Genomic DNA, 53,769 nt, shown 5'->3' on the forward strand with positions numbered 1-53,769 from the left:
GGGGAGGTCCGGAGCCGTGTAGCCGCTTAGCCTGGTTCCGTACCCTAAGCCTGCACGCACCACCTCCTGTGAATGAGTGCCGTAGTACCTAGGACTGGGAACCTGGAGGTCCGGACTTTCTCTTAACCTAAAGGCCGGCCCCTTGAGCTTCGTTCACTGAACCTAGCTATCCATCTCAAAGGATTACAGCCAACAGGATTTGGGACCCGTGGGCACGCTACTAAGCATCTACCTTGAGTCATGTGCAGGTCCAAACGTGATGATGCAGCAGGTGACCCAAGGGATGGACGATGCAGGGCAAGACCCTTGCGGCGCGCACCGCTGGGTGCCAGAAGCAGCCAAGTTGCTCACAGTAGTGGCCCCACCTGCGGGTTCGTTGCCTCTCCCGAGGCGGGCCCGGGGGCCACTGTCGGTACCCTACAATTGGGGTACCCACTCCTACTGTGCCAAGACTCGCGTAGTTATCCGTAACTACGCCCTAAGGAGCTGAGCAGCCGGACTCCTGGGTTCCGACTCCATCTCACCGGACCAACGGTCCCGGACCCGCTTCCCGTTTGGGGACGGGTCCGGTGTCACCACGTGTCCCAGAGGTGGAAATGCTCAGCACCTGTGGCCGCGGACCCGGACCCCCGCAGGCGGGTCCGGGACCTCCACGTGCCTACCCGGACCCCCATGAGCTCTCGGCTCAGCAAGCTGCTCGGGTGGGGTCCGGAGCCGCCACGTGTCACGCAGACGCGGGCGCGGGCGCCAGCCTTCCGCTGGAAGCTCCCTCACCCACCCGCATTAAGTGCGAGTGGTTGAGGCGGGATCTGCTGCCTCTGGGCACGGGGCAGCTTTTGTCAGTCCACACTGTGGATCGCCAGATACCGAGACAAGCATTAAAGACTCAGCGCTGCGCGCATGAGCGACGAGTCATGATGACCAGCTACCGACTGAAGCAACAGTGCACGCTGCTACAGTAGACTGAGTCAGTAGTTCGGCGCTTCATCGTGACCTCGACGCGCGACTGCAAGGGCTAGACTCTACTCTGACAGGACAACTCAAGACCATCCCTGGTCAGAAGCTACGCACAGAAGCCGACGACAAGATCTCCGGATCTGAGCCATTGAAGGCCAAAGTGTAGTTTATAATACATCGCCGGGTCCACATGTCGGGGCCCCGCTCAGTGTACGTGCTCCCCTTGGACATATAAAAGGGAGAGCACGCCCGCTAGAACACGAGAGGTACACACATCATCTCCACAATACAGACTCAAGCTCTAGCGAACTTCTCACTCTCGTGGGAAGGCAATACAACACACAGTGGATGTAGGGTATTACGCTCCGGCGGCCCGAACCACTCTAAATCCTGCTGTGTTCATCGTGTTCTTGAGGGAGATCGATCTAAGACTAGCTACCCCCTGAGTACACACCCTCTGGGCTAGGGCGGGTGCCTTCCGCCACCCGGCCGTGGTTTGCAGCACCACGACAAACACACATCCAGTGGCCTGCGTGTAGTAGAGTAGGCAAGAGTGTGAGGTGCTAATGTTCGGTGTTGAAGTTTTTTGACATGGAGTTAAATTTTTTTTAAATTCATTGGTTATTTCTCGATCAAATTTTTGCAGTGAATTTGAAAGTCTTATATTGAATTGAAAGTTTGGTGAAGAAAAAGGGACATACGGATCAAGAGGGTTCAGGGATAGAGCGATGAGGGGGGGGGGGGGGGGGGGGCTGTGGAGAAGCAAAACAAACACCCAAGATGGATGAGATGGAAGAAGGGCAAGGAAGAAGAGGGATGGCACCCGTATCACACGCCAAAAGGGTTTGCTGATTTCAGTTCCAGCATATTGGAGCAGACTACCGCCGTGTGCAAAATTAAATATCAAGAATAATGAGCTTGATTGGAGGCTTGGATCAGCAGGCGGAGCTAGGAAGCCAGCTGAGGGCATGCACCTGTTGGTGCATATATGTTTTGTTCTTTTTTATAGTAGTGCGAGAACAAAATTCAATTTAATATCCACATCAGTTGCAGCAAAAAAAAAGCAAAAAAACGCACATAGCTAAAACTTTCAAATTTCTTTTCGCACCCCCAAGTACGTGGAGCTTGCATGTTCAGTACTCCACTACTCCCTTCCCTGGTGGTGCAGAAGCGTGTACAACATTTCGTTTGTGATAGTGATGATGAAGTCTAGTCCAATGATAAACAGAGAACTGAACATGTTCTCCTTTTTTGGAGAGAAGAGGTAACTTCTTCGCTCTTCGTCAGGCCAACTACGCCCGCCAACACCATATCACTGCAAAAGCGACAATGCAAGCAGCCATCAGTGCATGCATTGCGTGGGTCACGCTCACCACACGCACTAGAGCAAAAACAAACGGTGCCAATGCAGAAACGATCGAGGTGGATGGGGGACCCGAAGGGCTAGAGCTAGCAGGAAATGATCGAGCCCATGCCCTAAAAGCTAGAGAGAGATCGTCCTGAGCAAAGTGCATCTTGATTCTTGCATTGGGGTCGCGAGAAAGGAGATGGAGGACCAAGTTGTACATGCGTGTGTCTCTCTCCGTGCGTGCATGTACTGACGACACTGCTGCCCAATCTCTCTCTCTCTCTCTCTCTCTCTCTCTCTCTCACTCTCTCTCTCTCTCTCTCTTCCCGAACCTAAAAAGGGGTTCCCACTACCTGCTGTTGTATTACTATGCTCTTCATTCTCGCTCCCATCATCATGATATCCCTGGACGACCCTGCTAGCTAGCTGTTATACGTACCCCCATCTACCGTGGTCCAAGCGTGCATGCAGCTCTAGCCCACCTGAGCACCAACCCAGCAATACATCGCTTTGCTGTTGCTGCGTAGCGCTAGATGGAACCCGGCCCGAATGCGAGCTTACCTTCATGGAGTAAGTCCAAACACTTAGTACGTACGTGTTTGGTTGCATGTAACATTTAGCTCATGCATGTAATATATATATATATATATATATATATTAATGAAGCCATCCCACTTAAGATAATTTCCATTTAACCATCCAGCATAACATTTAGCAAAAGAAACTATACACTTAGAAATGCCAAAACGATCTCTAGTTTAGAACGGAGAGCATGTGTGTGTGTGTATGCTAGAACCTTAAACCCTAAAACTCTAAAATCCTAAGCATGATTGGCAATTATGTACTAATGGTTGGTCTATATACAGGCAGCTGCAGGGTGCACAAAAATTAATTATATATAATGCTTCCTCTAAAAAAAAGAGATTATTTACGCTGTAGCTATCCAAGAGGGAACATTTTCGTCGCACACTCAATGACTCATCGTGCCGTATGTGGCGGGCCCAGTTTCGAGGCCGGCTGCAGCCTTTTGTGTTAGTGATATATGCCAGCATCATCTTTTTAGAGCAGGTACTACGGTCGACTGTAAGAAGACTGGATCTCACGTGGAGGAGAGAAAAGATAGGAGAGAGAAGAAACCCGGCGCTCCACTCCGCGCCGGCTCAATCCGGCGTTCTCTTCTTTGCTCGTGGGCCTCAGGCACTGAAACACCAGCATGCAGCCTGCAGCGGGCGCGGAAGCCGGCGCATGCCTGCGCACGCAGCCAGCTGGCCGGCTAAGTTATAAAACATGCTCTTAGGCTCCTTATATACCCGCACTAATAAAATTATTAAAATATCTATTGACGCTTGAGCGAGTTAAGACTGGATAATAATGAAGCACATCGATCGACGCAACAAGATTATATGTTAATCCCGTGGTCCGCAACAAGATTTTGAAATTGCAATGTATATATAGTGGAGTTGTAGGGGTGTAAAATAGTGACGGTACGGTGCACCTCCAGCTCTTTTAGTTCAAATGTTTGTGCTACTTTTCTGATATAGAATTTTATTTTGAAGAAATAGTACAAATATTTGAACTAAAGAGTATTGGAGGTGCATATAAAGGATCACCAATTTACACTCCGGTGGAATTGAACATGAGTGATTTGATACAATGATGTGTGAACATTTTTTAAGCGATCATATATATGTTGGTATTGCGCTTTTTTTAATGGCTCTGCGAATTCCAGATCTATTTTTGTACTCCCTCGGCTTACAATAATTGGCAGGATGTACTACTGTGCATTAGTTTTCAAATGGCTTTCGGGGTTCACACTGAAGTTACATTATTACCCCCTCCAAATTGTACTAAGTTGCGACTACACGCATATACAGATTTATTTTATAATACTCCTTCTATGTGGCCTTTACCATAGTGATATATACTATTTTAAAACAGGAACATATTAGGTGCAAATCAATCTCTCCGTGCAAACTATGGAAACTTCGATCTGGATCATCAGATCAACATCCAAGGGAAGGTGCGCAGAGAGGTGGGAGGGGGGATTTGCAAAAGTGTGATTACCCAATCCAAGGGTGGGTCCAGATTGCAAAATTACTCAATCCCTCATATCCCTTGGATGTTGATCTGATGGCTCAGATTGAAGTTTTTATAGTTTGCACGGAGATATTGGTTTGTACCTGATACGTTCCCTTTTAAAACGGAGCGAAACTGATGCTAGCTAGATATATTGTCTCTGTTCTTTTGTGATTGACATCCTTGAATTCAAGCTGCCAAATTACTATATTGATATATCCAAAATTGTTGGGATGCATGGTACCACCCCAAAAGATCAGGTACATTCATCTTTACAAGAAAACTTCAATACTATATAAAGTTAAAAATATTGATTAAATTAAAGTCACATCTTTGATACAAAAGATAAAAAACAAAGAGAGAAATGAAAAAGGATGTGCTAATAATTAATAACTAGGCGTATAGCCCGCGCATTTGCGCGGCTAGTATTGAAAATTCAACAATTTGCATGTCGTTGTATCCTTACTTACTTACTTAAAGGTTATATTATTTTTTTACCATACATCATCCTATTCATTATCGTAAATTATGTCTTATTGTTGATTAAAACAATTCAATTATGACCTACCTATAATAACAATTTGATTTGTTGAGCTTTCATAATATTATGCAGATAATTATTCTTATTTTCATTTTATTTTGATTGATTGTTGTTAGCTTTATGTTGTGGGCTTTTGGGGGTACCCACAGCCGGGTGGCGGAACGCACCCGCCTTTTCTCCGAGGGGGAGTACTCGGGGAAGTGCTAAGCTATTAGGCCGATCTAGCTTCGGGGCAAGAACGCAAGAACACACGGATTTAGAGTGGTTCGGGCCGCCGGAGCGTAATACCCTACATCCACTGTGTGGTGTATTGCACTAGGAATGAATGAGTCTATCCTCTGCCCCCAAGTCTCCCTTTGGACTTGAGCCTTCCTCTAACGGGCGTCTCCCTTTTATAGAGCAAGGAGGACGCGTACACAAGCGTCGGACCCCGACAGGTGGGCCCAACAAGGATGTATATTTTACTAGACAGTAGTGGTGCTACAGTGATGGAGAATCTCTTGCCGGATACACTTCATAGTCCTGTAGATTCTCTGGCCGAGGGGGGTCTTCACCTGTCTCATCGGCGAGGCGCCCGTTGAGGCAGTGTAGGTTGCGGCGTAGACTGTTGGGTCTACCGTGTAGGCGTTATGATACTCCGTCGCCGAGTTGTCGTGTCTAACTGGTGTAGCAGACTGACGTGCGTGGCGTGAGTGGCGCCAGCGGCTGTACAGTGTACCTTGGTAACGCGCGGTCAATAGTACAGCCTGGCGAAAGTCTCCTTGGGCTCTGCTGTGGCAGAGCGCTCTTAACGCCTCCCGCATTGAATGCAGTAGGTGGCCAAGTCTTCCCGAGGAAGATTGGCAGCCGCGCGCGTATCTGCGTCTGCGGACACGTGGCGGCTCCGGACCCCCCCCAGAGGGGGTGTCTGTTCCCTCCCTGCCGAGGGATCCGGATAGTATATGGGGTCCGGGACCCCGTGGGAGGTCCGGGGCCCCCGGCTGTTTTGTCTGAGTGCTTCATTCCCGACCCCGAGCGGGATGCGGGTCCGAGACCGTTGGTCCGGTGAGATGGAGTCGGACCCCAGGGGTCCGGTTGCTCAGCTCCTTTGGGCGTAGTTACGGATAACTACGAGTCTTGACATAGCAAGAGGGGGTACCCTAGTCCAGAGGTACCGACACTTTAGTTTTATTAATAGTATATATTTGTAATTGATACATAGCTAAATAGTATTTTATATTTAATTTTTCATAATGCCATTTGTGGGTGATTTTTAATTAGGCACAAAGGTATTTTAGGCTAATTTTTATCGTAATGGAAACTTAATAGTATATATTTGTAACTGATACATAGTTAAATGGTATTTTATATTTAGTTTTTCATAATGGCATTGGTGGGTGATTTTTAATTAGACACAGGGGTATTTTAGGCTAATTTTTATCGTAATGGTAGTGGTGGGTAATTTTTACTTTTTATTTTTCTCCGATTAACGAGAGAATTTCTAGACTTTGAGAGCGAACGTGGAGGCTTCGTTTGTTGGCCAAATAATAAGATAATAGATTTGCTATATACTGTAAAAAAATAATTTGCTATATATATACCTCAGACGTCATCTGAAAATGGTGTGATTTTGTTTCAGTCCATACATACATAGCTGAGCCCTCCTATTTCCGTCCACTGATCCTCATGCATCTTTAATTTCTTCTTCCTCTGTCGTCGTCGATTATTGTGCTTCACTATATGCTTCTCCCCGTTCGTTCATCCTCACCCTACCCTTCAGCACCTGTCTCTTGCCGTACTTTCTGACCACCACTTACTGACCAAGCTAGCCTGCCGAGACTATCCATCGATCCGATGGTCTAGTAGCTAACGCCTTGCTTGCGGCTATATATGCGACACCCCGACCAGCTCCGGTGACCGCCAAACCACCCAAACAAGGTAGCGACAAATGGCGACTATGGCCGCGTCCAAACGGATCGTCTGAAGTAAAAAAAAAAAAAAAAACTGGATTGGGGGTTGAAACGGTCCCCACCCGTGTTTCATTAAGAAGAAGCGACTGCCTCGGCTCTTAACCCGACCGAGAAACCCCCGAACCCTGGCCCACCAACGAGGGGGATTTTTTATTGTTGCAGTTCTAGTCTACTGAAATTTGAACAGGTTTGCGTTCCTTCTCGAAAAAAATTGAACAGGTTTTTCGCCATATGAAAATCTTCAAAAACAGCGGAACTATTTACGATAGATCGTACCAGACAAATTAAACCCACTTGCATCTTATCTAAGAGGCGCCAGAAAGAAGAAAGAACCTTGAGGAACAACTGATGAACATTTAGCTAGACTACTTGACGAAATCATGATGAAAGGCCAGTTTTTGGCCGGCGGTGAAAAAGATTTTTGCTTTTTGGCGCGCGTGGGCTCTCGCTAGCTGCACGCGCATGCAGCCAGGGCACGTAGCGTGGGCATGCAGTGCAGTGCAAGGCACTCACGCAAGCACATGTACACTCTGAGCTACCTCAAGACTTTGAGCGTGGATGAGGGCAGTGGCCGGCCGGCCAAGAACACAAGGCATAGTAGGATGACGAGCTGAACGCCACCTCCTTTTGTTGGATTCCATCCCAACGGCAGCATTCTAGCTCGTCGTCCCCAGATTCGATCTCGATCGCTCGAGGGCCTCATCAGCTAGATAGTCCGCCTCACGCGATAACGACCGTCCCTTTTCTACCCTCATCACCTAGCTGCATACACATGCACGGGAGGATGGCCCATCCATCTCCATGCCATTTATCACTGGAAGGCACCATGCCTTTCTTTCCAAATTGCCCATATCACTTGCACATTATTGGGGGTGGTGACTTGTACGCATTGGAGTGCCTTTTTGTTCCATCAGGTGTCCCACTGGGGATGGGACCTCTCGCACCTTGTCTTCTTCTCGCGGACCGGCTGCTGCGTGCTAGCCTGCACGGGAAACGCACTGCGTCTTGCTTTGCTCTTCTCACTTCCTTCTCCTTGCACTCGCATATGGGATGTCGTCGTTCCCTTTTGTTAGCAAGTGTTTTCATCTATTTATATTACCCTACAATATGATGGTGGTCTCTGTAAGTGGCCAGTGGTTAAATGTTTGTATATATATCTGATAATGATGTGGCCAGGTACTATGAGAAATTGAGTTTGCTGACAATGACATCCACTCTATTCTGCTGGCAACCAGCAGCAGTGCTTTTCTCTCGTACCAAATCAGCATCAGCCACCAACCACCAGCCAGATAGTAGTATTTTTCTCCTACAGCAAATCAGCACCAGCAACCAGCCACAGTCAGTCGTTGGTGCTTTATATTAGTTTGTCGTTATTACGACAGTCGGGAAAGATATAAACTATACTAGAGAAACTATATGTCATTCACGCAAGCAAAATACTAAACACTAGTACTAATTAAGACTATTGTCTATTGGCAAATAAGTTCATGCAAAATTGTTTGTAAAGCGATATATGTAATACTCGTTGGCAAAGAAAACGAAAGTACAGAGTATAATATTCTTCGCAAAAGGACCCACAACACGAGTAGAAGACCTAGAAAGAAATTGTTACTTAGTATTATTATTATTATTGTGTCTGACAACTGGCTCGTAGTTAGAACCATTTGTTTATTGAGCGTCAATATCCTCGCTCTCGCCACTGGCAGAAAAAATAATTATTAGCAACAACGAAAGACACACACACACACACACACACACATATATATATATATATATAGCTATTAGCCCACCTGTTTTGTGTACTAATTTTATTTCCAAATTGTGCACGTACAGCATGCAATTCGGATATATATTGCTGCAAGGGACAACATATCTTGAATTATTTCCGTATTATAATTGTATTCTTTTTTTCTACATTACAGTCCATGGTGCTGCATTATCTCTGCAACGACTCTTTATCGGCTGTGCGCAATACCTAAATATCCTATGGTCAACTGGTCAAGTCCAGCGTATACCATACCCATATACTCAAAAAGATCCTCGACTATACAGAACAAAATTACAAGATCCAACACCACAAACAAAACAGATAACCGATCACTATCAGCTGTCTGCGGCTGGAGGGTTATATTAGTTGGCATAGCAGCACGGTTGCCATTTGTCACAGGCAACTAACTTCGGACCCGTAGTCAATTTTCTCCAAGAACATTGTACACATGGTTCCTTTTTTTCTTTGTGGTACTTGTACCCTTCTGTCGACCATAATCATACATATACACTACTTGACTTAGCTGATACTGACATGAACCGAGCTTAATCTTCTTTTTCCCTATTTAATTTGCAATAATAATAAATGTTATCCCGTGCTTGTCGTACGTACCTTTTACATATAGTTAATGAGCTAATAATGTATGGGCATGTACAGAAATAAAAAGGGGATGTAAATTGTAATATATACTGCTGCAAGAAATGATAACGACGAACAAACTAGCTAGGGCGTGCAAAACCAGCGCAGTACTTCAAGGTTACCTACTACTGTAGTTTCTATGAGATACCAAGTTTTTAAAAACTAGAAGCAGTCCGTGCGATTGGATCGTCCTCCCCATGCAAGATCCTGTCTATACTCAATAAGCAGCATCCTCCATCCAAACACATCAGATCAAGGCGACAAGCTAAGGGTTCCTCGCATCAGTCCAAACGAATGACATGACGAGAACCAGGCACGACTGACGGGTCAATGTTAACGGTAAAAGATACTACAGATCGATCGACCAACGGAGAAGCGTAAAAAATCCGTAGGAAGAATATGCATGAAAAACCGCAACAAATGTCATAAGTACGTCCTCCCAAGTTTCTAAGAAAAAACTAATTAATTAACGACCAAATGCATGGAGAATATGCTAGTATATGAAAAGCCTACACATCCAACATATATAATCCAACGATCTTCTCTTGGAGTCAAACAAATACGAATGAAACTGCAACAAATGTCATGAATTCCTCCCAAATTTCTAAAAACAATAGTGCTAACCATCTGAGATCTTTAGCTTCTCCCTACATACTTACGCCGCTGGAAAACCCTACGTGACAAGGTAAACACGTGCTAAAAGATCCGACAAGCGAGTGGGGGAAAATCGCACGCTAGCTACCTGCTTGCATTGCCTTTGTTGCCACTCGATCACACGAGCGAGCAATGCATGCACTACCCTAGCCCGAGCATGGCGCATCTTGTTTTGCCGATAGATCGAGCACGATCCTCCTCGTCATGGTGGATCGTCATGGCCTCCACGCGCTTGTCCAGACGACGGGCTGCTCCTTCCACGCGAGGAACACCCCCGCCGCCGCGGCGTCGTCCGTGCCGGGCTCTTGCAAGGTCCATCCCTCCCGGTACCGCCGCAGCAGCGACCTCACGTCGTCGGCGACATCGTCGCTGAACGCCACCGGGGAGAAGCCGGCCGACCGCATCCGCCGCGCCCACGACACCCCCGTCTCCCGCCTCTCGGCGGACTCCGACGCCGGGCAGGACACGAGGTCGACGATGGCGCGCCCGGCGGCCCTCTCCAGCGCGAGCCTCTCGTTGCTGGCCTTGGGGAAGCTCTCCTCGAGGGAGTCCATGTACGCCGAGAAGAAGCGGAGGCCCTCTTCGAACACCTTCATGAACGCCGCCGCGTCGTCCGCGCCGGCCTCCTCGGACGTCGACGCCGCGCCCGGGTCGGGCGGCACGAGGTCGGCGTCCTCCTCGACGACGGTGACCACGCGCGGCTCGAGCCGGCGGAGCGAGGCGACGAACGCGTCGCGGCGGCGCGCGCCGCCCGGCGCGACCCCACGCAGCGCGTTGACGCAGTTGACCGCGAGCGCGGTGGTGGCGCCGCCCTCGCGGAGGTCGAGGCCGTCGAGGTCGAGCTCGGCGAGGTCCCCCGCGTGGTGCACGGCGCGGAAGCTGAAGGGCACGCCCATGAGGCGCGCGAACTTCTCGAGGCGCTGCGTGATCTCCCGCATGACGCGCTGCGCAGCCGCGGACGCCGGCGCGGCGGCGGGCACGACGGTGGTGATGGACAGGTGGGGCGTGTCGTCCGACGACCGCGTGGCCAGCGCCTCGAGCAGGGTCGGCCACTGCGTGCAGAAGGTGTTGCTGAGGTCCAGGATGTGCAGCCGCGGCGGCTGCGACGACGAGGAGGACGCCGCCGCCGCCGCCGCCTCCAGGAACGCCTCGAGGATGGCGCCGTTGGCGGCGACGTGCCCGAATGACGCCCACGGGCTCAGCTCCTGGAACTTGAGCGCGGTGCGGCGCGTGGACTCGAAGGACGCGTTCCGGTCGGACGCGGCGGCGAGAGTGCGCAGCGTGCGCGGGCCGGAGGAGGTGAGGCGCGCGAAGAGGCCCTGCAGGAAGTAGGACGCCAGCTTCTGGTCCACGTCCCCGTAGGGCGAGGCCAGCTCGTTGAGCATCCACATGAGCTGCTGCACGCGCTGGCTGTCGCGCGCGGCCACGGCGCGCGCGCACTCGAGCAGCAGCTGCGCGGCCCACCGCCCGGCGCCGGCGCCGGCGCCGGCGCCGGCCCCGCTCCCGCCGGACGAGGACGCGGCGGGGGAGCCGAAGTCGAGGTCGATGTCCACCTGCGGGAAGGAGAAGTCGGCGGCCTCGAGCAGCGCGGCATGCCCTCCCGCGGAGGCGGACGAGGGCGCGGGCGGGGGCGGGGGCGGCGGCGTGGGTGCCGGGGACGACGCGGGCGGGGCGGCGGACGAGGGCTGGTGGTGGAAGTGGCGGGACGGGGAGGAGGAGGAGGAGAAGTCTTCATCCATGTAGAAGCCGCCGTGGTCGCTGCCGCATTCTTGTTGGTACGGCGCCGGCTGGTGGTGGTCGTAGTAGTAGCCGCCGGCGCCGGCAGCGGGGTCGCAGTAGTAGTAGCTGCTGCTGCTGGTGTAGTGGGAGTGGGGGTAGTAGTGGTGGTTGTGGGTGCGGTGGGAGCCGGGGGAAGAGCGGGAGCCGGTGGAGGTGGTGCTGCGGGACGTGGAGCGGGAGTTGTAGGGCGACTGGTGGTGGCGCTGCTGCTGGTCCGGCGAGGAGGGCGCCTGTGGGTGGTGGTGGTGCTGGTGGAGGCTAACCAACCGAAACAGCGTATCCATCTAAATCCTCCTCAGATCGACCTAAACCACCGTGGGAGTGCAGTGCACGCAGGTGCGCAAAATGGCTGGCTGCTGCTTCTTCCTACCACTCCAACACACACAGCGCCGTGGTTATAACCTGCAAGCAAAAGAGTGAGTAGTGGCCACCACTACGTACGCTCCTTTTCTTTTCACCATTGCTCGTGCCACCGTCAGATAAGGTAAATTTTGAGCCACCAATGAACTGTGTGTGCGTGCACGCTTTTTCCGCGACCGATGAACTGAGGAAGAAACAAGAAAGTGCGTGCGAGAGAGAGGGGGTTGTTCTTGGACCTCCCTTCTTCTTCTTTTTTTTACCGTCTGCTTCCGGGATGGGGTGGCTGTCTGTGCTGACCACCAGCTTTTTCGCAAACCCTGGCTTTTGTAGTAGTCGCTTTAATTTGGTGAGAGGCTAAAGCCGACGATGACAGTAGGGGTTGCGCGCATACCGACGACCGGATGCATTTGAGAATTCTCCTGGCCCAGCCCGCGGCCCGGCCCGTCTTTATTCGAATATACCACTGCGAGCAACGATTAAAGCTGCCATATCCGGGGGAAATTTACAGAGCTTAATTATCACGAAACCTCTGAGATGAGATGAACACCACACACACAGCGCTGCAACAGGGTGGTAATGTAGCACATTTCATTGTTATTTGACAAATAATATCTAATTATGAACTAATTAAACTTAAAAGATTCATCTCGTGCTAATCAGTTAAACTGTGTAATTGGTCATTTTTTCAATTACATTTAACTCTCTATGTATGTGTTCGAACATTTGCTGTGACGGATACTATAGAAATTTTTTTGAAAACTAAACAGGGCCTGAGATGAGATGAACACCACACACACAGCAGGGTGGTGAGAGTCGCGGGCAGGGTTTGGCCGGCCAGAACGTTCCTCTCTCAGCAGATCGAAGAGCGAGCAGGCAGAGGCGCGGGGAGATGGGTCAAAAATGTTTTTGTATATATCCGCCTGCACTTACCTTCCGGGGCCTGACTGTTTTTAGGTACAACCTGCCAATTCAAACTTTAATTTGTCGGCGCTAATAATTTACCTGGAAGCGAGAATTAGAGCACCACTTTTATATAGGAGATGACATGCACAAAGTTTCAGATAAAGTATAAATTCAAATAACTAACTGAATTTGTCAGGTTACGTTCATGGTGCATGAAGGACAATCGTTCTGCCAAAGCTTGTGTCGGTGATAGTAAAAGTATTGTAGTGCTGACAGCGACAAACAAATGGTTGAAATACAAGAACGTAAAATACATAGGTTTTTGCCAGCATATATAATATATACGCATGGTAGAAATCCTCCCAAATTAAATGGCTATGCAGCAAGAAATCCCTCAAATGCCAGCAATGTCTGTTATATATCCATAAGATCCAAAAGTGTATGTTTATAGGAATTATATTTTTTCTGTATGAGTTCATATCATTCAAAATCCTTCTGTTAATTATTCCCTTGTTCTGAACTAACCCATACTATTTGGGACACGTAAATGGCCAAATGGGTAGAGATAACTTTCGATTAAGTAAGAGATTTAGATCATATAATTACGTGAAGCTACACCTACACTTTCGGCTGGCTTGTCAGCCAACCAGCCAGCAGTGTTTTTCTTTCACGCCAAATCAGCATCAGCCACCAACACCAGCCAGGCAACAGTACTTTTCTCTAACAACAAATCAGCCCCAGCCATCAGCCATAGCTAACCGAACAGGGTGGTAGCTGGATTTGCGCGGGACATATATACAATAGCATTATATTGTGATGAAGAAGAGCTAGAAAAATGTGTCTTAATTGGTGAATATTTCAAACACTATGAATGCATGTTTTCCGTATGAAATCACCGGAGGATTTCCATCAGTCCCCTTAGCTTGCGCCCCTCCTATCCTCAACTTTTCCTACAAAATTCATTTTTCCTTTACCGTAGTACACGACGAGCAAAGGTACAACAAGCCTTTTAGTACGCGGCCGAGCATGGATTTGGCAGTTTGGGATGGCACACAACAAGGCAGGGCGCTGGGCGCAGGCCTTGCTAGCTTTGTACTGCGCGGCGTAGGCGCGGGGGGGCGGCAGGCAATGGCATGCACGAAGACGACGTCGAGCGGCTGAGGTGGGCGACGCGAGGAGAGAAATATTCCCCTGCCTTGGCTCACCTAGTGACCTACCACCAATAAGCTCCCATCCCGGACGAGGCGAGAGCGAGAGCGAGAGCGAGAGCGAGAGAAGAATCGCACGAGATTCCTGAGGAAAAGGCCCTCCGCCTCAGGACTGAATGGCCTGGCCTGGCTGGGCTAGCTAGCAGCAAAGAAGGAAGCCGATGGAGCCGAGTCATCCGCCAGCGGGCATGGCGCGCGCGACAAAAGCTGGGGCGCCGCGCGCAGCCGGTCAGCCCGGCCATCATCTCCGCCATCGGCATCGGCACCCCCATCATACGGTCGAGCCGTGTCGTGCGCGCAAACCCCCGTGGGCGTCAGCGCCAGCGCCACCGCGCGCGGGCACTCCGGCCCGGCTGGCGCTGGCTCCGAGGTTGGCTGGGTGGCTGGCCGGGGGCCGCCTGCGCCTTGTCCGGTGTGGCGCGGGCAGGCTTCCGGCGGCTGCCGAGCCGGCCGGCCGCGCGCGCTGCGGTGCGGACTAAAGAAAAGACAGGGCATTGCCGCGGCCGCCGAGGATGTTGCGCGCCCTGCTGCAGCCGCTGCGGCGGCTTTGCGTGCGCTGCAGCTCGGCCTGCCCTGCCTGCTGATTCTACTTGCGTGGGTGCCGCCGCTGGATGCTGCCCCGTAGCGTAGCGCCATCTTTTGACCGGTGGCGCGCTCGTGCTCGTGTCGCGCTGATTAGACATTGGGTGCAGCCAGCCGCGCGCGTGCCACGAGACCTGCGGCTGCAACTTCCTTTGTCGCCCACCATGGCTTCATTCTGGCCCCGTTTAGATCCAAACAACCCCCCCAAAACATCACATCTCTATCACATCTCCATCACATCGAAACATTAAATGTAGCAAATGACCCATGCATGGAGTACTAAATGTAAGTAAATAAAAAAACTAATTGCATAGTTTTGATGTACGTTGCAAGATGAATTTTTTGAGCCTAATTAAGTCATGATAGGACAATATCTATCACAAACAAACGAAAAGTGCTAAGTGCGCTACATTGTTTTTTCCCGCGCTACAGTGTATTCGGGGGAACTAAACACACCCTCTGAGGTTGCCATCACTTAATTGGATCTCGAGCTCAGCGAGTATTTCTGCTGCAAATGCTGGATGGACTGCACAATACACTACTGGCTCCTCATCTGGAGCGAGCAAGCATGGTCACTGACAAGTCCAAGGCCGTGTTTAGTTCCTAAATTTAAAATTCCAAAAAAAATTTCCGGCACTTGCATGCATGGAGACTTAAATATAGACAAAATAAAAAACACATTGCACAGTTTGCTTGTAAATCGCGAGACGAATCTAATGAACCTAATTAGGCCATAATTAGAAGCTAAATTGATACATTAATGCTACAGTAAACAACTTCTGATTATGGATTAATTAGACTCATTAGATTCGTCTCGCGATTTACATACGAGTTCTGTAATTAATTTTATAATTAGTCTATATTTAATACTTCAAATATAAAAAAATCCTCTTTCAAAAATTTACGGGAGGCAGCCCAAATCTACAGCCACCACGCACCACCGAGCCTAGTACATTTTTTACACTGGTCTATTCGCGTATGGTGACCAAAAGCGGTCGGCCTCGACGTTCCCTTCCAATCATGGAGAGAATCTCCAAAGTGGATTTATGCGGGCATCCCGGAATTGGCTACATTCTGTCCGTACCCTATGATGCTCCTCGTCCTCCCTCCCGGCTCCCGGCCATCGCTACCGCAGCAGCCTAGCCCTCTAGCCTGCTGCAGTGCTGCTGCTGTTTCCTTCCCTTTCCTTTGAATCCAAGCAAGGAAGGAAGGGCCCTGCTCCTACACCATCTACGCCCATCGCCATCATCATGTTTTGTCCCGTGCTATGCGCGGAGCCATCACGCTTACCGGCCGTGTCCAAAACAAAAATATTTTCTCCCGTTCCAAAAAATAAACTATTTTATGATTCAAAATGTATTTTAAAAAATAAGTTATCTTACTCTATTTAAAAGTTCATGTGCATGCAAAAATCAATTAGAACTAAATATGGATAATACCCCTAGGGATAACATGGTCATTTTTACCTTCATGTTAATTTATTCTAAAATTCCAAAAATATTTTTTTAGAACAGAGGGATTATATGCTAACAAATGAAATCTTTGGTGTCCCCAGTCTTCTCTCCTTTCTCCGGTTGTGAAACAATCGGAGTGGATGATAATGCGCAACACCGCCGGATCAGGCTTGTTTCAGTGGATATATGTACGTTGTCCATGACCATTAAGCCATTGTTTTTAGAAAAAGAAAATCAAAACGTTATGGTCAAATAAAAGCTTGTTCCAAACCAAAAATGGAATATGTTCCAAGAAAGTAACATAACTGATTCAAAATTTAGATTGCAACAGATGCGTAGCATGGAGTAGGGGAAAAGAGAAGAGGAAATAAAATGTAAAAAGGACCTAATGGGATGAATTTGTTCCAAAATGGCTAATGGGAGAGCAACAAGGTAAGGCCCATTCTAACAGAAAACCTCTTCGTGGCTACGGCGGCCCACGAACCGCAACTACTCCCTTTGCCGCATCTCACGCACATCGTCGTGTCCCTCTCAGCATGTTGGACAAAGTGCTCCGTGTAGTATTTTTTTTTCCGAAACACGATACGAGACGCAAACATTCGTATACATACATGTATATTTACCTATACAAATATATGCATTCAATTTTATGAGCGAAAAATTGAGATTACAAATATAAAGATTAAAGAAGGTACCATAAACATCTCACTATATTGACTAGCACGTCGTTTCCCACTAAGAGAATAACATCGTTTAATATCTGACAAAAATAAATCTAAAAATATGAACATACGTGCCGACTCGAATACTGAAACATTTCTCTGTTTAGTTCCCAAAAAATTTTCTACAATACCCGTCACATCGAATGTTCGGACATATGCATGGAGCATTAAATGCAGTTAAAAAAATAACCAATTATACAGTCTAATTGATTAGCACGAGATAAATTTTTTAAATCTAATTAGTTTATGATTGAACATTATTTGTCAACAAAAGTACTACCGTGTCAAAATTCAAATATTTTCGCGAACTAAATAGGGCCATAGATGAACAGATTCCACAGTAAGAAACCTTATTTGCTGACTATATTCAGTTTGCAAAATATGAGGCATCCATGATCCATCAAGAGATTGGCGTGCTAGTTTCGTCGAAAGTGCAAATGTCCAACGAAACAAGGGTCAAACCATAGTCCAAGGATCAAAAGCAGTGCCTCCGCCTCCTGCCTCCAACAATCCACGGTCAGGGTAGCCGCCTCCTGCCTGTCACTTCGTTTAGCTCCTACTCGGCGTCAGCGCCTCCGCATCCGCGCTCCAGGTGCTCGACGAGATGCCGAAGAGAGCCTTCAGATACGCTGTGGTCAACCAACCTTGCTTCTTGCTACGGTCCGCAAGGATCAGCTATCCTATCACCATTCACCATCCAGCAAGCTCATTATGTTCCTCCAACGCTTTGATCTCTGCAGGTCGATGCGTTCACGGGCGAGCCGTTCAAGGGCAACGCCGCGGCCGTCTGCCTGCTGGAGGATGGCGCCGGCGACGGAGGAGAGCCTCTGGACGAGCGGTGGATGCAGGCGGTGGCGGCAGAGTTCAACACCCCCATCACCGCGTTTTTGGCCCGTTCCGGTCCCACCGGCGCCGGCGCTGCCGAGTTCCGTATCCGCTGGTTCACTCCGGTTCGTGAGGTGATTGTTTCCGTCACAAATCTTCCACTTTCTTGCTTCAGAATCTGCTGGCTTTGGTGTGACTGGGTGAACTGGAATCAAGCAGCATGATCTGCCGTGTCACGAAACAGAGAAGCGATATGGCAGGTGTTCGCATAAATGCGTAGCTCTGTGACAGCAGTTAGTAGGACTGGCAAAACTGGAATGTATCTAGAATGTAGAGGTCATTTTCAGCACTATGGGCACCCTTTATAAGAGGCTATACAAGAGATGCATATGTTTATTTGCCAATTATTATTTCTTTTTTAAAAAAACTTTGTTATTATTTCTGAATGATGAGACATGTCATGGAGTTCTATCATTAAATAGATACTCGTGCAACTCTTTCCTTTTAGAGTAGTACTCTTGTGACTTTCTTATAACATTCTGTTTGCCTTGCAACTCTTGGTATCCCTCTAGTCTTCATATGTTCTGAAGAATTTTTTTTCCCCCTGCTCTTGCATCCCTTCAGATAACAGCTTGTGAGACTAACATCGAAAAGAATTAGCTTCTAATACTTCCATACATGGAGAGCCTGTTTTTATAAATTTAATCTTTATCTCACTCAATTTTGGAGGAGCCTTACTTTACTTAGTTAATTGTGCAGAGTGAACTCTGTGGGCATGGAACATTAGCTGCTGCACATTACTTGATTGCATCTGGCCTTGTGGAGTGTGATGCTATAGAGTTCATGGCAAAATCTGGACGTCTAACAGCTAAGAAAGTCACTCTATCGGACGATGCAAGTCCTTCTGCAGAACATTGTTCAAAGTTCATGGTAGAATTGGATTTTCCTGTTATCCCGGTGGCAAAGTGCAATTCTGCAGAGACATTACCAATTCCTGATACTTTAAATGGCGCTTCGGTTATGAATGAGCTGCAAACTATCTCTGCTTTTTCTGACCTCATTGTAATTCCTCACATCCTCCATTAATTCAATAGTCGTTTTATTTCATAATTAAAACTCTTGTTTCGACTGCAAACCCTCATACTTAATTTTGCTTCTTTATTTCTAATCCTCAGTTGCTCTTTTTAAACCCTTTTAGAAATATTGAAATAGTACTGTGTATATTGAAAAACTAAATTTCTCCTTGTCAGGTGGAAGTTAGTTCATGTGCTGAAGTTGATAATGTTTGTCCTAACATTGCTGAGTTAGTCCAGTGTCCTGGAAGAGGCGTCGCCGTTACAGGGCCAGCTCGTGAAGGATCGAGTTATGATTTTGTCACCCGTTTCTTCAGCCCAAAATATGGAATAAATGAGGTAATAATGCAATATAAGCATGCGTTCTATCATGCTAGTATTGTTATTCAGGGATTTTTCTTCTCAAATTGTTATTCAGGGATGCAGCATCTTAGTTTGAATTAGGAATCCAGCATCCACAGATTCTGGTCAACTAGTCCCTTCATAACTTTATCATATTGAGAACTAGCAAGGTGGCCCGCGCAAATAGCGCGGGTAGCTAGCTATTTTTTTTAACATTCAGACTCTTTTTTACTTTAAAATAAATTTGTCCAAAGATTTTTATTTTATTGACATTCTTTTATTTAAATAGCACAAACCAAGGTGCCACACATTTTTCATGATATTTGTTGTGGATGATGAACTCTTAGTAAAATTTTTATATAGAAATTTATCTTTTGTGCTTATTGAATGCATTGTATTTTTGGTCTTGTAATATGAATTCATGTTAGAGAGTTTTAGATATGACAAACTATTTTTAAGGTTAGAAGATATGGCCTATGGGTACGTTAGTGGTTCTGTATAGTCAGCAAGGGAATGCAGTCCGGACTCACTCAACCAAATTATTATGTCTAGCTTGGCTAGTTATATTTGACTTCTCTGTTCAATCTTATTTTGGCGGATGCATTATTCATATGCCTTGTAGCCATGCCTTGTAAGCCATAGCAGCGTTGCATCTTCAACTTTTTACGTAGGTGATATGGCATCAAGAGATAAATCTTGCTGAGGGATGTGTTTGCCATAGCTAGAGGTGGCATCCGTGTTGCCTCTTCTAGCGATGGCCAATGACGTGGGCGACGACATCATATAAGTTGAAGCCTTCCTCAATGCTAGCTCCTTCTCATACCATGTGATCCTCGTTTCCTATCAATTTTTCCTTTTGTTTTCATACTAATGAAGAGTTCCTTCTATTCTATTCATCATGAATTTTAATTTCCATACAGAAACTGAGTCACAGTAATCCATATACGTCTGCAACAAACTTGATCTTTTTCACATTTTCCATTCTTATATATTCTTATAATACATTTATCAGTTATAACTTGCATCTATGCTTAAAAAACAATATATATTTTTTCCTCATTAAACTGATTAGACTTGAGTATTTTGTGAGTCAAGCCGATAAAATACCAGACTAATTTGGGGTCTAAACTTCGCACCTAGTCCTGTCCTATGGGTAACTTTCGGACTGAGCTTGAGCTTTCCACTATTTCTTGGTTAAATATGAATAATAATTAACTTATGATGTCGGCCATGCTCTCGTGATGCTAAACTTCTTAAGCCTGGTTTTCTCTGACTAATCCTGACCATACAAAGGTATGGGTGGAGCAAGACCCAATGGACTTGAGTAGGGCCTAAAATGCTTAGGTTTACCATTAATGTAATATTTTCTTGTCCCTCAACATTAACATGGTCGCTTGATGTTTTTATGTTAAACTTTATGCAGTAAGTTGATAGATCTGAATATCGAGATTTTATTTATTTATTTATCTATTGACTAATTATATTCTACACACATTTTTTATCTAAGTAATTTGCTTGGAAATACAACTTTTCACTATGTTTCTTTCCAATATTGTTATTTAATACATGTATTTGATATGGATTTTTTATTTTTACTATTTGCTTCTAAATTTATTTAGAATACTACTATCTTTCCTTTTATTGTAATTTTGAATTTAGCTATTGACTGGTCATACTCAAGATGAATTCTTAGGATTAATCTAGATAATTAGAGCATCATACAAAATCAATTATGTACGTTATTTCTTTCTCGATTAGCATGGTAGCTTCAAGTCATATTTCAAATATCAAATTTACCTATTGACAAATTTTATTGAATAAGAGTTATAGATAAGTAATTCCCTATCCAATATTGTTGGAAATCAAATACCAATTTATAATATTTTAATCAAAAAATTAGTTATTTATTAATTGTATTTTTCATAGACTCTACATTCAGCTATGTTTCTTTCCAAATTGTATACAAATAAACTACTATTTTTTTATTTTCTTAATTCTTAATTTATCTATTTATTATCCTCATTCATCATGAGCTCTTAGCACAACTTCATATTTCCTTATTCTTCTAAAAAACCTTTAATTTTTTGTTTATTAATATTATTTATATGAGCTCTTAGGGGTGCCGGCTCAGTCTTCGAAGACCCTCATAGGGGTAGGGTTTGCGTACGTGTGTTCATAGGGTGTGAGTGTGCATGCGTTGTGAGTGTCTAAGTTGTACTGTGTAATCTCAAAAAAAAACTACTAAGTTTATTAATTTAATTTCTAAATTTATTCATGAACTCTTTTAGTTACTGCGGACTATTGTTATATTAAAATCCATCGATGTGTATTATTTTCTTTTCAAGATTAATGTTTTAATCTCTTGTCACTCTTGACTAACATGGCTGCTTGTTTTAACATCATGGTATTAAATGCAAAAAATTGTTAGAAGGTTGAGCGGGCACTTTATAAGAGAGACAAAGTTGAATTTTTATCCATTGATTAAATAGATTATTGGTACCCTCGGATCGTAGAGCTCGATTAATGCATTCCTTTTGACCATTCACATGACCTATTTGGAGTTTGGATTATAGATTTACGTGATTAGAAAAAAAAGAAACTATAGTAACTGGGTACAGTATACAAAGAGAGTGTTGATTTGCGAGTGTGTGTACAATGATGAATGTGCTTGTGTAGAGTAATTACTGCCTACTCAAATTAGCTAATGAAGGAGCTTGGTTGTTGTTATCAATTGCCCCGGCCGCAATTACCACCTTGTGATTACTACTGATGATGTGGAGTATTATCGTACAGTACCTTTTGACAAATCAATCAGTCATTGTTCGTGAGGTGGTAGGTAGGTCAGTGTGCATGTGGCCTGTTGGTGCTAGTTAGCTTGCTTTGCAGCCGCACGCAAGTTGTTGGCTTCTGATCTCTGTTGTGACCGAGTCCTATGGATTTATTAGGAGGTCGTCGATGCAACGATCTATGTTGTTGGCATCTATTAATTTGTTTCGTTTTCATATTAATAACATGGCAATTTTTACTTCTCTTTTGTCAAACGCGGACTCTTTAGTCTACTCTAGACCATGGACTCTCCAGGCTACCCTTTACCGTTAGATCCTTTTCTAATTAACCTAGCAATTTCTTACTTCTTTTGTTGGACGTGGACTCTCTAGGTTAATCTAGACCATTAGATCTTTATAAAATCTAATGGTGTAAATCCTTCTCTTTTTTAAATTAACGTGAGAACTTCTAGATCTTCTCGACGAACGTGGTGACTTCTTTTAACACTCAAATATGTATAATAGATTATATATTTCATGGCAAGCTACAACCACGTTTGTTTCGAACACGGAGAGCTGTGTATCATTGTGTTAATTAAAGAACAAAAGAGGGACCCTTGCAAGCACATTCCACACACAGGTTGTCAGTTTATATTCATGCCTTTGAGAGACATTAGGACACGGCCTCAACCTAAATCGCCTAAATATCCTGGGAAACGACACAGTTCTTAGTTCTCACTCAAATTAAGTTACTACGGCATCGGACAATCCTATCTTTTCTTTAGATGATGATTGAAGAACCCTATCTGCTTTGGATATTATGTAATTATCACTATAATAAAAAAATAGTAAAGTTTTTTTTTCTGATGTCCTCTTTTCTCCATTTTTCTTGGTCAGGATCCAGTATGTGCTAGTGTACACTGTTCCTTGGCTCCTTACTGGGGCAAGAAGCTAGGGAAAGAAAACATGATAGCCTTCATGGTATTGAGGACAAGCTTTTAAATAGTCGATACATTGATATTATCCTTCAGATTGGAACTTATCATAATATACACATCTTGTCTATGTGTCGTCACTTGTCAGGCCTCCCCAAGGACTGGAACACTGTATCTGCAATGGGATGAGGAAGCTCATAGAGTCAGAATCCGAGGAGAAGCTGTTACTGTCATGGTTGGCACCCTTCTTGCCTAGAGTCAGTTGCTGCCTGATCATTAAAAAAAAACTGTAATTGGGCCCAGGAACGTAGGTACTCTGTTTACTGGGGGAACATTTGGTTCCCCTGTCCAACTATCAAACCTGAATATTTCAAGGTCACCGGCCTATGCATGCATCGATGAAGACCAAATGGAAGATATAAACCCTGAAGGTTGGGATGGAGAACAACCAGGTACAACAAGTGAGGCATCAATAACATAGAAGGTTACATGGTTCATAATTGTATATGTAACTTGGATTTGCCATTTGAGTTACTTGTCTTGCCAAATTGTTTGTTTCCTTGTTCCTGTCCCGTCCTGAATGTACATGTAGATGAACTTTGCAATTGGTGGGATGCCTGCTACATTTGTTTCAAACAGAAGAGGCCATTTCATCCAGTGCCCTGGACTGGCAATTGGATCATAAGCAGAAATAGCCTTTCACAGAATCTGACAGTCTGAAAAAAAACTGCTGTGGAGTTATTTGTAGATTGTTAGTAAGAGTTGACAGGTTTAATGTTTGTGGCCCGCAAAAGAAGGTGAGCCCTCCATGTGCCTTGAGCCGATTCCTCAACCTGCAAACTTCATTACGAGAAAAGGCATGCAAGAAGACAGAGAGCTATCAAGATGACACGGTGGCCACTAAAGCCGCCTATGCTGCTGCTGCTAACATCGTGACATGGAGCGGGTATGATAAATAAAATTTGTAGTATATGAATTATAATTAATAAATAAACAATAGTGATATACATAGATACAAGATCGTATACTCCATTTCAAATTTACACACTGTTTCTGTTCCACCCCACGATCGAGCCGCGATCAATGTGATGGCGGGTTGCTTGCTCATTAATTGTTCACTCTCCTGCAGTTGACCCTGATATCGCCGTCCGCGCCGGTGAGCGGGCTGATGCTGGCCATCCTGACCATCGCGGCCGCGAAGTCGCTCCCCCACCGGGCGGCGTCGGACGCGTACGCCCGGACCAGGCCGTCCGTCGCGCCGCCGCCGCCGCCGAAGAGCGCCTGGTCGGAGTGCAGCAGCCCCCGCCGGGAGAGCAGGTTCCCGAAGTAGCCGTTGTCGAAGTCGTCCGGCGACGACCCGTCGAGCGGCTCCAGCGCGGCGTCGCCGGCGCCCCCCGCCCGCGCCGGGCAGCTGCCCCGCAGCGACGCCGCGAAGGCGGCGTCGATGTCGGTGTCGTTGTAGATCCGGGCCCGGCAGTTCTTGCACTGCGCCCGCCCCACGGTGTGGGCCCCTGCGACGACATGCGTTGTAGATCATGGATGGAGGGATGGAAAGCCTCGCTTGCTGCCGCATGCGTGTGTGCATGATTGCGCTGTGGAAGAAAGCAAACGCAGCTGGTGGTTGGGGCGTCGCGTGATCGATCGAGATGATCGCTCACGGCTCACGTACATAGGGCTTGCAGTTAGGTAGGTGACGCGGGCTCGTCCAAATGTTGGCAGGTGAGGGTTGCGAGCAAAAAGGTGGTGGTGATGAGGAGAATAGAGACAAGAGCACGGCATCGATCGATCACCAGGTTATGAACAATGATGCATCATCCATGCATTGGTAGTACCATCATGTTTTCTCGTTGGTACACGATATACGTATATACTAGCTGGGACATAGATCATATAGGATAGATGTGCACGTATGTCGCCGTGTGCAGTTAAGATCATGATGACATCGAGTGGTGTTCTATAGCTTACTGTGAATCTTTCAATCTTGATAGCTACCTGACGACAGGGAGGACCGGAGGAGTGGTCTCTCATTTGGCTGGTGGCATCACAGGGGGCCTGTTCGGAGGAGCTAAAGTACGTTGAGAGCTAAATTTTAACACATATTAGCACTCATGCACATGCTAAAATTTTTAAGTCCTGCCTAAACTTTAGTCCACCCGGCCCTTTAGCACTCTCATTTGTAAAAACTGCTGCTAAAGTTTAGCTTTTATCCATTAGCACTTGGATCCAAACAGAACCCTCCTGCGTTGTTTAGATATTTTTTTTACCGGGACATGCCATGTGATCTATCTAGCCAGAGCTGTATGTAGATCGATGATGATCTGCGTCCATGTCGAATTCAGTCAAGTGCGAGCAAGATCTAGGATGGGACGTGCCATCCGTCATCCTAGCCTGCCTGCCGCGAATCTATCTATCTACACGTGCGTTGCACAATGCAGGAAAAAAAAAGGGAGGTCGATCGGGTTGCATCGCATTGCAATCATCAAGTGTAACATATGAATGTGCAGATCATGCGTGTACCGTACCTGAGAGGGCGACCATGTCGGTGGTGCTGAGCCCCTTGTTGGCGAAAGCGTTGAGGAGGCCGTTGAGGTTGGCGGTGGGTCCAGGGAGGTCGCTGTTGGCCAGGAACGCGCTCGCCGTGGTCGCGTCCCGCCTGCCCAGGGGAACCGTCCAGGATGGGCCTCCCAGCTGCATGCACCAACAGTACAGGCCGGACGTGTACAATGAAACCTCCTTTTTTCTCTTTATAATTTGACGTTTTCTTTTCTTTTCCACATGTGAGCAAGTAGCTAGCTAGCTAGAGACATGCGTCGCTGTCTGTTCAGTTCCATGATAGGCCGCAGCTGACAGATTTATCATGCTCGATCATATTCTCTCACTTGTGTTATTGTGTAGTGCAAGTAAAAAAAAAGAAAGAAATTATCTACTAAGCACACTGCACCGGGATGCTGTAAATCAGATAGAGGTGTGGCTTCATTTAATTTATAGCTGATCTCGTAGTAGTAGCTAGAGACGAGCGAGGTAGCAGGTATTAGCAGCTAGCGGCTGGCTTTATTACCTGCTCGACGGAGTCGCGGGCGGCGACGGCGAGGATGTCGGCGCAGGAGACGGTCTGCGGGCACAGCAGCTCCAGCAGCGTCTTGATGTTGTCGATGACGTCGAAGCCGCGCAGCGACCCCGCGTTGGGCCCCGCCCCCTTCTCGCCGGTGAAGCCCGCCGCCGCGTCGTCGTCCAGCAGCACCGACGCGTCGCAGCCCTGCACGAAGCAGTCGTGGAAGTGGAGGCGGAGGAGGGAGGCCCCCATGCGGCGGTCGAGCAGCACCGCCGTCGCCACGGCGGACCTGATGGTGAGGAGGGCGGCGGGGCAGGACGCGTCGTAGTAGTCCTCCGACGACAGCTGCGCGCTCACCACCGTGGCGGAGGCCGCCAGTGCGATGAGTACCGACAAGCAGACCGGCGCGCGGCGAGGAAGAGCCCGGGAGTGGTGGTGGTGCATGCGGGAAGCTGCTTGAGGAGCGGCCATGCCGGCGTCGCAGTAAAAGTTGTGTGTCACACTCTCACCGTCTGCTAGTTCAGCTGGTTTGGGAGTAGCCTGCAGTGCAACGCCAGAGAAGCATATTTATAGGCTTACAAGGATGCACAGACAGAGGCAGTCGGACCCTTAATAATACCATATATATGCCACCTCTTCTTGTTGAAAAGCACAGGAGATCAGTTTAGATTTGTTCATGATATTATATATTAGGCAACGTATCTGGTGCAAACCAAGAACCTTGTGCAAACCCGTGCAAACCTACTAAACAAAGTTTCAAAAAATTCTGAAAAAAATCATGAATGTGCTTCTCAGATTACATCATCTATATATACAATTTCATGGTCAAATTCGTCTTACTCTAGAAGTTACAAAAAAGACAAATTTGAGATGCATTTGAACCATTATTGTCGTCAGAAAATTTGTCTTTTTTGTAACTTTCAGAGTAAGATGAATTTGACCATAAAATTTTGTATATAGATGAGGTAAGCTAAGAAGCACATTTATGATTTTTTTCAGAAATTTTTGAAACTTTTTTTAGTAGATTTGCACGGGTTTGCACAAGATCCTTGGTTTGCACTAGATATGTTCCCTATTATATATACTTCTCTTTTTTTTGTTTGAGGGAAGCGTGCTCATCATTTTCTTTATTCAATCACCTTTGAACCAGCGACATCGCGGTCCAACTAACCAAGTTTTTACAAAGCTTGGGAGGGGGTCAGACCAGACAGTCGGCTGACATTATACTTCTGCTGCTATTCTTCAGAGATGGAATGTTGTATTAAAGCCCCTGCAAATACAGACTACAGTCAAGCAAACAAAGTCAGAAGTGCATTACATGTATACGTGCTCAAAAATATTTGAACTTCTAAAACGAATTCACAAGTCCATCGGCTTCCGGAAAAGCATGCTTATATCAGTTTTAATCAATTTTCAATGTATATTTGAGTCTATTTTTGTACGGTTTTGTTGCACACATAGTGACGACATTTCTCAGCAATAATATACAAACTTCACTAGAGTAAAAAAAAAGAACCCCTTGGGTTGTGTGCATTACCGCACATCTGATCTGTATGGTATTTCCGTGGCTGTGTACAGTGTTGCATCATTGGACCGACTGCTAGCTATTACATGCCAAAACTTTTCCATTCCGAAGATGTGCCTAAAACTCTCCATAAAACCTGCGCGACCTTCTTGCCGGGTGATTGTTGCTACTGCTACATACGTGCTACTGAGCCGGCACAAAGGAGCTAGGTACCTAACGTGTTGGCAGCTAACATCAGGTCCCTAAAACGCCATGCGTTGCGAGTTGCGACCAAGCAAAGAGGACGAATTAGGTGCCACTGTCCATCGGTTCATGTGTATGGACGGGTTAACACGGCTGCATCAAACACTCATGGCACTTATTTTATCAGCTTGCATTTGCAAACTAACTAAAACAATAAAGTGCCCTAAGCCTAAAATTCTCCATGATACCTGCGTAAGAGGTTATTAAGGCCTTAAAGATGACAGGAAATGGAAGGGGTCACGCGAACTAAAATATGATGAACAGGACACGGAGGAGGAAAATAATAATGATTCGGCTTCATTGCCCTTTCTGCATTTGGAAAAAAAAAACCATCCATCGCACGAAAAAGGGTTATACTATTGGGTAGGGAGGGGTTGAGTGTCTTTTTCATATAAAATATTAAAGGGGTAATCGAGTTGAGTGTTGGCCACATATCCTATTTGATTTTTTTTTGAAAGGAGTATCCTATTTGATTTTGCATACAAGTCATGCGCCTCAATAAATACACCCAGCAAGTGCACATGCACGAGCAGCCAGGAGGAAGAAGAAGAGGGATCGCCCGATCACATTCCCCTCTGGAGTACACATGCGATCGAGATGATGCAGGGTCATTGGTCGCCGGAGCTGTTCGTTGTTAGTTGGGATTCAATGCAAGTCGTCGCTTCGGCCTGAAGCCATACACACATCATCGGTCCCGCGTGACTACAATCCTAAAGGTGATCACCAATCAGTGGTGTGGTCTGGTCTGCATTCATTGTTAACGCCCGTCTTTTCTGTCGTTGCAAGGACGATGCGTCAAATGCTTATTCTCCGCGCGCCTAATCGCGATGCGTCGTCCGGGTTAGCTCAGGCATCGCGCTCGGCGGCTGTTGGTTGCATGATCGCCGGCGACGACGGACGCCGACGTTGTCGCGGTCGCGGCCAAACTGCTGGCTCCGGCTTAGAGCTGTAAATCTGGGCCGTGCTTAATGGGCTGGCACGAGCACGGCCCGAAAACCTGGGCACGAAGCCCGGTCCAGCACGAAAACAACTGGGCCGTGCTAGCACGGCACGAAGGGCGGGCTGGGCCGTGCTTGAGATTTCGGCCCATCGTGCCGCCCGGCACGGCACGGTGTCCTGGGCCGTGCCTGGGCCGGCCCGGCAGCTGCAGATTTGGAGGATCACTAGTGTTAATTTCTTGTAATTTTTGCCATTGTGGGAAAAAAAACCTTTCAAATGGTGGTATTCATGATCTGTGGGCCGTGCTTGGGCTGTCACGGCCCGAAGATGGCCCGACGTGCTTTTGGGCCGTGCTGGGCCGTGCTGGGCCGTGGTTTCAGGTCTTAGGCCCAGCACGGCACGGCCCGGTAAAATTTCGTGCCTTATCGGCCCGGCACGGTTCAGCCCGAAGCACGATAGGTCCGTGCCGTGCCGGCCCGGCATGGCCCAACTTTCAGCTCTACTCCGGCTGTGAGGAGACCCGTGCGTGAGCTGGCGGGATCTCTGTTGACACGGAGGTACTCTCCTACGTGCAGTGATAGATGAACAGCAACGCGAGGACAGAAGGCACCATCGATCTGCTGGGGATCGGAATCCAAAAGGGCAAAAACCGCTGCTGCGTGACTACCTGTACGTAGTTAATAGGGTCCGATTCGAAGATCCACCGATCGATCATTGCGCAGAACTGTAGAACCCCCCACCCCCACCCGCAAAAATTATTAATTGCTCGTCTTGATGTCCAGGAGAGCTTTGCCGCGCTGTACGTGTGGAGGCCGCCGATCCCGCATTCGAGTTTTGCTCGGCACGGGATTTTCCCACCGGATATATACTGAGGCGTGCGTGGGTGTGTGTGCGTGTGCGTCTCAGTATGACGAGTTTCGAGACTACTCGGGCAGCTTCGTCTGCGTTGAGTCCACGTGGACGTCTAAAATCTTAAATGACTTCCTAGTGCTCCTAAGTGCTTTAAAAAAAACTTCATTCCTGCTGTTGACACCAAAGTACTTTTCCTTTTCCCTTACCTAGCTTCTTGTTAAATCCATAGGAATTTAAAGAAAAAATAGGATCGGATCTGCAACGTAGAAAGGACTTGCAAGTTGCAACGTCAAGTTGTCATGCGAAGTTTGACGTGTGTGTGTACGTGTCACCACTTCGTAGAATGATCAACTGATGTGAAATGTGCCTTGTTAGGTTCATGGATTTATCTACAAATAAATAAATTGTTGTGGAAGAAATGTCTATGCCATAGATAGAACAGCATAGCTGCGTCACATTGCGACTGTGATAGTAGTCTTTTAGCAAAATTATCCTGGATGGTATACTTCAATTATTATAACTGAGGCCCTGTTTAGTTCCCAAAAAATTTCTTACAGTATCCGTCACATCGAATTTTTAGACACATGCATGGAGCATTAAATACAGTTAAAAAATAACTAATTATACAGTCTAATTGATTAGCACGAGATGAATTTTTTAAACCTAATTAGTTCATGATTGGATATTATTTTGTTAAGTAATAACAAAATATGCTACAGTACCAAAATCCAAACTTTTTCGCGAACTAAACACAGCCTGAATTTTTGTGCCATGGAGACAACTTTTTCCTCTTTTTTTTTTGAGGGAAGCGCCATGGAGACAACTAGGCCAGCCAGCGGTTATTGGGCCTAGCAAGAGGGCTGGGCTTGATGTCGCAGTCCACAGCCACAAGCCCAGCAACCATTCCCCGAAGGGAAAAAACCTCTCGACTCCCGGCGACAGGAGGCCGGCGGCGGAAGCGTGCGCGGCAGCGAGCGTGCGCTGCAGCTGGGCAGCTCCGAGGGCGGAGGGGCCGCGGCCTACGGTACGGGCGTGCAAGGGCGCGGGGGAAGGCACTGCGGCGCGGCGCGAGTGCGAGACGAGGTGGAGGGCGTGCGGCGCGGGCACTGCGGGGTACTCGCCTACTCGGGCAGGGCTTGCGGCGTCGCGGACGTAGCGGCGGCCGGCGGCGTGCTGTCTCCATGCGCCCGCGACCCACTGCCCATCAATTAGTTATTCCCGTGCTGTCTCGTGAGCAGGCCTGCCCTTTGGGGTCCGGCGTGATCACGAAAATCGAGGTAAAACGTATGCACAATGTACAATTCAACCTGTGCTTTTGAATGTTTGATTGATTATTCAACCTATCACACTTTATACCCCTTTGATTGAAGGTTGCACGAGAATCCTATTTGGCCCTGTTGATCCTGCGCATGCAAGTGGGCATCCATCGGAGCTGCTGGTCATGGCCGTCGCCTTGGACGTCCACTCCTGCATCCAGCTCCTCCGCTCCTGCAGCGCCGCCGCCGGCCGGCAGCTCCACCAGCTGCTCCTCAAGTCCGGCCACGTCCCCTCCTCCCTCCCGCCCGCCAACTCCGTCCTCCTCATGTACGCGCGCAGCTCCCCGCTCCACTCCCGCGACGCGCGCCTCCTGTTCGACGAAATGCCCACGAGGAACTGCTTCTCCTACAACTCCCTCCTCACCGCCCTCTTCAAGTCGGGAGACCTCCGCGGGGCTCTCCGTGTGTTCCGCTCCATGCCCGACAGGAACACCTTCTCCTGGAACGCGGCGATTACCGGCTTCGCCGCGGCTGGGGATCTCGACACGGCCCGTAACCTGCTGGACGAGATGCCCGTGAAGGACGCCGTGGCTTGCAACGCTGTCTTGCACAAATATGTCCGGTGTGGCCGGGTGGACGAGGCATTTGCTTTACTCAGGAGGATTGGTCCGCGGTGCGATGCTGAAATGATCTCCTCGCCCTGGAATGACCCCTTCGTGCTTACTACAGTTGTTGGCGCTTGTGCTGACCGGGTGAAGTATGATTTTGGGAGGCAAGCTCATGCCCGAATGGTGGTTGCCAAGATCGAAATCGATTCGATATTGGGTTGCACATTGATTGACATGTACTGCAAGTGTGGGGATTTGGACTCTGCTCGCCGCGTCCATGATGGATTAGAACATGTTGATGAATTCTCACTGTCTGCTCTGGTCCATGGCTACACAGCTTGTGGACAGTTGCATGAGGCGTTATGCCTTTTTGATAAGGTGGAGAACCCCAGCGTTGCACTATGGAATTCTCTTATCAGTGGTTGTGTGCCTGCTTACCATGGAGATGGTGCTTTTATTCTTTTCGTAAGGATGTTGCGGTCAGGCATGTTGCCTAATTCTTCAACCTATGCCAGTGTTCTGAATATGTGTGGGTTTCTAGGCATGCTGAAGCCTGGGCAGCAGGCACATGGGTGTGCTTTAAAGGGTGGGGCTGTCAATGACTTGATAGCAGCAAGTGCTCTCATTGACTTCTACTCAAAATGCAGCCTCTGGGCAGATGCCTGTCTAGCTTTTAGTGAGCTTAGGCATTATGACACCATTGTGCTCAATTCAATGATCACTGTATACTCGAACTGTGGACGAACAGATGAGGCTAGAAGAGTTTTTGGCATGATCCCTAGCAAGAGTGTCATATCATGGAATTCTATGATTGTTGGGTTCAGCCAAAATGGGCATGCTCTTGATGCAATGGAGCTATTCTGTGAGATGCATCGGCTTGGCTTCCGGCTTGACAAGGTTGCTATAGCCAGTGTTCTGAGTGCATCAAGCAGCATCTGCTCTATAAGTTTTGGGGAGCAGATTTTTGGTCTTGCTATTGCACTTGGCCTGCAGTCTGACCATATTGTAGCCTCCTCGCTCATTGACCTGTACTGCAAATGTGGCAACTTGGTCAATGGATGCAGGATATTCTATGGAATTGATAGTCCAGATGAAGTCTTGTGGAACTCAATGCTGATAGGTTATGCTTCTAATGGGTATGGACAGGAGGCACTGGAACTTCTAAAGTTAATGCAAAGCAGGGGTGTGAAACCAAGTGAACGGACCTTTGTTGGTGTCCTTTCTGCATGCTGCCATTCTGGACTTGTGGAAGAGGGTCTGAAATGGTTTTACCGGATGAAGGAAGATTTTGGTGTGAGTCCATCCGCTGAGCATTATGCATGTGTGACTGACCTGTTAGTCCGTGCAGGTCGACTGGATGAAGCAGTTGAGTTCATAGAGAAGATGCCTTTCAAAGCTGATGCAATTAGTTGGACTTCTATTATGGGAGGGTGTAAAGCCCAGGGCAATGAGGCTCTCTTGCACAAGGTGGCAAAGAAACTGATGGAAACGGAAGTGTCACCACATTCCAGTTTATACGTGCAGCTGTCAAGTGCACTTGCAGCTCAAGGGGATTGGGCCGAGTCAGCAGAGATTAGGAGTATGATGCATGACAGAAGAATTTCAAAAAGTGCTGGCTGCAGTTGGATTGAAAGGGCATAGAGGATACAGCCAATGTCACCCTCCTGCAGGCATCTTGGTCCCTTTTCTTCTAGGCTCTTCACTATTGGATTTGGTTTCTAAATGGGTTCTTCTGCTAATCAGGAAGTGGTAATAAATAATGATCCTGCTAACATATGTGCTTTTGATCATAGTTTCCTATCTGATCTTTTGCTGCTTCGTTTCATTTTGTTTTGTTGCAGCGAACTACTAGCTATTCAACTTTTAGAGGTATATCTTCTGTTATTCTATCGTCTGAAACAGTGTAACTGAATTGAAAACCTATTTATCCCACAAAAAAAGGAGGTTATGAGCTTAAAAAAGGTATATTGTTTAGGAGGTGGAGTATATAGCTCTTTATTAGACCTTGTTCTCAACTATATAATCCTGAAATAACTTTTAATAAGCAAACTATGCTTTGTCTGTGTTAATTCCCTTGCTTTATCACATATTACTCTGTCTAGGGTGGTCAATTTTTACATTACATTCTGGAATTCTACCATGCTGTACAATGTTATTTGTTTCTTTTTGGTTCTTGCACTTGTACAGTTTTTTTTTCTTTTATACATAATAATATAATACCACAGAGCACAGATTAGGGCCTCTCTTGCTGTTTCCACTCAAAACATTTGTCTGTCTATAGATTTGTAACAAAACTTACAACTTAGATCACTTCCTTTGCTGCTGATGCTGCCCTTCCTTACGCTAATACTTTTTTGTTGGCCCTACATATTAATTGTTATTTGTTAAGAAACCACGGGGTCTACTGACCCAATCGCTCTTTTAACTCCATGTTAACTGTAGTTTGGAGCTCAACTTATGGCATACTGAAGTTATTATGTCTTCATCTGGTTTGTAGATCCTGGAAACTTCTCTAGCAAGGAAGCCATTTTTACTGATAGTGGGGCATGTTATGGTGACTTCCATGCCCCGTGGAAGGGATCTAAGCAGGAACATCTGGTAAGACATAAACTACCAGTTTCTGTTTTGCTCTTGGCGCCAGGATGGGATAGTTTCGACAATTTAAATAAGTTGGTTTCTGATAGTTCTTGACAAACTTCGAGTTTTTTTAGTATACGTATTTATTCTTTCTAATATTTTGAATCTCTGGGGAGTCCTAAAACTAAGTATCCATGTGTCATAGTAGGTCCAAACAACAAAATAACTTATTGGACGGGCATTGGATAACATGGGTTTGCTGCATCTGGTCAAATAATGTGCAGTCATAGTATCTATGTGACTACTAAGATTATCATGAGAACTGAGAGGTACTGGTGCACCAAGAGTATTTGTTCAGTTCAAAGTTGAGCTTTACAAGAAAATTGGGACCTTCCATTGGCACTCATCCAAATCCCTCTCACCAGCAACTCATGAGCACCAATGCAGCAGCCACTTCCACCTCCACGGCGGCCTCCGGTGCCTCCTTGGCATCCACCATGGGCCCATGATTCCTCCACATCGTCTTCTTCATCGGCATCCACCTCTTGCAGCGTGAGTTCTCTCCTCCTCTCCTACCACCTAGGGTTTCCTACTCCTCGTAACCTAGTTATTGTAGATCTTGGTGAGAAGAACCATCAACTCCAAGGTCATTGAGTATTGCCACAAAACACATCACCCCCCCCCCCCCCCAAAAAAAAACATTGAGATCAGCCACATACTTCGATCTTATCCTGGTACTGCTCTCTCTGACAGGAAAAACAGTACTAGCTAGCAAATGTTTTTACTGTCACTGTTACTTAGTCATAACCAGTAATGATGAGACTAATTTTTTGCTAATTGACAATATTGTTTGCATACCAGATAATGGACTCTTGGTAGGTGATGCATGATAGAGGAGGAAGATGAGGTTGATGAACTATTTTTGTTATTGTCCATCTGAAAGAAATAAGTCAGAACAAAGCACACATAATGCAGCATCGGTTTAATTGAATCCATTGGATTTACTATGTTTGCATGTGTGTACATGCCATGCACGCTTTAATTGTCTGAACCATGTCATTTGGTCTTATTCTTGTATGTGTGCATATTATGCTGTGCACACAATATTCAGTGTACTACTAGAATCGATTTGTTGATCTATTGCTTGCGATGTGGTTGCTTAATTGCTTTCTCGTGAGGATGTATGTTCTTAACTTTGCCTCGCATGACTATGCCATGTAACGAATTATGTTTATATAAGTATTAAAATTCAGAACATCTGATGAGCCTCTGTTCCCCAGTCAGGGAAAACCACATTGCTTAACCATTTCTTCTGGACAAACTTCAGGGTGATACTTTTCGCTTGAGGTATTCTGTTGCAGGGCAATTTCAGTTTCTTTTTTGAGGTAACACTATTAGTTTCACTAGCAGTATAGTTGAGCTTGTTATATCTTCGAATTTGTCATTTTATTTTTATAGCAAAAATATGTCATCAACAGGATGGATCATGTACTTAACCTAGGATGGATCCAGTTGACATTCTAAATCCAAGTGAAGGAACAGGGAACATGCCATTTCTTCCCTGGAGTTTTACCTTAAAGCAGATTTGATGAACTTGGTTTTTTGTTAGGGAAATTTTTTGAGTCTAAAATGCGAGAGTTGGAGTTTAAGGCTGCTGATTATGTTTATAATGTTTTAATGTTCCGTCTATACTAATACTAAAGATGATGCTTTAAGGTTATGAGCTCCATTGAAACGCTTAGTCCTACATGCGTTGCCAAATTAGGTTCTTTGAGTGCTCCCTCATGTTCAAAATAGAAGTCATTTTTCGATTCCTGTCGTTTAGAATTTTCAGCTTTGACCATCAAAATTGACTTGCATAGACATTGCTAGATTAAGCGTGAAAGGAAATTTTAAGATATTTTACTATATTATTTGAAATATCATATTTTACAGATTTTAAAACTTCACCTTATAAACCATATCTATATCCTAAATAACATGTACTATCTGCAGTAGAGGAGGGAGTATATTGTACGAATCCTCTAGTGAGTATAGTCTTTAGTCAGTGTTGTAACGCATTACACGGAGACCGAACGCTCGGCACATGTCACGTGCCTGCCCATTCGAGCCCATTGTCGAATTTCACCATGAATCATTGAAACTTTGACACGAGGGCTGTAACTGTACGGTTACGAGGTTGTAAATCACGGTTGAAATTTAAAGACCTCCAGGCAAGTAAAAAAGAATACTTTTCGGGCATTTAAAGTTAAATTTCTAAAAATACTTCAAGGTGCGACGAATCTAATGGTGTCAAATTTTCTCAAAAATTCATTCGTTTAACATACTTTTCGGGCATTTAAAGTTAAAACAAAAAAGAAAAGAAAAAAAATGAGACGACCCATTAAGGCCCACTTGGTAAACCGGTCAAACCGGCCGGTAAACCGGTCTAACCGACTGGTAAACCGGTCTAATCGGCCGGTATACCGGTTACACATGCGATTTTAAATTTGGATTTGAATTCAAACCGGTCAAACCGGCCGGTAAACCGGTCAAACCGACCGATAAACCGGTCTAACCGGTCGGTATACCGGTACGAACCGGTTGAACTGAGTTTTTTGAATTTAAATTTGAATTTGACCGGTTTCTACCGGTAACCGGTGCAACCGGTCCGGTAAACCGGAACCGGAGCCCGGCGGTTACCGGAGACCGGTCGGTTAAATGAACCCTGGTTCTGGTTCTGGTGGGGTGGCAGGCCGAGTCCACCCTCCACCTCTCGTCGACAAGGCAACGAAAACCACGGGCCACGGGGAAAGGAGAAACACAAGCAACCTCCCCTCTCTCCCCCCTGCTCCGTTCGTCCACCCCCTCCCGCCAGCCCGTCGCCCGATTTCACATGGCTCAGCGTCTCCACGGCCAATCCGACCTCACCGACGGCGATTGCCTCCGTTTCTCCGCTTCCAATTCCAGCTCCAGCTCCAGCTCTTCCTCCCGGTTCCTCCTCGCCGCCCCCGCCGACGACGGCTCCCTCTGTCGGGCCCGCCGCTGACCTCTTCTCCGCTGCGTCTGCGCCCGACCCCCGGGCGGTTCTTTGGCTCTTTTGCTTCTTGGCCCGCCCCAGCCTTCGCCATGGGCAAGAAGAGTATGTATCGCACCGGCCATTTCGTGGCTCTTCTTGCTCGGTTGTTTATTGTTTGGTGTTGGATTGTTTCAGGTAAGAGGAGCAAAGGAGGCCGAGGAGGAGGTGATGGTGCCGATGACCAGCTTGACGGCGGCAGCGATGCCGACAGCGTGGCCTCGATGTCGACGGCGCTGTCCGACCTTCAGCTTGCGCAGGCCACCGAGCATGTCAGCTCCCAGGAATTCGTTCTTGACAAGTACATCGACGACCTCTACGAGAAGAGGTGAGCCCGTAGATGGTTGTTAGCGCCGTCTGTTACTGAGTTAGTGTATCCACGGTTGTGCCACTAGTTGATTGTTTGGGTACAAACTGCACAACCTCATGGTTGCTTGGCTATCAACTTGTTCATGCTGTTGTCAAAATGTCGAATCATGAATTGCCAGATTCCATTACAACACTAGCTTCCATAAAATTATTTCGGAAGTAACCACGTCAGATACTTAGAGAATTTAACTGATAACCTCTGCAATGCATTTTCTCCTGGCACGAACTCCATGCATTGCCTAGTTTTTTATTCGATACTGCTGGAACTGTGTGTTAGAGAGAAAGCAAAACAACCCCGTCTCTTTTCTCTGATCTTGTTCTCTTGCACAAAAGTCGGTAGGTGGCAGAGGTTTACGGTTTCTACATGCTCAAATAGGCCTTGTGCAATTATTCGTACGGCTTACTTTTATTCTTTCACAATTGCAATCTATGGCTAGTAATTAGCAATGTGGAAATGGCTTTATAGTTTATGTTGTATAGGTATCATGAATTGTTGGGACATGTGGCACATTTCTAGCATGCCCAGGAATATCTCACATTTCACGTAAATTTTGAATTGCATATTTCCTTCTTTAAACTTGATCCTTGACGCGTATTCAAGAATAGTGGAAGTTGCACCTTTCGTGTCTTTAAGCCGTATCCTTGATGCTGGTTCATGAATGGCGGAAATGCATATGTGTCCTTGTCTTTTTTGTTATATGTTTTGCTTATCATATATTTACTAGTAAACTCACTACAACTCTGTCTGAAGTTGATCCGAGAATTTACCAATTGCTAATGGAATGACCAAATAACATTATTAACTTCCTTTTAACTATAATACTACATGACTCGTGCAGGGGATCCACCAGAGAGAAAGCACTTGGTGCTCTTGTTGATGCTTTTGAAAGTTTTGTGCTTCTTGGTTTAGTGGAAAATAAGTAAGTTAATATGATTCATTAATGATGATTCCTTAGTATTTATATAACTAGACTAGTGAACAGATGGGATATTATTATATCCTCTGCTCCCACAGGGTTGAAAATGTTACCTCAGAAATTATACATGTGGTTGCCTTTTTTATACCCTAGTTTTAAAAAGTTAGTGAGCTTACATACGCAAGTGTGAGTGGATGAGATAAATATTTTCTGGGAAAACTGGACCCTTTTTTCTGTTAACTTTGTCTGATGCATTCTTTTACTCTTTAAAGGTATGTCACACTACTGAGCCAGTTCACCAATTCAATTAAAAAGGGATCTACAAAGGAGGCGTGTCTAGCTTGTCGTGCCATAGGTTAGTATTCTTGTCCACCTATAGTTATTTTCATTGCAGCAGAATGTGTGATATGCTCATTTTTTTCTGTTCTTTTGTGCTGGCTAGGCTTACTGTCAATTACACTAGGTGCTGGAAGTAGCTCACACGAAATAATGGATGAGTCGGAACCACAGCTTTTGAGAATCCTCCAAACTTGGCCCGATGCACCAAAGATGATATCTGTATGTTGATATTTTCTCCGTTTTTGTGTGGTTCTAGCAAATTTATGTGCAATTCAGTCTAGTTACATAGTTAATATAAACTGAATGATTGTAGGCACTTGATTGCTTAGCTGTTATCACATTTGTTGGTGCAACTGATCTTGCTGAAACCCAGCTATCTATGAGAGCCATCTGGGATGTGATCCACCCAAAATCAGGATCAAATGTAAGGCCAGCTGTCGACTGACCTCTACAGTTTTTCTATAGTTCGTAAACAGAAAGCATGGCATCCAGTTTTTCTATACTTCATTATTTTGTGGATGGTTATGTAGGTTGGCATTATCAGAAAACCGAAGCCTCCTTTATTAGCAGCTGCTGTATCTGCATGGGCTTTTCTTTTGACAACTGTTGGTTCATCTAGAAGAAGTACTGATTCTTGGAAAGAGTTAGTGAAAGCTTCCTTAATCACTGTTTTCTGCTATTTGTAAAATTGCTCATGAAATTCTATCTTTATATTCTGCCTGCATGTAGGTCAATTACATTTCTCACTAGTCTTCTAGAAACAGAGGATCGTGTTGTGCGGATTGCTGCTGGTGAAACATTAGCTCTATGTTTTGAGCTAAAACTGCTTGATGTTTCCACTAGAGAAGAATCTGATGTTGATAGTGACATCAGAGAGACCAGTGGCTCTAAGAACCAACTTTTCTTGAATATGCAAGCATTGAAAGCCAAAATATCTGGTCTGGTCTATAATCTCTCTATGGAGGCTGGGGGCAGAGGTGCTGACAAGAAAAATCTTAATGATCAGAGAGACTTGTTCCAACAAATCTCATATTTTATCAAGGTCTAGATTTATTTCATTTCATTTTCTTTTCTTTAATCCTTTAATCTCAGACTAAACCAGATCTAAATTCTCTTTCTCTAGAGTGATGAGTTCCCTGAAGAATCACTTAGGATTTCAGGCAAGAATGGCATTTTAGGAGTTACATCATGGCGTGAATCAATACAGGTGCTTGTTTCTTGCATTGATTTCATAAACTGCTGTGCTCCAAATATAAATTTTTTCTGATATTTGTTCATTGCTTAGTTGAACTATTTGAGGCGGTTTCTTGGGCGAGGATTCCTGAAGCATGCACAGGTTGCTATAAGCAGAGCCACAGCCATCCACATATTGGTCATCTGTGAAATATTGTATTTTGGTGTAGTGGTATTAATGCTTCTCTTTTTGTGTGCAGGACAATGATTTGCTGCATGATATATTTGATATCAAAATTGATCGTGTTGAAAACATGTCAACCACCAAAAAGGTAATGTTTTCACAGCTTGGCTGACCTTGCCTTCTAAAAAACTTGTCCATGGGGAGAAGACGTCCCCATGGCTTTGCCTTAAGACTTAAGACAGGGGAGTATTGAGCCCATGTTAGGGTGGTTGTTGCACGACCTATGAGCACCCGGGTTCAGTAGGTGGCCTCTCAACTCAAAACTCTACCAACCAAGCTATTGCTTGGTTCTCATGATCTAGCCTTCTAATTATAATTATAATGCGTGGGACGTTATTCAGAGGTTATTTTGATATGGTAACGTCATTCTACACCTTTGGGGTTACTGAACCGCTGAAAGATCAGGATCACTGAGTCACTTCGGTAGTGGTCTTTACTAATTACTGTAGGCAACAATTACTTGCCTTCAGCAATTCTCAGTTTTCTGTTGAGTAACCTGGTGGGTATAGCTACACTTTGTGTTTAGACGGTATTGTGTATTTGAGAATTATTGGTGAAATGGATCTGTTGAAGTATCATCAAACTAAGAAGTTGTTGGATTTGTGATTCTTGTTTCCCTTTCTTTAATAAGTTTCACTGCCGTGAAAAATCAATCACCACTATTATGGTACATATTATATTGCATTGTCTCTTTGTTGATCGAAAAGGAATTATAATTTCTATTTAAGTTGGGTTCATATAACTTCTCAACTTACTCTGAAGTGTAGTTAAGGGCTTAAGGCGCTGGTCTGGTACTCACCTGTATTTTGTTTACATAAATAAATAAATAGTCATCTAGACATTGCTAATAGAATTAACTGTCTGCATTCAGAAAATGTTTAGATCTGAGGAAGAGAAAGGAAGAGCTCTAAAGTTGAATAAAGAACGTCGTCTCGCCCAGGTAAACATATGCTGCTTCTATCATACTCTATCCGTTTCAAATTATAGGTTGTTTGACTTTTTTTAACCCTAAATTTGACCACTTGTCTTATTCAAAAATTTGTGCAAAATATCACTTCTTTTGTTGTAGCTTGCTTTATCATTTCAAGAATGACTTAAATTTGACTATGTTTGCACAATTTTTTTTGAATAAGATGAGCGGTCAAACTTGATGCTAAAAAAGTCAAACGACCTATAATTTGGAATGGAGGGAGTAGTAATGATGGTGAAGCATATTATTAACCGTATGATCTAATTTGCACCGTGCAGGAGAGGAAGCAAAACATCTTGAACGAGCAATACGGGTAGAACTAGAACCTTTCCTCCTGCCTGGAGTTCTGCATAGTCGAACTACTACCAGATTGTTGAGTGTTGTGTATGGTATTATGCATTGATTGAGTGTATTGCTCAGTATTGTGATAGGTATTACAGTACAACTGCATACTGAGAAACACTTGTACAGCGTGATATTTGAAATTGTTTGTTCGAAACACTCAGTTTTATAGAAAGTGTTGCGTTGACTATCAGGAGTCGTTTGTGAACAGTACAGTACAGTCATTTATGAACGTTCTTCAGGTTACGAGCGAATGTGTTTGTATCGTGTTTACTGTTTAGCAACGCTTTTGCCTCTGCTTGTTACAAAGTCGACAACCAGCAGGGCCATGATTCTTAGTATTTCTCTGCTCGTGGCATTGCCGTCCTTGCCTTGGCCCACGTGGAGCAAATGCATTGGCCCATGATTCTAAAATAAAAAGCAAGGAAGCAGATCGACCAGGATGAGCGGCATATAGATTAGTCCCACCTCGTTAGTATTAGTACGCAGTTCCCTGCTCATAAGAGACAAGAGCCACAGGCTCGACGTGCCAAAAGGCACATGCAACACGCGAGGTGCGTGAGCACCTCCTTGGAGGTGGCCTCGTGGCGTGGTGGCCCTGCGGGGGATGATACACATAGCTAGGTAAAAGAGATTTGTCACCACTTAGTTTGAGCCCCTTAGGCAGTCCCAATGCAGCAGACTCCACTCAGAGATTTGTCACCACTTAGTGGCAGTCCCAATGCATATATAGTCTAAGCCTCACATTCATTCTTGATTTGCGTGAAGGTATGCTATTGGGACTTGGAAGTTGCCGCACAATATTGACATTTACCTTTTAGTACATCTCCAAAATTATAGGTCGCATCATCACAAATCACAAATTAAAAACATCGAATAAAACTGATCACTCGTTGCAACAACTTAAATCATCTCTTGCAACATCAAAAAAAAATCTTGCAATTCGCCGGGCTTCATCGGGTGTCGAAAGTACACGTCTCCCGTCCCACACCCATTGTTCTCAACCGAGCCTTCAATTGTTTGGGTATCTGACCACGCCTCTCGTGCCTCTTTTCGCAGTCGGCGATGGTGGATGCACTTGGGTCGGATGAGCTCATGTGCTCGCACCGCTCCATCGTGCCTCACAACGCCACCGCACTACTCGAATGCCAGCAAATACTGTTCTTTTTATAAGAATTCAAATAGTTTATATTCATAAAATATTAAATTTTAGGGTTGACTGCGCTCATCAGTATGCCGGAATCTTAGTGACTAGTATCTATCTCTTCTCTACTATTTCTATAGCAAGCAATGTTTTTTTTTTTCGGTTCATCAGTCGGAATCCTAATAATCGAAACCCAAACAATTCAATCAGAATTCTCATTGAATAGCACGATCTGTACATGACGTGAACGAACACAAAGTTGACGGTATTATGTAGGTCTATTATATTACAAGTAGCAACGCACATGCACTTTTCTAGTCTATATACCTATTTTTGAAGAGGTAAGGTTTTCATCTAAATTTTTGATTTGGTCTGTCTAAATTTGTGTTTTGGGCTGCCTTGTGTCATTGACATGTAGACCTTAGTCCATTCCGTACATGAGTCGGACCAACCCTCCGTCCACGACTCAATCACGCAAATCCCTATAAATTAATGCACAAGCAACTACATGTATTCAATGTTTATATCAATTTTGCCTGTTGCAGCGCACGGATATATTTGATTAGTAAAAATAAAATGAACAGAAATACCAAAACAAAAAGGAGAAAAATATTTCACGAAACGCAACGCAGCGCAGCGCGAGGGTGGGCTCGGCCCAACAAGGGCAGACCGTTAGTTACGGATTTTTTTCATTTTTATATTTAAAAAAAATTAAAATTTCAAAAATATATGGTGGTTTCGAAAAATTTCAAAACTATACGCCTGTCGCCCCCTGGATGGGCGACAGGACCTAAATGTAAAAAAAATTTACATTCAGGTCCTGGCACCCGGGACGCATTAATCAGCGAACTTGTAAAATCGATATAAAATCATAGAAAAATCGGAAAAATACAAACTCAACTGTTCTGGATTCTATTAAACAAGATCTACAACTTTTGTTATATAAAGTTTTTCATTTGATCAATGTATCTTGCTCTATTTTAAATACTAGTTTATTGCACTTTTATTTAAATCTCAAGATCCATCCTTTGGATGCAGGTCACCTTTGGCTAGAGTGTTTCATATGGTGATCATAGGCTTGTAAAAAATTGGTAGATCCAGAAAACATTTCTAGAATAAGTTTTTAAATTAAATCTTGCAATATGTCTAGTTTAAATGGATTATTTATCCATGCTGCTATACTGAGTTTTAGAAGCCATAACTTTTACAGTACCATTATTTTATTTCCTAAGAGTTATAAAAAAAGTTTGGTAAATTTTAGATAAGCACAACTAGACCAAATGAATTATGACTAAGGTAAATGCACTAAATCAAGAAAAATAGTTCTTGTACCTAGAAAAATTTGAAATAATTCATTTGGTCTAGTTGTGCTTATCTAAAATTTACCAAACTTTTTTTTGTAGCTCTTAGGAAATAAAATAATGGTACTGTAAAAGTTATGGCTTCTAAAATTCAGTATAGTAGCATGGATAAATAACTCATTTAAACTAGACATATTGCAAGATTTAATTTAAAAACTTATTCTAGAAATATTTTATGGGCCTACCAATTTTGTACAGCCTATGCTTACCATATGCAATACTCTGGCCAAAGATGATATGCATCCAAAGGATGGATTTTGAGATTTAAATAAAAGTGCATTAAATTAGTATTTAAAATAGAGCAAGATACATTGATCAAATGAAAAACTTTATATAACAAAAGTTGTAGATATTGTTTCATAGAATCCAGAACAGTTGAGTTTGTATTTTTCCGATTTTTCTACGATTTTATATCTATTTTACAAGTTCGTTGTTTAATGCGCCCTGGGCGCCAGGACCTAAATGTAACTTTTTTTTACATTTAGGCCTCAATCGCCCAGACAAGGGGTGACAGAGGTATACTTTTGAAATTTTTCGAAACCATCATATATTTTTGAAATTTTAATTTTTTTAAATACAAAAATGAAAAAAATCCGTTAGTTACCGCCTCGCCTCGGCCCACGCCGAGCGAACGGGTGGCAAGCACGCCGTGGAATCTTCCGGCCTCGTCTGACTGTTCGAGTCGTCTCCCTCCTCTCTCGGCTCTCTCTGCCTCCCACTCCGCTCTCTCCACCGCCGTTCAAAATTCGAATCCAGAATTCCCCAAGCTTTTCTTAAATCGTCCGTTCCCCATCGACCTCCCCCTCGTGCTCGCCTCGCCCGTTGCGCGTTCAAATTTCGAATCCCTCCTCCTCCGGCGCCCAAGCCCTAGCTCGATTCCTCCTCCTCCTCCTCCTCGGCCGCCTGCCATCATGAGCGCCGCCGCCGCGCCAGCCGCTATGGGCAGCGGCAAGGAGCTCGCCAACCCGCCCTCCGACGGGATCTCCAACCTCCTCTTCTCCAACCACAGCAACAACCTCCTCGTGTCCTCGTGGGACAAGGTGAGCCGCGGCCCCTCTCTCTCTCTCTCGCCCGCGGCCCCCCTTCCCCGCCGCTCGCTAAACCCTAGCTCTATGATCCGGCTGATCTGATGGTTCCGGGTTTTGCAGACGGTGCGGCTGTATGACGCTGACGCCAACGTGCTCAAGGGGGAGTTCGTGCACCCCGGGCCCGTCCTCGACTGCTGCTTCCACGACGACTCCTCGGGCTTCAGCGCTGGAGCCGACCACACCGTGAGGAGGTTAGTCCCCATTCCTGCCTAATTTCTGCACTTGCTTTCCGTCCGATTTGGGGATCGAGAAATTGATGTGGAAAAATGCAATGCCGTTGTAAAAATCGCATGTGGTCGAACGACAGGCTTTTGTTATAGTTATTAGTTGGCCAATGTCTTTTGTAGTGCAGAAATTTTTAAAGTAAATGTATTTTTTTTTTGCGAGGGAAAAAAATAAGTGTGGCTATGCAGTGCATTTCTTAAGCTTCCTATAGAGCAGTTTTTTAATGTTTCTTTAACATAAACGAGGATGAGTGTTTATAGCCATAACTAAAAAAGACTTATATCAAGAAATGTATGTCAATTTTTTATTGACAGGATTCCGTTCTAGAATTACATATGTATGGTGTTTTAGATATCTTATATTTAAGTTGTGAAATGTCTGGTCCTCTCTTTTTTTTTTCCTTGGACTGTTAATGAAACCAAATCTAAATGCGGCAGCTAAGACAGACAAGCAATATGCCAATAGTTACCTTTATGTTTTATGTGAATTAAATGCTTCAGGTAAGATTTACAAGCAGTATGCCCATATCTTGCAATTGAATACTACTACTGGTTGCTTGTAAATGCACTTACACTTATATTGTCTGTGATATTCATTTATATAGAGATCTGATTATTGAATGCAACTAATTCCATAATTGGTTGCTTGTAAACATGCTTATATTTGCCTTATCTTAAAATGTTCATTTGTGTGGAGATCTGAGTACAACTAAAAAGTACCATGCCCGAACAATCTTTCAGGCTAGTATTTAGTTCATCCAAAGAAGATGTTCTGGGGCGACACGATGGTCCAGTTCGTTGTGTGGAATACTCTTATGCTGCAGGTACTTCTGTCCCTATTGAATTGCTTTTGAATTTATGTTATGGTTTTATGTTTTTCAGTACAGCCTGATGAACTCAAACTTTATGTTTCAGTAATAACTGGAATGCATTGCTAACTACCCATCTGGATTAAGAAACTATGGTCTGAATTAAAAAGCATTTAATCCTAGGCTGGTAGAGAAGTTAGTTTCCTATTACTTGGTCTACTACATGTATTTTTCTGCATGGTTTATAATGACTGGTTAGCTTTTTTTATTTAGGTTGAAAATTGTACAGATGCCCTTGTCATTCATGTCTATGGTACCTAGTTACTGGTGTTGTATGTTGGAATATTTGGTGTATTTCAGGTTTCTGCAAATTAACAAAGCATGGTTTTCAATTTAATCACAATCCCTATCAGATTAGTGTAGTGGTCTGCTATTGTTGTATTAGGATTATTGTCATGGAAGAGTAGTTGTTCCCTTACTATCTAAGGGCCTATACTGATGAATGCTCATTTGTAGTTTCAACAAATTCTAGGATCATTAGACAGCCATGAATTTCTAGCTGTGCTAAGATACCAGTTAAATCCTTTGGTTTCTCTTTCTCTGATGTTATTTTACATGTTCATATTCACTTATGCTAACTGGGCACAAACTCTTTCGCTATGTATCTTTCAGTTGCTAAAATGGATTTAGCATGTCTTTTTCTTGGAGCTGTGTTCATATTATTTGAAATAATTTATAAGAATTAAGTTGATGAGCCATACTATGAAGCTATGGGAGAGAGTTGTTGAGCATCGTTTGAGAGGGATGACGCGGGTCACTATGAATCAGTTTGGTTTCATGCCTGGAAGGTCAACCATTGAAGCAATTTTCCTAATAAGACATGTCATGGAGCGGTATAGAGAGCAGAAGAAGGACCTACACATGGTTTTCATTGACTTGGAGAAGGATTATGACAAGATACCACGGAATGTGATGTGGTGGGCTTTGGATAGGCATAAAGTCCCAACAAAGGATGTGGCCCTCATTAAGGACATGTATAATAATGTAATGACTAGGGTCCGAACAAGTGATGGTGACACAGATGACTTTCCGATTAAGATAGGACTACATCAAGGATCAGCTTTGAGCTCGTATCTTTTTGCCCTAGTGATGGATGAGGTCACAAGAGACATACAAGGTGATATTCCTTGGTGTATGCTTTTCGCTGATGATGTCGTGTTAGTTGATGAAAGCCGTGCGGGAGTGAATAGGAAGCTGGAGTTGTGGCGGCAAACGCTAGAGTCCAAAGGTTTTAGACTTAGCAGGACTAAAACTGAGTATATAAGGTGTGACTTCGGCGCCACTCATGAGGAGGGAGATGTTAGTTTGGAAGGCCAAGTAGTGCCCAAGAGGAATACCTTTCGATATTTGGGATTGATGCTACAGAGAGATGGAGATATTGATGAGGATGTTAGTCATAGAATCAAAGCGGGATGGATGAAGTGGTGCCAAGCATCTGACGTCCTTTGTGACAAGAAGGTACCTCAGAAGTTAAAAGGTAAGTTTTATAGAACGGCGATTAGACCGGCAATGTTGTATGGTGCGGAATGTTGGCCTACAAAAAGGCGGCACGTCCAACAATTAAGTGTTGCAGAAATGCGAATGTTGCGTTGGATTTGTGGGCATACAAGGATGGATCGAGTTCGAAATGATGATATACGGGATAGGCTAGGGATAGCACCAATTGAAGAAAAGCTTATCCAACACCGGTTGAGATGGTTTGGACATGTCCAACGGAGACCGCCAGAGGCACCAGTGCATAGTGGTATCCTAAAGCACGACGGTAATATGAGGAGAGGCAGGGGCCGGCCGAAGTTGACATGGGAAGAAACAATTAGAAGAGAGTTGAAAGACTGGAGTATACCTAGAGATTTGTCCTTGGATAGGAGTGCTTGGAAAGCCGCGATTCACGTGCCAGAACCATGAATAATGGTCTTTGTTGGGTTTCAACTCTAGCCTACCCCAACTTGCTTGGGATTAAAAGGCTTTGTTGATGTTGATGATATTTTTATAGTCATTGCAATTGAACTCTTCAAAAACTTAAATGCTCTACTTACTTGATTTGTTGTATTTTATCAGTCACCCCTATTAAGTCTGAATTGAACTGTTTGTTGTATGTTTAGGACAAGTCATCACAGGCAGCTGGGATAAAACTGTTAAATGTTGGGATCCAAGAGGAGTGAGTGGACCAGAGCGTACACTTGTTGGGACATATACTCAACCAGAACGTGTATATTCTCTGTCATTAGTAGGAAATAGGTTGGTTGTTGCAACTGCAGGGAGGCATGTCAATATTTATGATTTGCGCAATATGTCTCAACCTGAGCAAAAGAGAGACTCGTCTTTGAAATATCAAACACGATGCGTTCGATGTTTCCCAAACGGAACAGGTAACAGCTTTCATTCTTGATTAGGATGCTAATCTACAACATTTATTTATTTTTTTAAATTGTACCTACTTTACAGATAGTAGAGAAACAGTAAATTTGCTAATTTATATTCATATCTGTCCTTTATAGTTGTTCAAGTCCCTCTATTTGGGAATTGTGGTTGGGATAAAAATTAAGGGCACCTCTATATTCCATAGAAGCGATTCAAATTTTATTTGTGAGTTTGACTTGAGGATTTTGGAGGAGGTTCCTCCTAATTCAATGTTGATATTCCAATGAATGTTTAAGTACGAAGTCAAATATTCTAAACATTGACAACACATGTCAGTGTCACTGTCCTTTAAGTTGTTGCATACCAATATAGATGATAAGGAAACCTATTAAAAGTTGATTATTAACATTTGTTTCTGTAATTTTTATGGTATAGTTTTCTTCACATGTTAAGCAGGACTACTATTATTTGTATCGGTTCATTTAACTTCCGCGAATAGTTTCCTGGTGCTTTCTCTGTCTCTGGCCTTTAAAATTTCAAACTGCATCATAAGATCTTTATTTTTTTTCTTCTAGTTATTGTTTATGTTTGTCATGGTCAGTAGCACGACAGTGTTAATAGCTCAGAATGACTGTCAATCTCGGTACCTTGATGTGAGAATTTATTCTTGTATTAGAAATCTGAATATTCTTATACTGCATTGATATACTGGAGTTAAACAATTATCACTTTAAATTCTACTACCTTTGTCCCGAATTACAATTCATTTTGGCTTTTCTAGATACATATATTTTGCTATGCACCTAGATATACACACCTAGAATGTGATTATGATGAAGTGTTACCCCTGTTTGGAGTAAGCTGGTTGAATCTGAAAATGCACTTGTGCTCTAGATATTTAGATTGCCCAATGTAATTCACGAGAGAAGTACTTGCCTGTTGTCGCATAAATTGGAACAAAGATATTTCCCTATGTGTAGATAGTTACATGGAGTACAAGTTTTCATGAACTTAGAAAATTCACGTGCTTGACACTCTTGGCAAATATTCCTCACCTCCTCGGGAACTGGGTGGTGAATTTAAAGTCCTGTTTGCAGGAAACATGCTGATTCAACTACATTTTAATTGCTTTTAGCTGATCTGCAGTGGTCCAGCTAGTATGGACTACTGGTCCGGATGCAATTTTAGTTTTTTTTTGGGTTGGACTACTGGTCCGGCCTTGTATTCATAATTATAGACTAGCTGGCATAGTCGAGCAGTTTTCATGCTGCTAATGGTTGTGTTGTGAAACCGCTTTGATTTGGAACACTTGTCCAATATTCATGTATTTGCTTTTCAAACTCTTCTATGTTGTATTTGACTATATATACATGTTTGTATGCTGATCTCAGTCTTGTCTATCTTGCTTCAGGATATGCTCTAAGTTCTGTCGAAGGGCGAGTTTCTATGGAATTCTTTGATCTATCTGAGTCCGCACAGTCTAAAAAGTATGTATTCTGCATCTTAACTTCAAGATGCCTCATGTTTGTATTGATTTGACTTAAATGGTTTAATATTTTTCCTGTACATCGATTGAAACAATGGACAGCGAAACTTCATATGCAAATATCCTTGCACAGCTTTCGTACGCCAATCATTTGACCATTTTCTTCTTCCTAGAAGCTAGCATATTTTGTGTAGAAGCATGCCTACACCTTAGTTGGATATTTGTTCTTCATTCAAACAGGATCGAGGCAATGCCAATGTATATAGTGTTGTGCCAACATTTTGTTATACACATACAAACTCAAGAGAAGAATGAAACACAATTCCCCTTTGAACAGTAACTTTTTTATTTCTTTTTTTTCCTGTTATTTAATTTTTTTAGAAAAAATATCTTTTTCGCATCTCCTAAAAGAGATTATCTGATTTTCTAGTTTTGAGTGGTTCTGCTAAATTAGGTAGTAATTTGAGCTTTATGATTGCCCCTTGTTATAGTTTGCATTAGATATATCCCAAGTAGAAAGTATTAAATTACCAATTTTGTACGTCTTAACGTAGTGCAATGGAGGTACTGTGTGCTTACCTTGTTCTGGAAAATCTAGACTGGACATTGGTGCGTGTGTGACATTCTTCTTTTAGTATTTGTTTCATTTTTTGCTACATTTCATGCAGGTATGCTTTCAAGTGTCATCGGAAATCTGAAGCTGGGAGGGACAGTGTTTATCCTGTTAATGCAATTGCCTTCCATCCAATGTAAAAGCTTTGGTCTTCACTTTTCATGGCACCATGATATCTCATGGTATTATTAGTTCTCATTTTCTTGTCCTTGAGCAGATATGGAACATTTGCCACTGGAGGTTGTGATGGATTTGTGAATGTGTGGGATGGCATTAACAAGAAAAGACTATATCAGGTAAACCAAGTGATAGTTTTTCCTTATTAGGATGCTACTGTCTGAAATGTCTCTTGTATTCATGATTCCGTTACTTCTGATTGCAGTACTCAAAGTACGCATCAAGCATTGCTGCTCTTTCATTCAGTAAGGATGGCCATCTTCTTGCTGTGGCATCCAGCTACACTTACGAAGAGGGGGAAAAATCGTAATAATGAACTACTTTGTCTGAGAAATATCTGCTTTCCTAAATAAAGTTTTTTTATTTACCAGAGTTTCTACACTTTTCAGGCATGAGCCTGATGCAATATTCATCAGGACAGTGAATGAAGTTGAGGTAAAACCGAAGCCCAAGGCATTGGCCGCTCCCCAGTAGTACTGTAATCAGTTGTTGGACAGTATCAGTCAGATGGCTAGATGATCCTTACTTCTCTTGATGTCAATTATGTTAGTTGACGCAGAGCTTGATTACGTTGAGGTGAAATGTTAGTAAATCCATCTATTTCTGAATTGTGTCCGTGGAAACATTTCATGTTCCAGCTGATTGTATAATTCGATAGAGATTATGTTTTAGTTTATTTTGATTCTATGTTGAGTTAGAACTTATTTGTTTCTCCATTTTAGTAAGTTTGGAACTCTGGAGGTGGAGGAAAATAAAATACTGGCATGTAGCATCTATGTCAATTTAGTGTTAGTTTGGCTATGTATGTTCTGAGTTGAGTGTTTGGTAGCTGCTAATTCTGTTGTAACGATGCCCACTGGGTGCAGGCAAATGGCTAGTTAGGTTCACTAGGATATGCCTAATTTCATACTCTACGTTTATTTTTATGGGGCATATTGGGATTTGAAAGAGTCAACCTTCATATATTTTGACATTAATTTGAATCATCTCTAAAGATCTAAAATAGGTGAATTTCTTAAGCCTACATTGTGCCACGTGTACTGTCTTTCCCGGGTGTCCGATTGGATGCGTGGATGGCTCAGATCATGCGAGTTCCAAACATTTTACAAAAGAAACCTTATACTTTTAACAAAATCAACCTGCAGTTCAGCCTCTTCTTATAGGTACTTTTACAGAAAATAACGCACAACTTTTATGGAAACCAACCCGCAATCCAACATTCGCAGTTTAGAAAAAAATTGTAAAGAAAACTGGAAGTTCCCATGAAATCAACCTGATCCTCTTCCATATCTAGTTTGTGTCTTATTATTCAACTATTTGGTGTGGTGGAGAAGAAGAATCAACAAATCAAATGAGAAAACATGCGCGTTAGCGCAACGCCTTTTGCGAAATACTCTTAAATTTTAATTAAATCAAATCACAACCCGTTTCATTTGTTACTTATACACTAGCAATATTATAATAATAATTTGAATACCAAAATATATTAAAATCAAAAGTTGTTCAATAAAAAATTTAGTCAAAATTTTAAGAATTACAATATTATTATAGAGCAAATTTTAAAATTCAAAACACTCTCGCAATTCTTTCCCTCCGAGACGAAGCAATGCAGTCACTGCTGCCGGCATCGAGCGAGACAACACAACACAGCAGCGGAGCAGACCGGCCGTAGGTTCGCCGCGTGCCCGCGTCCCACCATTGCTGCTCCTGGGGCGGGGTCAGGCGGAGCGAGGAGCTGAGCTCCAAGGGCGGCGGGCGGCGAGCGGGGCCGATTCCACGGGCGGAGACGAGCAGATAATGGAGCGAATCTATGGCACGGAATCGATTCACAGCCGATTCCCGTCGAGGCTGCCATGGCCGTGCGTTGCAGTTGCGGGGAAGTTGAGGTGCTGGAGTGTTTGCCGCTGAACCGAACCGACCTGCAAGCTGAACTAACACATAAGAGACCGGACTTTGAAGAAGCGGTGGTAACCAGCTGCCATGTCCGATGGAGAGTAATCTTGTCACCATCAAATTGAGGCTTAGGCTTTAGGGCCGGGGCAGCACAGCAGCACAATAAATCGACGGAACCCTCCCCGCGTGATTCCCCCGCCGGCCCTCAACTTGCAGAGCACCCCTCGACGAATATATTGCTGTCCCCTCCGCGATCTGTCCATCTGCCCCGCCCGCGCGCGGTGCCCATTCTCCTCCCCCTCTCCCAACGGACCGGATCAAAGCGCCGCCGCGAGGCAAAGCATCCCATCCAATGATCCGAAGCTATAGCCCTCCCACTCAATTCTCCTCCTCTCGCAATCGCAATAGGTTTCCAAAATGCTCGGCCGCTCCCGTCGCAACGATGCCCGTGTACGACCGGGCCAAGAGCTTCTGGGTCACAGCTTCCGGCCTTGTGCTTACTGGCCCCGCGGTGGTTGTTCAGCTGATGTCAACCACCGACAGCGGCAGGCCTACATGATATCAAGGGTACCTTTTTTTCAACCACCGACAGCGGACATGATATCAAGGGTACCTTTTTTTTGACAAAAAAAATGTATATACATGGTGTATTATTATGTGTATGAATAAAAAATATGAATATTACACAACATAATGGACTTCCAAACTTTTAAATTTCTGCTTCATGCTGAAAAATTATAGTAGCCCACAAGCCCATTAGTGGTCAGGCAGCCAGTGAGCGAGCCTTATCGACAAAGCCAAGCGCTCGTGCGCTCCTCGGTCCCTTGATTGCCCAATCTGTACCTGCAAGACCGCAACCCTAGCACCTTGAATCGGCGATCCCGGTTGTGTGGGCGCGGCGAGGCCAGACGAACAAATGGCTGTAGGGGCTCCGCGGCGTGCCGACGAATGGCGGCACGGGCTTGGCAGCCGAGTGGGCCACTGTAACACCCAGCCTCCGGACGGTCCGCTCTGGAGCGGCGGACGGTCCGCTCTGGAGCGGCGGACGGTCCGCCCAGGAAACACCTAGATATTTATCAGGTTGTGGACCCCGGCTGTCATCTCCTCCTTCCTCCTCCTCCCATCGATCAGAGACGAGCTCCGCTCGTCCGCTCGCTCCGCCGTCGCCCCCTTCCTTCGATCTCCCTCCTCCGGCCACCATACCTCGATTTC

General features: G+C 44.8%; 6 protein-coding genes across 39 annotated transcripts; 4 read left to right on the forward strand and 2 right to left on the reverse strand.

Annotated features, from left to right (window-relative positions):
* Positions 1-9,775: 9,775 nt before the first annotated feature.
* On the reverse strand, positions 9,776-12,309 carry LOC120651966 (protein SHORT-ROOT 2-like). The gene has a single exon (XM_039929614.1). The coding sequence runs from the start codon at positions 11,993-11,995 to the stop codon at positions 10,148-10,150; it is 1,848 nt and encodes a 615-aa protein (XP_039785548.1). The 5' UTR covers positions 11,996-12,309; the 3' UTR covers positions 9,776-10,147.
* Positions 12,310-17,317: 5,008 nt separating this feature from the next.
* Positions 17,318-23,587, forward strand: LOC120651971 (uncharacterized isomerase BH0283-like). Of its 5 annotated transcripts, none has more exons than XM_039929647.1 (6): positions 17,322-17,571; positions 17,681-17,899; positions 18,525-18,827; positions 19,016-19,177; positions 22,843-22,926; positions 23,029-23,587. In XM_039929647.1, exons 1-6 carry the CDS (start codon positions 17,545-17,547, stop codon positions 23,134-23,136), a joined length of 903 nt encoding a protein of 300 aa, XP_039785581.1. In that variant the 5' UTR covers positions 17,322-17,544; the 3' UTR covers positions 23,137-23,587. The 5 variants fall into 5 exon arrangements, with proteins under 5 accessions (XP_039785584.1, XP_039785583.1, XP_039785581.1 ...); XM_039929646.1 differs by having other exon boundaries at positions 17,324-17,574; XM_039929648.1 differs by having other exon boundaries at positions 17,325-17,600.
* A 242-nt stretch (positions 23,588-23,829) lies between these two features.
* Positions 23,830-26,505, reverse strand: LOC120651970 (peroxidase 70-like). Its single transcript, XM_039929645.1, has 3 exons — positions 25,939-26,505; positions 25,403-25,568; positions 23,830-24,391 (listed from the first exon to the last, which is right to left on the reverse strand). The coding sequence occupies exons 1-3, from the start codon at positions 26,401-26,403 to the stop codon at positions 23,988-23,990; spliced, it is 1,035 nt and encodes a 344-aa protein (XP_039785579.1). The 5' UTR covers positions 26,404-26,505; the 3' UTR covers positions 23,830-23,987.
* A 3,895-nt stretch (positions 26,506-30,400) lies between these two features.
* LOC120651967 (putative pentatricopeptide repeat-containing protein At1g77010, mitochondrial) lies at positions 30,401-35,647 on the forward strand. 29 transcript variants are annotated; one of them, XM_039929629.1, is made up of 7 exons: positions 30,401-30,768; positions 30,862-33,104; positions 33,197-33,317; positions 33,853-33,953; positions 34,138-34,261; positions 34,358-34,484; positions 34,794-35,189. In XM_039929629.1, the coding sequence occupies exon 2, from the start codon at positions 30,933-30,935 to the stop codon at positions 32,994-32,996; it is 2,064 nt and encodes a 687-aa protein (XP_039785563.1). In that variant the 5' UTR covers positions 30,401-30,768; positions 30,862-30,932; the 3' UTR covers positions 32,997-33,104; positions 33,197-33,317; positions 33,853-33,953; positions 34,138-34,261; positions 34,358-34,484; positions 34,794-35,189. The 29 variants fall into 29 exon arrangements, with proteins under 29 accessions (XP_039785563.1, XP_039785565.1, XP_039785575.1 ...); XM_039929631.1 differs by lacking the exon at positions 34,794-35,189 and adding exons at positions 35,213-35,317; positions 35,411-35,647 and having other exon boundaries at positions 30,862-33,953; XM_039929641.1 differs by lacking the exons at positions 34,138-34,261; positions 34,358-34,484; positions 34,794-35,189 and adding exons at positions 35,213-35,317; positions 35,411-35,647 and having other exon boundaries at positions 33,197-33,224.
* A 1,010-nt stretch (positions 35,648-36,657) lies between these two features.
* On the forward strand, positions 36,658-41,587 carry LOC120651973 (interferon-related developmental regulator 2-like). Of its 2 annotated transcripts, none has more exons than XM_039929651.1 (13): positions 36,658-37,053; positions 37,126-37,315; positions 38,196-38,276; positions 38,546-38,628; positions 38,716-38,831; positions 38,926-39,036; positions 39,143-39,255; positions 39,342-39,654; positions 39,736-39,819; positions 39,898-39,948; positions 40,046-40,117; positions 40,901-40,969; positions 41,278-41,587. In XM_039929651.1, exons 1-13 carry the CDS (start codon positions 37,041-37,043, stop codon positions 41,314-41,316), a joined length of 1,335 nt encoding a protein of 444 aa, XP_039785585.1. In that variant the 5' UTR covers positions 36,658-37,040; the 3' UTR covers positions 41,317-41,587. The 2 variants fall into 2 exon arrangements, with proteins under 2 accessions (XP_039785585.1, XP_039785586.1); XM_039929652.1 differs by having other exon boundaries at positions 36,708-36,847.
* Positions 41,588-44,510: 2,923 nt separating this feature from the next.
* Positions 44,511-51,465, forward strand: LOC120651974 (mitotic checkpoint protein BUB3.1-like). Its single transcript, XM_039929653.1, has 10 exons — positions 44,511-44,690; positions 44,725-44,886; positions 44,995-45,125; positions 45,900-45,982; positions 48,130-48,396; positions 49,800-49,875; positions 50,543-50,623; positions 50,705-50,783; positions 50,870-50,970; positions 51,054-51,465. The coding sequence occupies exons 2-10, from the start codon at positions 44,758-44,760 to the stop codon at positions 51,136-51,138; spliced, it is 1,032 nt and encodes a 343-aa protein (XP_039785587.1). The 5' UTR covers positions 44,511-44,690; positions 44,725-44,757; the 3' UTR covers positions 51,139-51,465.
* The last annotated feature ends 2,304 nt before the right edge of the window (positions 51,466-53,769 follow it).

The sequence above is a fragment of the Panicum virgatum genome, chromosome 9K (assembly GCF_016808335.1).
Source record: "Panicum virgatum strain AP13 chromosome 9K, P.virgatum_v5, whole genome shotgun sequence".
In the NCBI taxonomy this organism is placed as follows: Eukaryota; Viridiplantae; Streptophyta; class Magnoliopsida; order Poales; family Poaceae; genus Panicum; species Panicum virgatum.

What these genes read in the sequence shown, in the direction of transcription:
- LOC120651966 (XM_039929614.1), bottom strand. Translation starts at nt 11,995, where the DNA reads ATGGATACGCTGTTTCGGTTGGTTAGCCTCCACCAGCACCACCACCAC.
- LOC120651971 (XM_039929646.1), top strand. Translation starts at nt 17,545, where the DNA reads ATGCCGAAGAGAGCCTTCAGATACGCTGTG. An exon ending in GAGCCTTCAGATACGCTGTG is followed by an intron (nt 17,575 to 17,680) that starts GTCAACCAACCT and finishes TGATCTCTGCAG; the next exon opens with GTCGATGCGTTCACGGGCGA. An exon ending in CAAAATATGGAATAAATGAG is followed by an intron (nt 19,178 to 22,842) that starts GTAATAATGCAA and finishes TTTCTTGGTCAG; the next exon opens with GATCCAGTATGTGCTAGTGT.
- LOC120651970 (XM_039929645.1), bottom strand. Translation starts at nt 26,403, where the DNA reads ATGGCCGCTCCTCAAGCAGCTTCCCGCATGCACCACCACCACTCCCGG. An exon ending in CCCGCGACTCCGTCGAGCAG is followed by an intron (nt 25,569 to 25,938) that starts GTAATAAAGCCA and finishes TGGTGCATGCAG; the next exon opens with CTGGGAGGCCCATCCTGGAC. An exon ending in CGACATGGTCGCCCTCTCAG is followed by an intron (nt 24,392 to 25,402) that starts GTACGGTACACG and finishes ATGTCGTCGCAG; the next exon opens with GGGCCCACACCGTGGGGCGG.
- LOC120651967 (XM_039929626.1), top strand. Translation starts at nt 30,933, where the DNA reads ATGGCCGTCGCCTTGGACGTCCACTCCTGCATCCAGCTCCTCCGCTCC.
- LOC120651973 (XM_039929652.1), top strand. Translation starts at nt 36,808, where the DNA reads ATGGCTCAGCGTCTCCACGGCCAATCCGACCTCACCGACG. An exon ending in TCTAGCTTGTCGTGCCATAG is followed by an intron (nt 38,629 to 38,715) that starts GTTAGTATTCTT and finishes TGTGCTGGCTAG; the next exon opens with GCTTACTGTCAATTACACTA. An exon ending in GATTCCTGAAGCATGCACAG is followed by an intron (nt 39,949 to 40,045) that starts GTTGCTATAAGC and finishes TTTTGTGTGCAG; the next exon opens with GACAATGATTTGCTGCATGA.
- LOC120651974 (XM_039929653.1), top strand. Translation starts at nt 44,758, where the DNA reads ATGAGCGCCGCCGCCGCGCCAGCCGCTATGGGCAGCGGCAAGGAGCTC. An exon ending in ATGTTTCCCAAACGGAACAG is followed by an intron (nt 48,397 to 49,799) that starts GTAACAGCTTTC and finishes ATCTTGCTTCAG; the next exon opens with GATATGCTCTAAGTTCTGTC. An exon ending in GAGTCCGCACAGTCTAAAAA is followed by an intron (nt 49,876 to 50,542) that starts GTATGTATTCTG and finishes CATTTCATGCAG; the next exon opens with GTATGCTTTCAAGTGTCATC.